Consider the following 64,993-nt stretch of genomic DNA (forward strand, 5'->3'; position numbering starts at 1 on the left):
ATGATAGAGATTTATTTAAAGCTACATATAGTGGCGGCAACAGGGCTGGTGCCTGCAAGAACAGAATTCCTGCCAGGCTGTGGCCTGAGCGACTAGGCCGCTGCCGGAGAAACAGAGTCACAACTGCTGGCTGAAATTACAGTAGATTAAGAGGCAGCCGCTGTGCCAAAGATAAAGCAGCACTACTCTATGCAGAACGCCCTTTCTAAAACAGCAATCCAGGCTTGCCGACCCCCAGACCCAAGTGTTTTAAAGGCTTCTCATGACCTCTGTGGGAGACCAAGTAATCAGAAAGAGAGGAGGACTTTTGAATAATCTCTCTCCCGTCTTTTCCCTACACTGCTTCATCACACAAAGATGGTGCCCTTCCTCAGTTTTACCTTTGTTCCTCTCCACGCTTGCCCCATAACTTGCCTAGTTCCTATGCATCCTTTGGGATGTGGCTCTATACTACATTCTCTGACCTCTTGATCTAGAGGTTTCCTCTACCCAGAGTTCTGGAGCTCTGTCCGAGTGTGCAACAGCTTAACTCCGGTTTCCAGAGCTCTCCCTATGGACAGCAGCTCTCTGAAAGCCAGGGCAGTGTCTGTTTTAACCTATTAGCTGTGAGCTGACCAGTCACGATGCCAGCTCTCTACCTCACAGCAGCTTACCTACGGGAACTATCAACTAACCCATCTGTCCACTGCAGTGGAGTTAATGTCACCATGCTAAGATAAGGAAGAACTACCCTTTCTCGCTCCTGTCCATTCTGTTCTCTGAGGAGGTCTTACTCTCTCCACTGTTTCTTATCCTTCCAGCTTTAGAATCTGAGAATTAAAAAAACAGCATGGTCTTCCTTTCTTCCTTCAGCAGAAGAATCCTGAGAAGAAACGACTCAGTTTGCCAGAAGCTATCCCAATACCAGAACAAAGGAGCAAGTGGATGGGCCAGCCTTGGGTTATCATGGCCAAAAGGATTGACTGGAGTACTACACAGCAGAAAAAAATAAAGGCATCTTGAATTTTGCAGGAAAATGGATGGAGCTAGAAAACATCATTTTGAGTGAAGTAACCCAGACACAGAAAGACAATTATCACATGTTCTTACTCATAAATGGTTTTTAAACATAAAGCAAAGAAAACTAGCCCACAAATCACAATCCCAGAGAACTTAGACAACATGAGGACTTTAAGAGAGACAAACATAGATCTAATCTACATGGGAAGTAGAAAAAGACAAGATCTCCTGAGTAAATTGGGAGCATGGGGACCTTGGGGGAGGGTTAAAGGGGTGGGGGGAGATAGGGAGGCGATCAGAGAAAAATGTAGAGCTCAATAAAATCAATTTTTTAAAAAAGGATTGACTGGAAAATCCCATTGGCCAGGTCTGAATCTATTGCCAGAATAAGGAAACTCCTTGTCACACTCACTGTGTATCTTATTGCCCAGCAAGAAAATGCTCTATGACTGTTGAGTAGACCTAGGCGCCCACCAGTGCCTGGTGCCTAAGCCTATTCTGTTTGCTAAGGAAAATTTAGCAAAATTAGTAAGATTTTTTTTTCAGGTGTGGTAGCACATGCCTGTAATATCATCTACTGGGAAAGCTGAGGCAGAAGGATTACAGGTTCAATGCCCGCTAAGCATACTTAGTGGGACCAGTTCAAAACAAAGTCGGTTTTAAAAGATGAAGAAAGGGGGAGGTGACTCAGTGGTTAAAGCGCTCGCCACAAAAGCAAGAGGACTGGAGTCTGGGTCTCCAGAACCTGGGTAAGTGTGAGGTGCACATGGCAGTCCATTGATGTCTGTAATTCCAGCCTAAGAAGGTGATGACGGCGATCCCTGGAGCAAGATGTTAGTGAGGGTAGCCATATCTACAAGCTCTGGGCTTGACTGAGAAGCCCTGCCTCAGAAGAGTAAGGTGGAAGAATGATTGAGAAAGATGACTCACGCCAAACTCATGCCTCAACATGAATGTGCATACCTGTGCATTCACAGCCCGTACACAGTGAAGAACATACATACACACACACACACTCAAGCACATGGAAAGAAGAAAGAGAACCAAAGGGGGGTGTGAGGATGTTAGTTCAGTAGTTAGCTTGTCTAGCACTCATGAGATTCTACTCTTTCCAGTAAATATCCTCCCCCCCCCACAGAATAGGAAAGGAGGAAAGGGGGTTGTTACAGTCAATTAGTCAAAATAAAAGATGATGGTATCAGATGTTTATCTAACCCTCGTGGCAAGACTCCAAGTACTTCTTGTGCACTAACCACTTCATCTTCAGAAGAACTTGGTGCCCTAGATTCTATTCGTGTTGTGGAAATTGGATTTGTATCCATGTTAGTGAATCTGGAGGGACCAGAAACAGATCTGCTTGAGGTTGTTGTGAAGGCAGGAGGAGCAAGTAGCTGTGACGCCAGAGGACTGATCTGTCCTTATCCAGCAGATACTACAAGGACTCACCTGTGTTTAGACTCCCCTGGAGAGATCCTAAGGGAACAATACATGCTAGGTCATGGGCATTTCATATCAGGCTCTCCTCATAGACACCAAGTCATTGTCACACAGAAAAAGCCTCCCTGAATTAAAGTGTTCTCTTATGTGTCTGTGTATACAAGTATATGCCCATCGATGCAGGTTTGGGTGATGTACATTAACATATATCTACTCATGTAAGGAGGCCAGAGGATAATGTTGGGTGACATTCCTTAGGTAACATCCCTTATTTATTTATTTTCCTTAAGGCAGGGTCTCTTGTTTAGCCTGGAATTTGTCAAGTAGGCTGGCTGGCTGGTCAGTGAGTCCTCCATGTTGCGAAGCAGATCTACAAACTGAGCTATTTTCCCAGCCCTGATGATGATATTTTTTTTTAAGTAAGGCACCTCAAACTATGTAGCTGAGAATGACCTTGAGTTCCTGATCCTCCTGTCTCTACCTCCCAAGTATTGGGGTTTCCCACACTCGCCTTCATGACCAACTAAGAACATTATCCTTATTTTATTATTTTGTTCCCCTCTCTTCCCTGTCTTGGCAAACACTTTGCTCTAGGATAAAGAAAACCACAAGGGAGGGTCCCTCAAAGCAAATTCCCCCTCCCCTCCTAACTAAGTCACAGAAGAAGTAAAGACTAGCAAACAGAAAAGCAAGGTTGTAGATAGCAAATGAGAGCAGACCAACTACCTTGGCTTCTCATTGTGGCCAACACCTACCCGTTGAACGATCTTTCCATTCAGTCATCCAACACAGATGTATTCAGCTTCAGCCCTGTGTGAGCACCAGCAACACAACTATGTATCGCCGGTTCCCACTCCCCGAAGCCTGTTCTGTCCCCTACTTCACGCTGTAGTTCTTCAGAGTAAGGGAGAGAGATATAAGATAGGGTGTCAGAAGGAGTACTCTGTTGGGTGACATAAAACTCCAGTGAACTTCCCTCTGAGCAGTCTGTCACCTCATATGACACAGGCTCCGGCTTGTCACCTTTATCCAGTTTATGTAGTACCCAGCGGGTCAGTGATAGATTTTAGCACAGAACAGAAAATAAACGAGTCAAAGGGCAACCAAAACCCTAATCCCAAGAAATCTTAATTCTGCAACATTTAGGGGAATCCCTGGTCATATTAAAGGAGTACAACTGCCTAGGCCTAGAACTGAATCTCCTGTGACTTATGGAGCCACCCCTTGAACTTACATCCCTGAGTGTTCACCCTGGTACTACAATTATTTTACTTTCTATTCATCTTGGAGTTGCCTTTTTCCAAGAAATTCTTAGGAAGAATGTTACTATAACATCTTCAGGGGTAAACTGAATGATCTGTGTAGCATGAATTCTAATTGGTATTAATAATAAAAACCCTGAGTCAGACATAGGGATAAATGCTGAAAGCAGAGAAGCAGAGCAGCCAGTCACTAGTTCTTATCTCTGAAGATTACCAAATCTTCAGACCAAAGGGACAATCCTGTCCCTAGGAATCCTCAGATTGAATGCAATGCCTCCTGTCTCCTACTACCTTATATTTCTCTCTCTGCCCAGCCATATCCCTTTTTGTCTCTACCACCCTAGTGCTGGGATTAAAGGCATATGACTCCCAAGTCCTGGGGTTAAAGGTGTGAGCCACCACTTCTTGGCTCTGTTTCTCTTTTAGACTGGATCAATCTTATTAGCCCAGGGTGGCCTTGAATTCACAGAGATTCATCTGCCTCTGTCTCCCAAGTACTGGGATTAAAGGTGTGCATTACTACTGTCTGGCCTCTATGGCTATCTAGTGGCTTAGCTCTGCACTCTGATCTTCAAGCAAGCTTTATTTGTTAGATCACAAACAAAATATCACCACAGATCTGTGTGCTACGTAAATACTTGGAGGAAGTGTTGGGTTTTTTTTCAAGCTATGAAGATGAAAAGGTGATATTGTCAGACCCAGGGCTGTGGCATAAGGGTGTGTCAAGCATTGAGACAAGAACAATTTGCTGCAAGAGTTCAGAATACGGCCTTGAAATAACCCAACTGACGTGAGCTACTGACCAACAACTGACTCTAGATAGAACTTTTAAGAACATTTTTCATTTGATGGCTTCTTAGCCTAACCTAACAACGAATTTCTTTCTTTTTTAAAAAGGTGTATTTATTTATTATGTATACAACATTCCTTCCATGTATGCCTACATACCAGAAGAGGACACCAGATCTCATTATAGATGGCTGTGAGCCACCATGTGGTTGCTGGGAATTGAACTCAGGACCTCTGGAAGACAAGTCAGTGCTCTTAACCTCCGAGCCATCTCTCCAGACCCACGAATTTCTTTACATTAAAGACAATTCTGATGTTTATCACCTTGACTCTTTGGGGAGAGCTTTACACTGGTGGTTTTAGTTTATGATTGTTATACATAGGAAATGGAAGTTTGGGAGGATTAAGCCATTCTTCCTGGGTCAGCACAATGGGGACCAGCTAGACGCCCTATTCTTGAATGATCACAGCTCTTCACTGCCACTCCAAAGTTCAAGTTTCAGTGACGTTTTAGGTCTCGGAACTATTTAAATGTAAATAGGAAAGAAACTGTGTTTTAACATTTGTAATGTTTGAAGCATGTCTTTCTGGATTCTAATGGCAATCTCAATTTAGGTTTTTGATATGTGGGTCTTGCCCAAAGTTATCTCCAGTAATCACGAGTGTTCTTAAGCTTTGATGCTAACAAGCATCCATCCACCAACCTGTCTGGTAGAAACAGACCGGAGGGTCATTTATCCGTGCTGTACATGTTTGGAGAGCAACCAATGTGTAGTGCCACCTCCAGTGACGACATTTTCAAGGCTGGTGTCCAGGAGCTGCCAGGCTAATGAGTGGAGGATGGGGCATCAGTGGGCACCAGCAGAGTCCAACAGACTTCAAGTCTTGGTTTGACCTCTGACCTGAAACAAATTGCATCACCTCCTTCTGTGTCGGTTGTCTGTTGTGTAAAGAGCCAACGGGATGTTGTGGCAGCTGGCTTTCCATAGTCAGGGGAAAGGAAAAAAAGAAATGCAAACATTTTGACGTGTATGTAAATCCCAAATAAGTGATTCTTTTTGTTCTCCCCAAAAGTAAAGCTATCAATACTTCCTGTAAACTCCTTTAAAAATCTTACCTCTTTTATGTTGTCCCTGTGCTGGTCTCTAACATGTCATGATTCTTCGGAGTCATTGTGAGTTTTGTTTTGTTTTCTGTGTATTTGTTTTCTGTTCATTTTATTTTCTGCTGTTGTTTTCGTTGTCATTGTTTTGTTTGACTGAGTCTTGCTATGTATCCAGGTTGGCCTGAAACTCACTTCAAAACTCAAGCTGGCCTTGAACTCAAGCATCTCCTCTCTCATGCTGGGCTCGCTCTACAGAGTCAGGGTGTGTCAATCTTCGGGCACATCAATATGGTCAGGAGCTAGCGGTGTATCTGAACTTCACTGTCTAGAGGTCTCACCAGCTTTCCATAATAACTACATGGTTTGCTGGATCACTGGTCATGTGACTGAGGGACTTCACGCACTAACCTTGTCTCTTTCCTGAAACTCAGTTGAAAGCTCTATCCCTGGTTAATCACATGGCTGTTCTTTCCAGTATAGCACCCTGGATTCTGAAGCTGTATGGCCCTGAAATGAGCCAGCTCCTCAGCTAACTCGGGTGTGGTTGAGGGGGCTCACAGTGACTAACACAGTCACTCCTGTGACTCAGAAATCCCAAGGAGGTAGCGGCTATCTCTTAGGAGCCAGAAGTAAAGACCAGACTTTTTAGTTCAAAACGATAAAGAGTCTGAGCTTCCTGTCTCACAAGAAAACTTGGAAGAACTTGGCAGCAACTCCTAGCACCTAACAATACTCACCTCAAACTGAGTGCCAGTCATTCTATGTGCTTCGTGCTTTTCATCTAATTTAATTTTAAAAAAATTGTTATTTTTGTTACTGCATACAAGGAAACTGAGATATGAGATTAAATACCTTAGATCAATCAGGATATTAAGAAACTTTGGTTTGGTTTGGTTTAGTTGTTGCTTTAATTTTGTTATTGTTTTGAGACAAGGTCTCATTATGCTGCCCTGGTGTTAGGAAAGATTTGAACTTGTCACTAGCCGGAATTCAGAGAAAATGCATTAAAACATTGCAATAGATTGCTTCCAATTAGAGGTTAAATTATAGTAAATTACCTGTTAATTAGACAGGACCTACTCCAGACGTGGTAGCGCACACCTTTAATCCCAGCACTCAGGAGGCAGAGGCAGGAAGATCTTTGTGAGCTCAAGGCCAGCCTGGTTCACAAAGTGAGTTTCAGGACAGCCAGGGAAATTAATTATATAGAGAAACCCTGTCTCAAACAAACAAGCAAACAACCAAAAACAAAACAAAACAACAACAAAAAAAAACAGGCCAGCCCCAAAGTTCCTATTAAAATGAGTAACTCCCCTTTCAAAATTTTATTTTATTTATTTATATATTATTGTGTACAAAGTCAATGTAAAGTATCAGAATTCTTCTACAATAACCCATAGTGATAAAAATAAGAGTGTGCTCCATAGCACTAAGTGTGTGATCTATAGCGTCAAGGGTGTGATCCATATCACCAAGAGTGTGCTCCATAGCACCAAGAGTGTGCTCCATAGCACCAAGAGTGTGCTCCATAGCACCAAGAGTGTGCTCCATAGCACCAAGAGTGTGCTCCATAGTGCCAAAGGTGTGACCCATAGTGCCAAGGGTGTGGAGTGCATCTATAAGCCCAGCGCTGGGGAGGTGGACACCAATAGATCTCTGGTACTCACTGGCCAGCTAAAGGGGGTCCAGGTTCAGCGAAAGACCTTGTATCAAACGATGAAGTGGAAAGTAACTGCAGAAGACACCTGACATTGACTGACCTCCTGCACACGTGCTCATGAGCTCAAGCACTCCACACAAAAGAGGGAGAAGGAAAAAAGGGTGTCGTTTCCTACAGAAATAAACTGCTTCCTTCAGATTAAACTTCCTCTGTAAGCCTGTGTGTACGTGTGTGTGTGTGTGTGTGTGTGTGTGTGTGTGTGTGTGTGCGCGCGCGCGCGCGCGCGCGCTTGCTACATGCTGCAACTTCACTATTAAAGCCCACTAGATTCCAACACTTACATCTTTTCTCTCTGTGGCTGCAACATGATTATTTTTAAATCTCTGCTGTGAAATCTAAATCTTCCATTTCCAACCTCAACAGCCCAGCTGGGGACGCTCCTGCCCCCACGCAGCTATTTGAAGTCATTGGCTAGCCTATTTAAATGGTCATTATTTCCTGGAGCCCAGTGGCCTTTTAGAAATGAAGCTGTTAGATGGTTATGGAGGAGCTATTAAAAATAATATCAGGAAGCCAAGGGACGTAAAACAAAGACATGAGTAATTGCTTTGGTTTGGGATCATTAAATATTTGGTATCCATAAAAGGCAAGCACTTAAGGAGAGGTAGGACGAGGGAATGCTACCCTATATTTTTCCAGAACATCCTTTAGCAGGTCAGTGTCTTTGATTAGCATCTGATCATTGGAATAGACGAGTGGTTCTCAAGAGTTACAGGAGTGTGAACTCACATTGCAATGCTACAGTATAATTCATATTAGTGAAAAGGGAAATGCGTATTTTTGCTGTAACATTTTTTAAAGTAATGCTCAACAAGACCTGTTAGGATGCAGAAAATACAGAGAAAGGCTGTCTCTGAAGGCCATAAGAAAGTAGGAGCAATGGGACCAGGCACAGTCTCTTAGGGCAGGACTTGAGAGTCCTATCATTATCTAGAAAGAATGAAGACTTCAAAGCTGAAAAATGGGAGCAAGGCTTGGCAGCACCTGTGTGTAACATCAGCGTTCACTAGGTAGAGGCAAGAGAATCTCAAAGTGAAGGTCAGCCTGGGTTAGACAATGAGTTCCAGCCTAGCTGAACTACACAGAGAGAACTTATCTAAAATGAACAAACAAGTGCCCAGGATGTGGCTAGTGGCAGAACACTTGCCTAGGAAACACAAGATCCTGGGCAACTGAAAAGAAGTGAAGCCTGTACCGGACAGTGCGTGACAGCTCATTCGTCTGTTCCCCTAGTGTTTACAATTCTAGTTATGTAAAATTCTAGGACAGCCAGACATAATGTCTCACACCTACAATCCCAGCACCTGGGAGGCTAAGTGAGAGGGATTGCCATGTATTTGAGGCCAGCCTGGGTTACATAGCAAGTACCAAGCCAACCTGGGGTACAGAGAGAAACCTATCTCAGGCAAACAAAAGCTTTAGGACATTTGTAGAATGAGTAAGGATATCAGTGGTTGCTGTGGCAAGAGGATTTAAACATGTAAATGAGCTACAAAAAGGCGCAAATCCTCAGTGTGATAAAATTGTGCTCAATTGTGAATTGTCATATATATATATATATACATATATATGTATATATAAATGCATACACATACCTAGAAATCTATGTATGTATTGGTACACATTATTTTGGTTCTGCTTCTTTGAAGAACTCTAACATAACCTTGCATTTGGCCCCTTCTTTGTCATTCAGGTCACAGCATAACCTTGCATTCTCATTATTGCCCTCCGAAGCCACTCAGTCTCTGTTGTGTTCCACACATCATGCAATCTTTCATTGCTATCTAAAATTGCCTTTCTCTGCTTCTGAACAATCACCTACTGTCTCTCTTGCTCCATCTGAGCTCCACAGGGACCTTTTCTTTTTTGTACCCCACAGTGTTTTGATTGGAATTGCAGGCCACCAAATAGCTGTTACACAAACAAAAGAAATGCACTTTTAAATGTAAAGATGTGGAGGAAATATATCGCAGAAGGTTTACAAGCATTTTAAGAATAAAACTAGTTGCCCAGTTTCTGTCAGCGATGAAGCATGTTGTGTTCCAATATTAGCCATTCTAAATTTAAGATATTAAGACTCCTTGACTTATTAATATTGTTCCTGAAAAATTGTGCAAAAACTTATCCACAGTAGTGCAAAAAGTCTTATGTAGGAATAATAGATAAAAGCTATTACATCATTTATAATATCAACAAAAACTTAAATACAACAAAAGTGTTCAATAGTTGATAAATAGATTAATTACAGATGCTTAATGATATAATGGTTGATTGCTGTTGTCTGAATGTTTGTGTTCTCCTAAATTCATATGTCAAAACCTAATCACCAACAGGTTAATTTGGAAGGTGGGAAGGGGCTGGGGAATGACTGCGCTGGTAAAGAGTTCACTGTGTGAGCATGAGGACCCTGCATCTGGATCACCAGCATCCATCAAGATGCCCAGTACCGCGGCGCACACCAGTAATTCTGTGCTGGGGAGTCAGAGACAAGAAGATCCCGAGGGCCTGCTGGCCAGTCAGTCTAACTGAATTAGCAAGCTCTCAATTCAGTGGGAGACCCTGTCTCAAGTCCTCCTGCCAAACTGGCAAACTTGCCTTCAAGCACTGGGACCCACATGTTGAAAGGAAAGAACCAACTCTTTTGTTTGTTTTTTGTCTTGCTTTCCAAGACAGGGTTACTCTGGGTAATCCTGTCTGTCCTGGAACCCATTCTGTAGATCAGGTTGGCCTTGAACTTAGAAATCTGTCTGCTTCTGTCTTTTGAGTGCTGGGATTAGAGGTGTGCTCCACCATCACCAGGCTAAGAAACAACTCTTGCAAGTTGTTCTTTGATCACCATATCCATGCCACTGCAGCAAACATGTATGTGTGTGTGTGTGTGTGTGTGTGTGTGTGTGTGTGCGTGTGCATATGTGCATTTATGCACACTCACACATTCACAAACAAAACAAATAATTGTAATTTGTATATGTAATTTCAAAACTTAAAAAATAAAGGCCAAGCCGGGCGGTGGTGGCACACGCCTTTAATCCCAGCACTGGGGAGGCAGAGGCAGGCGGATCTCTGAGTTCTAGGCCAGCCTGGTCTACAAGAACTAGTTCCAGGACAGGCTCTAGAAACTACAGGGAAACCCTGTCTCGAAAAACCAAAATAAATAAATAAATAAATAAAGGCCAGACATGGTGGTGTACACCTTTAATCCCAATGTCAGGAGGATCTCTGTGAATTCAAGGCCAGCCAGGTCTACATAGTGAATTCCAGTACAGCCAAGGATATGTAGAGAGAATCCGTCTCAAAAACAAAACAAAAATTAATAATAATAATAAATAAATAAAAATAAAGTTGACAGACATTAAGAAAGACAGTGGAGCCAGGTAGCGGTGGTTGCACACCTTTAATCCCAGCACTCGGGAGGCAGAGGCAGACAGATCTCTGTGAGTTCGATGCCAGCCTGGTCTACAAGAACTAGTTCCAGGAGAGGCTCTAAAGCTACAGAGAAACCCTGTCTCAAAAAAACCAAAGGAAAAAAAGAAAAGAAAAAGAGACAATGGACACCAAACTTCTGAACTCCACATGCACATACATGAACATGTACACACACACACACACACACACACACACAAAGGTGAGGGTCTTGATAAGTTACTACCTCATGAGGGTGGAGCCCTATGGACAGGATTAGTACCCTATTAAAGGGCCCCAAGGGAGCCAGATCTTCTACACCCCAGCCTCCAGAACTGTCAGAAGCACACTTCTGGTAAACCACTCACTTTATAATGCTTTTGTTACAGCAACCTGAATAGACCAAGTCACCAATTTTATGTGACTTCAAAAGAAAAGTATTTCTGATGTTTAATATAAAGGGCAAAGCCTAGGGATCTAGTTCAGTTGGTGGAATGCTTGCCCTGCATTCACAGGGGCTTGGGTTGGATTCTGTTTCCTGGCATGGTGGGGAGCACTTCAGAAGTACAAGGTCAGCCTTGGCTGTACAGCAAGTTCAAGGTCAGCCTGTTTTAGAAGAAGAAGAAGAAGAAGAAGAAGAAGAAGAAGAAGAAGAAGAAGAAGAAGAAGAAGAAGAAGAAGAAGAAGAAGAAAAAGAAGAAGAAAGCCAAGAAGAATCTGAATGTGCATTCTGTGTCATTATATGTACATATGAATAGAGGTATAAGGAATTACAGAAAAGTGAAATTGATATATTATGGTAGAAATATAAGGAGATTACATTTTAAATTTTCCTTTAATTTTGAGTTAATACGTTTTCATAAGAAAACAATGTGTTAACAAATAAAATGTATTCTCAGCTCCTGAGACCACTATTCAGCAATGTCTTCCTAAAGACAGAATTTTCCAAACCTGCTGAGGCCCAAGACTTTCTTCTAGTGCAATATACAGGTTCCCAGGATCCAGACCAGCCAGATCCACTAAACCTTAATCTCCAAGGGAGTTACCCAGGAAGCTTTGTCTTTAATAAGCACTGATGATTTGGTAACCACTAATTTAGGGCACCAGATGACGTCACCATGACTTGAAAGAGTCAATATAATCTTCAGTCCACCAATTGATTTTCCCCTTAAGTATACGCTTCTCATTCCACTCATCCCTCTGATTAAAGAACCACAGCCTGGCTCTTCTAGGTGCTCACAAGTAGCAATGTTCTTAAGTAATAGGAGGTAACAGAAGAGAAATCTGAGCCTGACTTGGGTTACTCGGTGAATTACAGGTGTAGAGTAGATCAAGATAGTATTTAAGGCATCTGAACGCAGAGGGGAAAAAAACAAACTTGTTTCCTTAAATGGCATTAAAATGATTGTATTGACAGATCAAGGAGAGGGCAGCAGTGGGAGGAGGTAAATAAGAATGCAGATCTGATCTTCTTGTGAAGAGGAACATCTCTCTGTCTCATTTCCTTTATATCTGCAACCCAAGGCCAGGTTGAGTGGCCAAGTCACCAAAGCTTGCCAAGCAATGCAACTCAAGTGCTGCTAGGCTAAATTCTGTGAAGCAGATCCAATGTATGGTCATATGGGGGGGGGGTGGGATTCAATAGTTTGTCTGTTGTGTTTCCTTAGTTGTTCTAGTACCAACAAAGTCTTGGGAGTCAGAAATTAAAGTGAAAACCTGGTAGATCAAAGAAATGGCAGAGGAGCATCTAACTGACCTTCTCTCCACACTTCTCAGATCAAAAATGGGAGAACCCTGTGAATCTCCAAGTCCCTCCCTAGTCCTTCCTGTGCTTTTCTTTCTGTATCCTGGGTCCTCTGTTGTCTCTAAGACTAATTCTTGTCAAGTATTTGATGTCTCCGTCTTCTGATCCAAGGTTAACTTTATTAACAAGTCTTGGGGTGTCATGGTATGATAATATCTCACAACATCTCCCCCCTTTTGTCTAAATAAAAAGGAAAGATTTTAACTCTAATGCAGTAAAACTATATACAATAAACACAATTATCAGTTAAAAATTACATTTGCTCCAGGCAGTGGTGACACACACATTAATCCCAGCACTTGAGAGGCAGGGGCAGATGGATCTCTGTGAGTTTGAGGCCAGCCTGGTCTACAGAGCAAGTTCTAAGGCTGGCTCCACAGCTACTAAGAAACCTTGTCTTGAAAAACCAAAACAAATTAAATCAAACAAACAAAAACAACAAAAAAATTACATTCAGATTTGGATAAAGTATTCTATTATCTATCCTATCTTGGTGAATCCAAAGTTTGTACCTAAATCACTTTCTAGCTTAACTTGTATTACCAAACTTAAAATATCTTTTTAGACCTTAATACATTTTCGTAGATAAACAACTTAAGCTTTTATGTTCCTCAACCTTATAAGTTTATAAGTTTCTTTTCTGAATTTGGTACCAAGGAAAAATGGTATACCTATATACTCTTCAACCCCTATCAGAGACCTGAGAAGGATAAAAAAAAAATCACCTGAGTAAACAGAAAATGCAGAGCAAACAAGTTACAAAACTATAGAAATGACAGAAACAGCTGGCTGTCTGGACAGTCATCCAAGTTTCCTCCGTAACACTGGTGCATCTGTCTTCACCTTACAGGTCTAGAATATCTAAGAGACTTTTCTGTGAAGCAGGAATTTTGAAGGGCTGTCCTACTTTGTCTTGGCAAAGCTCAGCAGTTGACTTCCTATGTGTCCTGCTTGTCCCATTTGGACAGCATACTGTCAGCAGTTAAGGCAAGGGCAGTGTCTTATCCAGTAGCTAGATTTACCACATTGAAAGTAAACTCCATGTGGAGATCCTTTGATTTCCATCATCCTGTTTTGAAATATATTGGTGCTGCCAGGAACAGATGTGTCTCACTGTTATGAAAAGCCTTATGTTATCAAAACATCTTAAATGTCATATTCTGTAGATCTCTGAAGTATTTGAAGATCACCTATTTACCTAAAATATATGAGGCTAAATAAAGCTTATTTCTATCTATATCTATACCCTTACTACAAGTTTGATTGTTAGCTTAATTATTCTAAACAGTTTGTTTTTGTTTTTTTTTTTTTGATTTTTCGAGACAGGGTTTCCCTGTAGTTTCTAGAGCCTGTCCTGGACCTAGCTCTTGTAGACCAGGCTGGTCTAAACAGTTTGTAATAGTAACTTTCAAAGACTAAAACTTTACATTACAATTTTAAATGAGTTGCATAGGTATAATACCTTACAGTATGTTGTAATAAAAAACCTTAAATTTGTATCAATATACTAAAAAACACACCAATGTAAAAATTTGAGACTAGTAGTTGCTTTTTTTTTGTCTAAAAGTAAATTCAATAATCTACCCTTTTATCCCCCCCCCCCTTTTCTCTTTTTTCAGAAAGAGATCCCTGAATCTAACCTCCTTTGTTTAATTTCTTCCCTGGCCATGATTAATAACAACTTGCAACCAACCCTCCAGTGATAAACATTCATAACCCACCACACCTCTTGGAAATATGTGCATCATGTTCTTAAACTTTCTTCCTGTTATCTGAGAGCAACAGCATTTTTAGGGGACCCTGAGAAAATTTGGATAATAGTCAAGTCCTGGGAGAGGTAGCTGTATCATTTGTTGCTCAGTCTCTGTGTGATGGGAAAGTACAAGGCTTATCTGACGTCCTGACTGGAGTAGTCTGTGAGACTGGGCCATCTCAGCTAACTGCTTTGAAGTTCTTCTATATGCAGATTTTTCAGGAAACTGCAACAGAGGCATTCTGAGAGACTGGATCACCTGGGCTACATGTCTTCAATCAGGATTTATTCTAGTCCTTTTGTTCTGAAAACACACAAACTTTTAAAGGTAGCATACATATCTGCACTAACACAAGTATGGAACGTACAATGTGTACGAATCACCTGAAGGTGTTTCTCTGTCCTACATTTTAATAGGTAAAGGGCATTTGTCAGCTTTCAAATCCATTTGAACTATATAATCAAACTGTGATATAAATCTCCATCCATGCCATATGAAAGGATGGCATGTAATATTAAGTCACGAGGACTCTGTAGCCAGCAATATTTATGTTTAACCCAGTCTCAGAGCAGCTCCATGTAGAGGAATCAGCATATAAGTCACCTGTCTTGGAGGTTTTCTTAGTTTTTTCTTTATGTCTGTAGCCAAGATTTTCAGGAGGTCTCCCCTGGTCAAATCTGGTCTTTATTAATCTGATACATAGCTTTTCATTTCCTGTAGAAACAAAGGTATAACCTCTCCTCCAAAACGGCACATTTCTTAACTTCCATTCTGAAGTTAAAACATTCTTTAAAAATATAGACTGGGGGCCGGGCGGCGGTGGCGCACGCCTTTAATCCCAGCACTCGGGAGGCAGAGGCAGGCGGATCTCTGTGAGTTCGAGACCAGCCTGGTCTACAAGAGCTAGTTCCAGGACAGGCTCCAAAGCTACAGAGAAACCCTGTCTCGAAAAACCAAAAAAAAAAAAAAATATATAGACTGGGGCCGGGCGGTGGTGGCGCACGCCTTTAATCCCAGCACTCGGGAGGCAGAGGCAGGCGGATCTCTGAGTTCGAGGCCAGCCTGGTCTACAAGAGCTAGCTCCAGGACAGGCTCTAGAAACTACAGGGCAACCCTGTCTCGAAAAACCAAAAAAAAAAATATATATATATATATAGACTGGGCTCTCTTTCCCATCTTCCTCTCAGAGAGGCAACTTCGCTTCTGCCTCTCTCCCCTTCTCCGCTTCTCCCATCTCACCTTTCTCTTCTCCTCCTTCTCTCTCTCTCTTTCTCTTCTCTAAGTAAAAAATGTCTACTTTAAAACATAAAAAAATAAAATAAAAATATAGACTGGTTTAGTTCAGCAGTTTCCATAACCCAATATCTCTTTGCAGCTGTTGTTTATTGCTTTAGCATTTAAAAATTTTAAATTAATAAAACACCATTACAGGATCTAGACAGCCTGTGTATTTCCCACTCTTATGTGGCTTATTCTTTTTATATTAATTTACTCATTCTTTAAAGATTTTATTTTATTATTTTAAACTATTTTTATATGACAGTTTATATCCATTTTCTTTTCTTTCTTTAGGATCTAAGCACATTTTCAAGCATTCTGTACCTGTTCAGAGGTTTTCTCAGTCTGGACCTGACTTGTTATGCTGTTCCCCAACTGTATGTGCTAAACCTTAAAGGGCCAGGCTACCTGTTCCAACCGACCCAAGGGGCAGTCCCAAGCAGCAAGCATAAACTACAGGGAATGCACACTTTGACTCTGAGAAAATGTTGCAAAGCCCTTCTGTGCACCTGCAGGCTTCTATGACTCTGCTTAGCACATGATGCTGACAAATGACTCCACCCTCCTTGGGTTTGTGAGAGCTGAGTCTTATGCCTGCAGGCATCAGCCAGTAGCCTCATTTACCTGAATCAAGGTTAACTTTATTAACACAGTCTTGGAGTGTCACAGTACAATCAAATATTCTGCAACTCCTATTAAATGAACTATGAGAGGTTGTGAATGCAGCTTAGTATGCATGAGGTTCTGAGTTCAATCTCAAGCATAGAAATGAAAGGACCTGTGTGGCATATAATAGGAGAGTCAAGAGAAGAAACAGAACACAAAACAGGCCAGGAGATTCAGTGCTTAAGACCTTGAAGAAAGCATTTCCCTCTTTGGGGGAATTGTTCAAAATGTTCCTGTTTCTTTTATCTTGTAGGTTCCACCAATAAAATTAGATCTCTTCCTGTTCTTGTTGCTGTAAGTCCACATTTAGAATCAGAGTCCAGCCTAGAACCTATGCCTTTCTCATCAGCCCATCACCTCTTGTTCTCTGCAGAGATTTATTATTATTAAATATAATGTCTTATTATATTATTTGAGAATTTTATAATTGCATAAAATGTATTACCATATTCACCCTTACTCCTCCCTCTAACTCCTTCCATATCTACTCCTAACACCCTCCTATTTCTGTATCCCTTATTTTTTTTATAACCCACGGAGTCAAATTTGTATTGCTCATATACCCAAGGGTTTAGGGCCATCAACTAGAGCATAATAATCTACTAGAGGCCACTCCCTAAAATAAAAATGACTCTTCCTCTTCCAAAAGCTATCAATTGTCAATAGCTCCTCAGACAGTCATGGAGCTCACTTCTTCTTTGATGATCTTTGCACAATCCCCCCACTTTTGTAGGAAGGGTGATATTGTCCCCTGAGCATTCTCGGTGGTGACTTCTGAAACTATCATTCTGACAATAGCTCTCTCAACCACTAGGCAAGATGTGCTGTGAAAAGAATAACATAGTTAAGATTGTGAAACCCCTCATGATACCCGATTGCTGGCTGTTCCATCCTAATGGGCAGTTTTTCCTCAAGGTTGTATCTAATACCCTATATCCCAGCATAAAAGATAACTGATACACTAGCACCAATTGACTGACACTCTGAATGTGTGCTACCTGTGTAGCAGACCCTGCCAACCAGATTAAGAAATATTTCAGGACCTGCAAAATGGCTCAGTGAGTAAAAGGTCTTGCCACCAATGCTGGCAACCTGGCTCAGAACATAGGGTCCACATGGTGGAAGTAAAGACCTGACTCTTGCAAGATGTCTCTGACTTCAGCATGTGTGCAGTGGTGTGTGCCTGCCTATGCAACACACACACACACACACACACACACACACACACACATGCACACACACTGAATAAAAGCGATTTAACTTTTACAAAAAGAAAATATTCCAGACACCTCTACCTCTTCTTTTTTCTCCTATAGCTGCTTTTATTTCTTGCCTCCAGCTCTGCACTCCGCCTTTATCAGCTCTTGGCTTTCTTGTCCTGGTAGATGGTAGACTCACTTAGCTTGATTTGCCCTTTCAACTGTTCTTATTGCACCTAGTTTTGATACTGAAGTCTAAAATAAGCCCCCAGCAGTAGTACAGGATAGACAGAAGACACTAACCTGGAATTGTTGCTGTAGGGATTACCTTCAATTTAACACTGTAGAATCAACCTAGTGGTTAAACCATCACTTATGGCTTAGCATCCCAAACAATGAAGTCACATTTAGAAAAAAAATGAGCAGTTAATGAAACATGTCATCTCTGAGACCATATATTTTGTCAAAGGTTCAGTAGACAGCATGTTTTAGTTAGTCTCAAGTCAGAAACATTTGTGATCCTGAAGTTGGGCTGGTTAGGACTTGGCTTGGAAAATCATGTCCTTCAGGTTGTCTATCCATCTCTTGTGGTCCTTACAGCTGACAGCGACTTTATCCTTGTTCAAGCCTTGAAAATGGTAGGCCATTGTCTTCCACTGTTAGACAGCAGGAATTCCATCTTTTTTCTAAATGACTCATGACCAAGTATTTCAACTACAAATTCATAGCTATTTAAAGGTGTGTGTATGGGTTGTGTGTGTAACTATGTGTGCATGTGTGTGAAAATGTGTGCATGTGTGTGTACATGTGTGTGAATGTGCGTGGTGTGACAGTGTGTGTGTGTGGGCATGTGTGTGCACATGTATGTGTGAATGTGTGTGTATGTGTTCATACTACAATGGGCAAGTGGGGATCAACTCTCCAGGGATTGGTTCTCTCCTCCCTTGTTTTGAGGCTGGGTCTCTCTTGTTTCTGACATTGTGTTGTATCTAGGAACTTCCAGTTGATTCTCCTTTCTCTACCTCTCTTTTTATGCTAGGAGCACTGGGATTACTGACACACAACACTGCATCTGACTTCTGTGTGTGTGTGTGTGTGTGTATGTGTGTGTGTGTGTGTGTGTGTGTGTGTGTGTGTGTGTTTCTGTCTCTCTGTCTCTGTCTCTCTTGGTTTTTGGAGACAGGATTTCTCTGTCTAACCTAGGCTGTCCTGAAACTTGCTCTATAGACCACACTGGCCTCAGACTCACAGAGATCCACCTGTCTCTTCCTCCCGAGTGCTGGGATTGAAGGCGTGTGCCACCACTGACCAGCTTTATTTTATTTTTATGTGCATTGCCATGGTGTTGGGTTCCCTAAAATGGAGTTACAGAAAGGTGTGAGCTGCTGCGTGAGTACTGGGAATTGGACCCAGGAAGAACGATCGGTGTTCTTTATTGCTGAGCCCTCTTTTTAGCCCCATCTGACTTTTCTTAACATGGATTCAGGGATCAAATTCAGGTCATCAGGATTGTACAGCAAGCACTTTTACCTACTGAACCATCTCCTGAGGCCCAACTTCATAGATATTTACAAGTTTCCACTATTCCAGCGCATCATGCCACATACTTGAGGCATTAAGAGACAAGTGAGAGAAGGTTGTAAGAATTACAAATCTATACAGGAGGACATTAAACATTTATTTAACAAAAGAGTCAGGTTTATTTCTTCCCTGGAGCTTTGTGAAAGCTAAGATGGGGGCCATTGCCTGAAAGCAAGAAGTGGCCAAAAAAAATATTTTTAATTAACTGCTCAGCAAATCTGAGCACTGAAGTCCTGTGAGCTTGGCTGGGCAATTATACAACCTAAAAACAGCAACTCTCACTGTTGGTGGGAGGCAAACACAAAAATAGAAGCTTGGACTCTGTAATATGCACATGAGACAGGTGTGGGCTCATGTACAGTGGAGACACCTGAGAAAACATGCTTTATATAGTTTCTGATTTGGTGGGTCTTGAGCAAGGCCCGGGAAACTTCATTGTAAACAAACACTTGAGGTGCTTTCGGTGGTAATTTCTGGCCATGGTTTTGAGCAACACTGATCCTTAACATGAGGACGCAGGGACTGGGTGTGTCTACATGGTGTGCGGTTAAATTGAGATACGGAGATTCAGATATCAACTTGTTCCTTCCCATCTTCCATTAAAATGCTCTTAGGACTAAGAACTCTCTCTATTCTTCATAATTTACTCTGTCTCATGTATGTGTCACCACAAGCCCAAATCAACGGAACCAACTAAGCATGTGCCAAAAGCTCTGAAATGGTGAGCCAAAATACACACTTCTTCTTTTATAAGATGATTGTTTCAGGCATTTTGTCATGGTGACAAAATGATAGCAGTGCATCCCTTGAGGCCAAAGTGTACACATAACCTGTGTGGCACTTTCTCTGTGACCATATCACCCCGTGTGGTGCTTTCTCTGTGACCGTATAACCCCGTGTGGCGCTTTCTCTGTGACCATATAACCCCGTGTGGCGCTTTCTCTGATCTTTCAGATCAGAAGTAGCCTCTTCTATTTGCACGCCCCTGTGTCTTGTGTTTGCACACCTTTCTGAAGGCAGGAAACACTGTTAGCTGAGTCGCTTTCTTTCTTTCTTTCTTTCTTTCTTTCTTTCTTTCTTTCTTTTTTTTTTTTTTTTTGGTTTTTCGAGACAGGGTTTCTCTGCAGCTTTAGAGCCTGTCCTGGAGCTAGCTCTTGTAGACCAGGCTGGTCTCGAACTCACAGAGATCCGCCTGCCTCCGCCTCCCAAGTGCGTGCGCCACCACCGCCCAGCCTGAGTCACTTTCTGAATACACAACTTCAGCAAGAGTTCTCTTAGAGAAATAAGGAGATGCCAGTCTAGCCAGCCAGATCAACAGGACCAATCTAGCTCCTCCCTGTGGAGCTGGTACTGCAGCCAGACTCCTCGCATACCCAGTGGCAAGAAACATTATTCTTAGCCTGGCGTCCTCTTAGTGTTTTACCCTCCCAGCAACATTTCCTGAACTGAACATGTAGTGGATTCTTTCTCTGGAGTCAAAACTTTAATTTTTAAAATGCATTTAATAGTTCAATTTTAAATATTGGCAAAAACAGGAACTGTCTCTTCTAGTCAAAAGATTCAGGGTGGGGTGTGTGTGCATTCATGTGCCTGCACAAATGTACATGTATGTGGTGGTCAGAGGTCAATGTTGGGTGTCTTTTTCAATAGATTTCCACCTTATTTTTTGAGGCAGTACCTCTTACTGAACCTGGAGCTAGACTGGCTAAGCCAGCAAGCCCAAGATTCTTCTTCTCTACCTCCCCACTGCCAGGATGCTGAAGGGCCTGGTTTATTACGTTGGCCCTGGGGACCTAAACTCAAGCTCTCAGGCTTGCTTGGCAAACCCAGTTTACCAACTGAGCTATCTCCTCTCTTCCAAAAGACTGATCTTTGAACATAAAGGTGAAGCTGGAGAGATGATGAGCTGCTTTTCTAGCAGACCCAGATTCAGTTCCTAGCATCCGCATGGCTACTCACAACCGTAACTCCAGTTCCAGGGGAATCTGACGCCCTCTTCTGGACTCTGTGGGTACTTAATGGGATGGTGCAAAGACATACGCAGGCAAAACACTCACACACATAAAATGAAAAATAAATCTTTTTTTTAAGTAGGTGATTGCAATTCACAAAAACACAAAGCCTCATTATTTAGGATAAGAGTTAAAACTTTATTCCTTCTTAATACATTAAAGATCTGCTACCATGTATCAGAAAAAAAGGTATGGTTATCTCTTTCTCTTTTACACATAAACCCAACATCATGCAATTGAACAAGTCAGATCTCCCCTTATCACCCCCCACCACACCCAGCCTCACCACCTCCCCCCACCACCACACCCAACCTTACCACTTCCCCCTTCAAACACCCTGATCCGAAAGACAGGAAGATGGGAATGGAGAGGATAGAATGACTTATGGTGTCCACGTTACTATAAATTGGTTTCAATGCTTTAAACCAGAAAACTACAAGACCTCATCTGTAGCTGTGCATGGTGGTGCAAGCTTGCATCCCAGCATATAGAAGGACTGCAGGCTTGAGGCTAGAGAATCCCTATCTCACAAAACACAGCAGAAATAAACTGATAAACAAATAAGGCTGGGGAGAACTTGCCTATCACAGACAAGATTCTGAACTCCATCCCCATCACCAAACTACGTGAATAAATAAATAAAGGCGCCGCACACTCGCTGTCTCCATTTACCCTTGCACCAGCTGTGTGAGGAAGCTATTGTTCTCTTTCACATTTTCACAGGTGTGACACTGGGAAACGTGGCTCTCGAGAAGTTTGTGCCCATCCCCTACTTGAATCCCCTGTCTTGTAAGTACCTTTGATAGCTGACTGAGCCAAAACTACATTTGGACTTCAGAACTTCTCCTACGAGTGCACATATTCATTTGGATTGGGAAGTATATCCAAAATAAAGATTGATTTTTAAAAAAAAAATTAAAACAAAACTACCATTTGCCTTGAAATTCTCTTTATGGAAAATTTGGTAGGAGCTATGGCTATAACTGGATGGCAGAGTACTTGGCTAGCACACACAGAGCTGTGAGTTCAATCCTGAGTGCCTCCAAAACAAATAATAACCCCAAACAAGCACGGGAAACATTAGGGTAGAAATCTAGTGCCTATAAAAGAGAGAGAGAAAAAAATGATCTGAGTGGCAAGAACTGATTAAAATTATGCCCAAACTCGTGTCCTGTTGCTCAGACCACAGACCTGGCTACTAACCAGTCATCCACATGCGCAGAGTTATGGGAATAGGATTGCTTTTTGTAGGCTCACTTCATACAAACAACTGGGTGTAATGAGTCGATTAACAAAATACATGAGCTAAATGAGAGAATGATGATTCACTCTTTATAAGATTTCCTGTGTGTTTCCTCTAAGTGAGAGTTCCCATAATGTACTTAAAGCATGACTCCACTTACAGAAATTCTGTCTCAACTCAACCCATCGAGAAAGCTTCCAACTCGAATTGAACTAGGTAGAAAATGATTTCAATTTAGAGTAAATTGCAACTGGTTCTCCAAAGAGGTAGCAACGCCCTAGGCACAAAAGTAAAATTGCAGTCTATTAGAGGAGAGAAAATTAACACATTATTAATATGCAAACATCTAGAAACAAATAGACATAAAATACCTATTGAATACTAACCATCGTTTCTATGATATGGGTCTGGTTTGAGTGTGTTCATCATGGCACATGCACTAGAACCTTGATCATCATGGATGAAACATTTAAGAAATGGAATCATGGGTGGCAGAGACATCACAAGTTCAAGTCCGTGTTCGTTACTCTGCTATCCCTGTGATAAAATACCATGATTATGGCAACATATATAAAAAAGAGTCCCCCGTGGTGGGGAGACATAACATCAAGCGGCAAGCATGGCAGTAGGAGCAAGCACAAACCAGAGAGGGAAGTGGAAGTTGGGTGAGAGACAATCAAAATCCAGCCCTAGTGACTGACAGCTTCCTTCACAAGGCCCCACCTCCCAAAGGATCCCCAAACAACACCACCAACTGGGAACTAAGTGTTCTTACATAGGCATACTCACATGTACATAAGTCCATAGGTACAGAAATTTAAAACAAGTCATTAAAGCATACAAGACAGTGTTTTGTTGTACATCCACTACCACTATTTAATTCCACTAAAGCATATTTTGGGTTTATTTCATGTGTATGTGTGTTTTGCTGTCTTGTGTCTCTCTGCACAGAGCTGCCAGGTGTGTGCCCCAGGTCTCTACAAGAACAACATGTGCTCTTAACCCCTGAGCCACGCCACCAGACCCCTAATCTCATTTTAAAATTATATTTATTTGTTTAGGCGTGTGTCTGTTCCATTCTTTCCCCCATGTGGGTCCTGGAGATCAGAGATGGTCCCATTTAGTAACAAGGGTCTTCATCCACTAAGTCATTTTCCTGGCTCCTAATTCCACTTTCTCATTACCCACAAAAAGAAACAATGTACCTGTTAACTGTCTGTCGTCTTCCACACTTCCCTTGTCCTCAGTTTTCAGCAAACACTAAGATCTTCTGTTTCAGTTGAGCAGGTGCAAGCCACCCATTGTAGATGCTGGGAACCAAACTCAGGTTCTCTAAAGAGAAGCAAGTGCTCCAACCTCTGGGACATCTCTCTGGTCCCTGATTCTATGGATGTGCCCATATGAGGCATCTCATCTAAAAGTAGTCATACAGTATGTGCCTCTGTTTTTATTTCACTAACGTGCTTTCAGGGCTTGTCTACTGTCTTGTAGTTTTTGCGTAACGGTGATTTATTCCTCTTTTATGCTGAAATTATTACAAAGACTCTTGGGAAATGCTGCTCTAAATGCAAATTTCCATCTAAACTTAGGAAGATAGCATGATTTTTCTCGTCCTTTGTTGAGTTGCTTTGAACTGAAAACTGGCCCAGTTTCTTTCAGTTTAGCAAGGCGCGCTCCGCTACCCTCAGGTAGTTTCCAATCAGATAAGGGACCATGACGACCACCTTTCTCGCGGTTTACAGAATCTTTGATCATTGCGAAGACCACCTTTCTTGAGGTGTACAGCATCTTCCTTTCCATGGGATGCCCAGCAAACGCTGGTCCCTTTCCTCCTGTCATCCCACAAGCTCCTCCCTCTCCTTCTGCCCACCCACCCCCGCCCCGAGGAGGCAGAAGGAGGAAGTGACGCACCGGAAGTGTCCTGGTCCCTTTACAGTGGAGGAAGGACTCAAACTCCCAAGATGGCGGCGGCGTCTGAGGAGCGGATGGCCGAGGAAGGAGGCGGTAGCCACGGCGACGGCGGCTCCTGTTCGGCCTCCGGCTCCGCTCAGCGACAGCCCCCGCCGACCCCGTCGCAGGCCCCGCAGCCGGGATCCCAGGCACCTGCGGCGCCCGCGCTGGCTCCGGACCACCTGCCTCAAAACAACACACTGGTGGCGCTGCCCATCGTAGCCATCGAGAACATACTCAGCTTTATGTCCTACGACGAAATTAGTCAGCTCCGCCTGGTGAGCCTCCCCGCCCCCCGCGGGACCCCCGCGACCCTCGGCCCGCGCGGGACCGGGAGCGCGCCCCTTCCTGCCGCCGGGCAGTGTTCCCGGTGCCGGCCGGCCGGCTGCTGCTGCTGCTGATGCACCGGCATCCTGAGTCCCGGGCGGGCGAGGCTCCGCGCCTTTGGGGGGTCTCCTCGCCCCCAGCCTGGGACGCGCCCGCCGGCGAGAAGTAACGGAGTTGAGGCTTGGTGCCCGCCGCCCGGCGGAACAGGGATCCCCTAGGGGGCTGGCACCCTGCCTTGACTTCCCTCCCCGTCCCCAGTGCCCGGCTTTTCGGGAGCACACTCCCCAAGTAGGCAGAGGATCCCAGCTAGGCTGGGCTTGTGTTGCAAGACTAGTGTATTGTTCCTCCAGCCGCCCAAGCTTCCTGGTTGAAAAGGATGCAGTAGGTTTGGTCTACCCCCCCCCCCGTCCCCCTCCCCGCGAACCCCCGTTGAGGTTCTAAAATTGCACCGTGTTTTCGTGGCTTTAACCCGAGCCTTAGCTGACCGCTAAGTAAAGCCCTGGGAGATGACCAGTTCGGCTCCCTGTCACTTCCTATCCAGCCATCGTGGGGCAACTTGCCCCTTGACAAGCTGTTACCCGCCTTCCCCAGGTCTTGCCATCATTTTTTAAACAAGTGCTTCAAGCCCACCCTCCCCGCCCACCCCCGCCGTCGGAGTGGTTTATTTATACCCTAAAAATAACACGTTCGATCAGAGATTTAAAAAGTAAGAAAAAAAAATGCCTTTGGAATTTTGCTACCTCGCAGAGGATTTGACCGAGGATTTGGTGAATTCCTTGGTTCCGGAAGGTCTCTCGCTTCCGTCCAGTGAATTTATCCTTTAAGTAGTCAGGAAATTGAAGGAGGTGGGCATTTTGAAGTGATTATGAGCTGGTTCTATGTAGTAACTAGATGTCTTCGGGATTGTTTATAAAAGGACAAAGACATCTTTCTGAATGTGCTGTGTGTAGCATTTTCTTAAATAATCTATATGCCATATTTTAGACCTGTACTTCAGCTCCAAATGGACAGTAATCGCATTTCGGAGGAAATCATCTTCAAACAGCCTGTAATCATTCGTTCAAACGGTGGGCAGGTTGTGTGTGTGTGTGTGTGTGTGTGTGTGTGTGTGTTTTCCCCTTGTCTATACAGCAGTTCAACCATGCCAGTCTCCAGAATGGGAAAATTTCTTCAGTTGGGAGTAGGTATTTCAGAATACAGTATCCTTGATTTTTCAAAACGTCATCCTAGAATTTCATGTGGAATTGTAAATATTACTTTATATTTTATAAAGTGGCATCTGATCACAATTTTTGCTTTATGTACATGGTGTTTGGGCATAGCATTTGACTGAACTGAGCCGGTCGGCCAGACCATGGCTTTGGGAATCTTGCGATGTCCGCAGTTGTTAAGTATCGAGAAAAACTAGGTTTTATTTCTGTGTTAGTCGTTTTCCTCAGTTTTTTCTTTCTTCTTTCATTCATCTGTGTGTGTTTGTTGTGTGTCTGACTGTTTTTTTCACTGTTCTGGAATTCCAACTTAGCCTTGCACCTGCCAGACGAGCGCCCTATCAGTCAGAACTCGTTTTTTTTATCTTAAGCTTCTTTTCCTGGCCTGCTATTACAGATTTATTATTTAAGACGTTTTCATCAGGAGTCCCTCTGCTGCTCTCGTTCCCACTTCCCAGCCGGTTTATACTTGCACATACAGTTTTGGAAACAAGGAAGTCTCCTTCCTTTCTTTACCTAATATTCCTGGGTTTTTCTGTGACCTTTGATGGATCTTTGGTTTTAGATTCATTGGTTTCAGAAAATATAATTCAATACAAAATACAAATATTCTTTCTTGTCACTAGGTGTCAGCATTAATTTAATTATGATCTTTTTGTGAAATTGATAGAAAAGAAACAGTGCCTGGTTAGGCTCTTTGTATATATTGTTTCAATTTAAATGGTTATTTTTACCTAAATTGTTTGCCAAAAAATCAAGAGACTTAAGTGTGTGTGTGTGCTAGCATCTGCTGTATACATTACTCAAGTTCCTTCTATTGTGTTTTCTGGAGTAAGAAGTAAGGCTGGCTAAGCTCAGAAAAAAAGGGGGTGATTTTTTTTTTTTTTTTTTTTTTTTGTTTTTTCGAGACAGGGTTTCTCTGTAGCTTTGGAGCCTGTCCTGGAACTAGCTCTTGTAGACCAGGCTGGTCTCGAACTCACAGAGATCCGCGGTATTAAGAACACAAATAGCTTCCACAAAGCAAAATTGTGATCCATGGGCATCTATGCACCATTGAGATAGACCTCGTCTTCTAGGACGTCAGTCTTCCCTATTCTAGCACCTAACTTAAAGGGCAGGCACATAATCCAAGTACTCAGTATTCTGTATTTTTTATAAAAGATCTCTGACCTGAAGTTGCTACAAGAATATATTTCAATTATTTTTCCAGGTTAGTTGGTGATAGTCTTTGCCTCCTGTAACCATAAATAATTGAAATTTGATTTTTCAGTCTTCTGGTTTCTAAGGGTCTGTCTGAGTGCCTTATTAAAATGGCTCTCTTTCTACCACTAAGTTTTGCTCCCCAAACATATGCAGCCTGAAAAATTCTGGTTCCACAGAAATAGTTTTAAATATTTAATTCCTATAATGTATTAAAATGTATTTGGCTGAATACAACTTCTCAAATGGCAAGGTATATACTTTGAATTGGTTGCTTTCCCAGGAAGACAGGCAAATTAGTGCTGATGCAGCTTTGGTGTGTTACCCAGACCCCTTAATCAGTGCTTGAGAGACTTTGAAACAAGTAGCCATGGGGAAGAATTGAGCTTCTACCCTGAAGGAACATATCCAAGTTAACTTTGAACATGTCCATGAGAAGATTTGCAAGATAGTAGAAACTGTCAGTGGTTTTCCATGTAATTCAAGCAGTGCTCTTAAGAGTAGAATGGAACTATTAGTATTTCAGAGCATAAATATGACTGCGTGTTAAAGAAATAAGAATTCTTATTGCCTGAAATTAGATATTTTCAGGCAGCAACCAAGTATATAAAGCCATGCTCTGCCCCCAAGAGACTTGTCTAGATCACCCTAGAGAGTAGACTCTGCTGTTTATAGTTCCTTTCATGGTTGGTTGGTTTGTTTTTAACATATTAGAAAAATTTAGTTATAGATTGGGTTGGTAGGAAGAAATATGAAGAACAATGCAGAGGCCTTTTTCTTTTGCTTTGAAATAGCAATTTTTCAATTGCTTTGCTTTGTTTCTCACTATATGCTAGAAGTTCTTGATCTTTTTGTCTTCAGTATAACTTTGTACTCTTTTTAAAAGGTTATTGATGATCCCAAGAGCTTTCCTTAGAAAATCCCATAAAACACAAGAATACAAAGCACACATCCATTAGCTGTCAGAGTAACCATGCATCACATTACTGTGTTGCTCTAGAAACCTCAGCTGGATACCTGGGAGCCAGTGAAAGAGTCTCCTTTTTTCCATTATGAGAATAGTTTACCCATGCAGACTCCTGAAAAGGCCTTGGAAACCCCTGGTCTCCCACAACCCTGTTTACAGAGCTCACGGTGTTGTGGGTTTTGTTTTCCTCCCAGCTCTCTGCAGCAGGTACCTAAGTACAGGTAAGGAATAATAATCTGTAAGGACTGTTCCTTCCTCTGCTCATTCTTCCTGACAACTCTCAAAGAGTTCAACCAACAATCCTGTCACAGTGTCATTATGGAGACATAATGGACATTCCCTTCCCAACACAGTTACGAAGCACCAGAGTAATAAAGGCAGAAAGCATAAATAACAGAGTGTTGAAGTTAAGCAGGAAAACTTCTTCAGGACCATGGTTTTCTCCAGGTAGTACAAGTAGGACATTACCTGCAAGTAAACCCTAGAAAGTACTGAAGAACCTTGGAGGGTTGGCTGAAAGGGGTTGGCATGAGCTTGAATCTGGGAGTATAAAGTTTTTAATATGCTGCTGGGTAGTTTCCACCTATACTTGAACTTTATTCCACAGAACAATGAAGTGTAAGAAACTATTTTTGATACTCTCCAGGGTCGACAGCCTTTGATGAGGGGAAATATCTAAGAACATTAGCAGAATAGGGACTTGACATGGACTCAGTTACAACTTTTGCTTAGCAGTAAGAAGAATGGGAATTCATATCCCTAAACCAGCTGGGCGGTGGTGGCGCACGCCTTTAATCCCAGAACTTGGGAGGTAGGGGCAGGCAGATCTCTGTGAGTTTGAGGCCAGCCTGGTCTACAAGAGCTAGTTTTAGGACAGGCTCCAAGTTACAGCAAAACCAAAAAAGAAAAACAAAACCAAACAGATCCCTAAACCCATGCCAGGTGGGATGACAGCCCACTTGTAATTCTAGCCTTTTTAGGGAGAGATCCCTGAAACAAACTGCCATGAGCCTCGCTGGTATTGGGCAGCCCTGGGTTAAGAGACTGTGCTTCCAAAGAATAAAGGAAGAGAGGTTGTGGAAGTTTACCAACACTAACCTTACTTCTCAGCATGCATGTGTGCCTACACAGGCGAACACACATGCATACAAGAAAAGAAGGGGAAACAGCTTCAATCATTTCATAGCAGAAGCCAGCCGTATTTGTATCCCAGAGGTCCATGGGTTAAAGCTTGGTCTCCAGCTTGGCACTGTCAGGAGCTGCCCAAGTTTTAAGTAGTACCTGCTAGAGTCTTGGATCACTGGAACTGTATTCTCAAAGTGGGTGTAGGAGTCTTCATGGAGGGGTGTCCATCTTCCAACTCTGTCAAGTCTTGTTTTCAACTCTGTCAAGTCTCTGATTTTACATAGGGTTGTTTGCGTAAGCAGGGTCTTTTAAAGTGGTTGTTGGCTGTCCTAATTTGGGTTCTTAGCTTGTGCACTGGGCCATCTCCCCAGCTCTCCAAGATTAATTTTTAAAATCGAAGGATTAAAGCAAACTTTTTTTTTGCTTTGGGTTTTTGTTGTTGTTTTGTTTTGTTTTTAAGTAGGGTCTCATGTAACTCAGGCTAACTTCAGACTTGCTATGTAACCAAGGGTAACCTTGAACCGTGGATCCTTTGAACCCTCCTACCTTCATGGAGCTTAAACTTACTTGGAAATCAGACTCTTGTAAAAGTAATTCTAATGTAGTGAGTACAGTCAGGATAGAAAGGAAGTAAGAATCACAGAAAGTTTTAGTGAGGTGCCATCAGCTCATACGAAGAAACCAGGAGCCTCTGTGCTCTGGTAGGCTTGAGATGATGGGTTTACTCAGTCTTAAGAACAAAATGCTAAAGGCAGGAGTTTGGAGGAAACTTGTATGACATGGTCTCTTTTGCTTCTAAAATCTTTGAATTGGATTTATGTGCACAGGCTATAATCATAACACAGTAGCTTGTTCAGTGGTGTAAGAATCCATATCATTCAGTCTATCGAGGTGGTGGTCAGCTTTCTGTCAGCACAAGAGGCCAGGAGGAAATTGGCTGGAGAGGAGATTGGTTTGTGTTGGGAGTCTTGGGGTTCTAGTCTTTACTGTGCAAACATACTGCACCCCTGGACCTAGTGTGGCGAAGTGTTTACTCTGGTAGGTGAGGAGGAAGAGGAGCTGAGTTTCCACAATCCCCCAACAGGACATAGCTCCTGTGAGCTAAAACCCACTAGCAGGCCATATGTCTTAACATTTTGGGCAACCTCTAACAGTGCCAAGCTGGAGACCAAGTCTTCACAAATGGACTTTGGGAGACATTCCAGATCCCAATGACAGCACACGGAGTACAGATACATCTGACTTCTTATATGACATGACTCTTCCTGTTTTGTGCACGTGTGTTCACCTGTATAGGTGCATGTACCCAGGGAGAAATAAGGTCAGTGTTGGTAATCCTCCTCATCCCTAGTCTCCCTTATCCACCGTGCCTCATTTGGGCCTTCCAGAGTCTGTGATGCAGTGTAAGGTTTCAGTGTGTTGAACAAAATAGTTGTGAAAACATTTCACTGTTGTGAATAAGCAGTAGGAAGTCATGTCGTTGTGGGATGAAGGGTTTTCTGTATAGCATACACTAACTACTGAGAAAGTGGTGCTTATTATTTGCCTGAACTAGATTAGATCTTTTTTTTTTTTTCAGGTTTTTATTCACCCCCAACATGAAAAATATTTTAGAAAACTTTAAGATTTTATTTGTGTGCGTGTGTGTGTGTGGATGTTGTCATGTACATGTCTGTGGGGTGGCATACATACACCACTGGACTCATATATGTGAGTGTGAGAGGTTGACAGGTCTGGGATAGCTCAGGGCGGCTTCACACTAGCAAACTCTGGCTCCTCCTGCCAGCACCGCCTAAGAGCTGCAGTTACAAGCACGCTCAAGGAAAACATGTTTTAAGATTTGTTTTGCTTTTATTTAGATGTGTGTGTTTGTGTCTGTGCCGGCCATGTATATGCAGTTGCTGTAGAGGCCGGAAGGTGTTGGATTCCTTGTAGCTAGAGTTATAGGCAACTGTGAGCCCCCTTATGTTATGCTGAGAACCAAACCGGTTCTAGAAGAACAGAAAGCACTTTTAACTGCTGAATCATCGTCTCTCTAGCCCCTCAAAAAAATTCTGAAAATAAATTAGCATAGTATAAACGATTAACGGTGCATAAAGTATCCTCATTTTAATCAGTGTTCACTTCCTTTACTGAGAACAGCCCCCATAACAGAGAAATCTGAAAGTCTTTCCTCTGACTTTACAGGAATCCTGGGAATAGACTCTTCCTAGGCTAATGTGAAAGGAATTTATGTTTTCTTTCAAGTGAATATCTAGGGGACAAACCACCCAAGATAAAATATTTCTTATAATTCTGCCTGCTGATGATTGAGAATTATGATGTACATGTGGTGTATATAATATACCATAGTGGTTAAGAGCACTGGCTGCTCCTCAAGAGAACCTAGGTTTGATTCCCAGCGCTCAAAGGCTGGCATCTCACAATTGTCCATGACCCAATTGCAAGAATCCGATTCCCTCTTCTGGCCTCCAAGGGCACATGATGCACAAGACCTGCGTGCAAGCAAATCACCCCAACATATAAATATACTGTGCACTAGCTCAAGTGCTGTGAGGCAGTCTGTGTAAGGTGAACATCACTTTTCAGGAGACATTAAAATATTGTTATGTAAGACTTGTGAAGCTGATTTTTCTTTGGTTGAGGGAAATGAAAATGAGTTCCCTGAAAAAGTAAATGGGAAAGAAAGCAGGCAGAATGGATGTCCTCATTCATTATTCATTTTATAAATGACTTTTCATCTGTCATTCATTTCAGGGACATTTGCCTTGGCTCCCTCTCTTGTCTGCTCATTGTCTTGCTCTAAGTGGGGGTGGAGCACTTTAGGTGCACAAACACAGGCAAAGATAGAGCTTGCCCTTTACTAACCCATTTGAAGAGCACAAATATAAAATGTACCTCTAAATAATTGCTTCATATAACCAGTGTCATCTATTTCCAGGGAGTTAGCACACCATCTTATATTCAGCTTTCTCAGTTTTCCTCAAAATGTCTTCCATAGCTTTCTTTGGGGAAGGAGTATCTTGGATCTGATAAAGAATTAAGCTCTAGTATATTCTACATTTTTGTTCTTTTCTGCTATTGATCTTTTGAAGCGTTCTGAGCATATAACTTGTAAAATCTGTTTAAGTCAGATGTCGTAGCATATAATTGTGATCACAGCACTTGAAAAGCTGAGACAGGAGAATTGCTCCAAGTTCAAATAGGCCTGGGCTATACTCAGAACCCTGCCCCATTTAGAACAAGTGAAAAGGGAAGTTCTACTCTATAGACTTCTATTGGTAGTTTGAAAACTCAGGCAGTGAATCTTTAATGGCAGCTTTTGAGTTATTTAGAGAAAAACATCAAGTGCTTCATTTTTTAAAAACTCTAGAGCACCAAAGAATATGTTATAAAAACTGAGCTGTATTACACAATTTTCTTGATTCCAGCTAGTGTTTCATAACTCAGTATTTATGAAATCAGAGTGTCTCTTCATTGACTGTATGTTATTGCAGTAATCTGTGAGTTACATAGAAAGTCTTTACAGTCTCTTAAACAAGATTGAAGACAGCTCAGTCATCAGAGGAGGACATGCTACAAATTAAAAGGCATGTTTTATAAGCTGCTCAGCCAAGTGTCCACCTTAGAATTAACTAAAACTTGATTTCAAACATATTAGAAGAAATTTGCAAATTTCACAAATTTATCATGTAGTTGCTTCACATTGTCAAGAAAGGCCATGGTGACAAGTCCAAGAAAATTCTAAAAAAAATTATGTGAAAGAAGGCTGGAGAGATGGCTCAGCCAGTACAAGCACTGACTGTTCTTCCTGAGGACCCAGGTTCAATTCCCAGAACCCACATGGCAGCTTACAATGTGTCTGTAACTCCAGGATCCAACACCCTCCCACAGGCATACATCCGGGCAAAACACCAACTTAAGAAAAAAAAATCTTTTCAAAAAAACAAAGAATTTATTGCCACTTATGTTAAAAAATGATTTTAAAAAAGGATAAACATGACATTTTAAATCCTGCTTAATTAATGAATTAGGGAAGCCTGCATCTGTTTCCTAATACTAACACTAAAACAGCATTGTCATTCCTGTACAATGGTGGGTTTCATTAGTTCCCTTTGTTTTGTTTTGTTTGTGTGGCAGCTCACAGCAACCTGTAACTCCAGTTCAGGGGCTCTTCTGACCTCTGTAGGTGTCATACCTACACATAGTGCACAGGCATAGATGCATACAAAACTATACATATAAAATAACTTGAAAAATGTTAACAGATACATCTGTTATGTATACTGATCTTTATAACTAGTATGTTTAAATTGACTATGACTTTTAAAAACAATGCGTGCCGCCAGAAGCTGTTTCCTACTTCATTCCCCCACCCCAGCCTTTATTCTTTTTAAGTTGATGCATACATGTTGTGCATATTTGGAAAACTATTAGTTAATTAGTTTGTTGAGACAGTCTTACTGTGCAGTCCAAGCTGGCCTGGACTTAGTATGTAGCCCAGGATAGCCATGAACTCTACTCTAGCTCTTCCTTCCAAGTGCTAAGATTACAGGCATGTACCACTGATGCTTGGAGCAGGTTTGTACACACATATCTGCTGTGTAATGTCCAAATTAGCATAAACATGGATCTCAAAGCTTTGGAGTTTCTTTTATAGTGGATTTAAAATCTTTGACATTTTATAAGTGCACTGTATACGATCGCTGTCTGTAGTTACCTTGCACTCAGGTAACTACGGCCTCTAAATGGAGCTTAGTGACTGTTGGTTAGCCTTTTCCCACGCCACTCAACCCTTCTCAGCCTCTCCTTTGTACCATTCTAACCTGTTTATGAACCCTGATGGTTTCTAACATAGGCATCATTTTTGTTTATTATGCTCTGGATTTTTAATTTGTGTCCTAAGTAAACTGCCAATTTGCTAGAATTTTCGTTGATATTAAGAATCAAAGAAACATTTTTTCCTTGAGCCTTGGAAAATTATTAACATACCCCTAAATTTAGAATTGCACTTTAGATGAGGCAGTTTAGGAATTGTTTCTGCTGTGCAGTGTGGTGCAAGTTCAGTGTGGTGTACTGCTGAACCCAGCATCTCTGCACTCTACCCCTGTGCTACCTCCTTACCCTGTGTGGTGATTTAGAGTTGCAAGGTAGCATACATTGGCAACAGTGGTCATTAAATTGCTTGCTATGGGAAAATTCAGTATAATCCAGTCTCCCTAAGATGACTGCCTCTTTCTGAATCCTAAACAAAAGATGAGTATGTCATTTCTTTGTGTCTGTGCCGTCAGTGTTTATTGAACGTTCATGAAAGAAGGACCAATAAAACTGCATGTGAGACGCTGTTGACTGATGCTTCGTGTGTTTTTGATGTTGGCTTCTGAGGTTGCTGTTCTAAATTGTCTTTGTGACGTGTTTTTTATTTTTTTGTTTTTGTTCTTTCTGTTAGCTTCCATTTATAGACATCAGTGGAGGCTTCATTTATAAGCACTATTTTTTATATTTTTCTTTTACCTCTGGGGTTCATCCATATTGATTCCAGCTGTCTCTGGTGAGTTTCCAGAAATCCATTTTTTTTACCCTAATATCACAATGTTTACAGAAATAACCAGCCAACTGTGTCAGATCTTTGAAAAGACTGGGTACCATCTTTTTCAAGATTTCTCATTATCTGATTGCCAAGCTCAAGACTTGGGAAATCTCTCACCCTCCCTCTACATCTGATCTGTTTTCAGGAGCGCTTACGTGGTGCTGTGCTCATTCCAGACTTTGTCCTTTCGCAGACATGATTGCCTGTAATGTGATTCTGCTTGAGAAGCCTAATTCAAATCTTTAGTCAGGTGTCTTTTCCCTTGGTTGACTTTGTGTGTACTTGGGTTCTCATTAGTAATCTTATCTACTCAGATTAGTAATGAATTCACATTATTGAATTTCTGCATGGTTAAAGAAAGACAATGAGACCCTTAGAATCAGCTAGATCCAGTGGAACAAAACTCAGAACAAGTAATTTCAACATTACCTTACAAATGTTACAGTAATAATCGATTGCCCTTATGAGTTTTGTAAATACGTGGTTGTTCAAAAAACTTATTTGATCTCAGAACTTAGAGTCTGCAGAGACAAGAAATATCCTCTTAACTTGACAGAAGAGGGGTTTAGTAGTATCTTGCCTTCTGCTGGCCCCAACTCTTACTCCAGCTGTACCACTTTTTTAAATATTTATTTATTTATTTATTATGTATACAATATTCAGTCTGTCTGTATGCCTGGAGGCCAGAAGAGGGCGCCAGACCTCATTACAGATGGTTGTGAGCCACCATGTGGTTGCCTGGGAATTGAACTCAGGACCTTTGGAAGAGCAGGCGATGCTCTTAACCGCTGAGCCATCTCTCCAGCCCCAACTGTACCACTTTGACTGCTCTATTTCACGTTTTCTCTTAACTTTCTGCTTTGGAAGATGAGAATTTAGCCTTCTCTGTTTCCATTTCACACATAAATATACTGCCTTTTTCTTCCTCACATTTTTCACAAAATAATTCAGTACTCATGTTTGTAGTGATATATTTATTCCATATTAGGTTACTGAATGTCTAAAGTATATTCTAGAGAGCCCACAGAGGTTTTCAAGATGGGCTCTTTAAGATTGCAGATAACTTATTCTTGTGGTTTGATTTTGTTTTTAATGTTTATGGGTATTTCGTCTGCATGTATACCTATGCACCATCTGTGTGCCTGGTGCTCAGGAAGGCCAGAAGAGAACATCAGATCCCCTGGAACCGAGTTACAGAGGGTTGTGAGCCACCATGCGAGTGCTGGAAGAGCAGCTAAGCCCTGCAGATACTTTTGTTAATGAGACACTATGTTTCTCACTCCTTATTTTAAAATAACCATAGCATTTTCTAGTATTTATGTGGCCTGTGAACTTGTTTATATATTAATAACAACTAAAACAATTACTTGTATGGTCTCATGAAGTTATTTTTTAGAATTATCTTTTATCAAAGAACTTTTAAAAAATGTAAAATAGTGCTTCTCACTAAATATGGTTTAAAAAGAAATTTTCATTTAAAACATGTTAAAGGCCAAGTGAGGGGTGGCACTTGCCTTTAATACCAGCACTTAAGAGGTAGGAAGATCTCTGTGAGTTTGAGTAATGAGTTCCAAGCCCACTGGAGCTACATAGACTAAAACACACTCTGTATACCTCTGTCTAAAATGTATGCACATAGTCATGCAGGGATGTTTAGAATCAGGTGTGATGCACATGCCTGTCATCCCAACACTTGAGAGGTTGAGGCAGGGAGATGAGGAGGTCAAGACCATCCTCTGATGCATAATAAGTTCAGGGACAGCCTGGTTATGTGCGACCTTGCCTGTCTTTCTCAATATGTGTATATGACATTAAACCCTCACTTTTAAATTTATTTACTGTAAAGTAGAAATGTTTATTTGCTTTATTCAAAATATTCTTTTGCATTCTCAAACTAAATCCCAATTACTCTTTCCCTTTGAATGAACAGATCCCTCAGTGGGTTTTAAAAGCAGTGATCTGGATTTTTTTGAGACAAGTTCTTGCTACATAGTCCTGGCTAACCTGGAACTCATTCTGTGTTTCTCAAACTTGAAATAACTCTTCTGCCTCTTGTTTCTTGAGTGCTGGTGTGTCACTACCCTCAGTTTATTTTTTACTTTATTGTACAGTTGAAAATAACTTTTCAGACTATATTCCCTTTTAAAGGGACCCTGCCCACCTCCCCCCCCCCTTCTCTCTCTTTCTCTCCCTCTCTTCTTCTGATGTTCCTGTCCCCAGGGGCCGGTCTCCCCCTCTTCCCTCTTTTATGTCCCCTTTCCTCTAATAAAAATCTTTTCATGTGAAGAAAAAAAAAAAAGAAAATAACTTTTCACTAATGTGTTCCATGTGGCACGCTGTGATTCAATATTAAAACATGAAAGTCTTCATGAAATTCAGCTCAGTGTACAGGAATTTTTGTCTTCCTGTGTTCCCAGGAGAAATAAACTCAGGCACTTCATCTTGACAAGTACATAGCAGGTATTTGTGCATAGATGCTGTGATGGAGCAGGGCAGATAGAAAACAGCATGACCCTGGTAGGTACTCGCTTCAGTGGCTGTGCTTTCCAGCATCTAGCCTGTACAGTGAGAAGTAACCTTTAGGTTGAAGATCAAACCATTATAAAATTTTCGGGGGGAGGGGAGACTAAAACCACTAAGTTTTATGTGCCGGATTTAAAATATTAAAAGATAAGAAAGATTCTAAGGTCTCTCAGAAATAAGGAAATTAAATCTATAGAAGAGGCTTCAGGTTCATTTTAAGGTGACCTAACAATTTTTTGCAACAGTTTAGAGTTTTCCAAAGGAATTGGCCTGTGTGATTTAATCTCACTGCTGTGATTGTCTCAGCTGTCTCTGAGCTACATACCGTCCACAGCCACGATCAGGTCTCAGACTCTCAGATAGCACACTGCTTGTGTAGTGACAGTCTCCGTTTCTTCAGCACCCAGAAGTGGTTGCCTTTGTGATGTACATTGAGATGCTTTGGAGAACATAACAGCATCTCATCTGAAAGCTTTGGACATCATGACCCAAATCACTAGAAGAAATAAAAATTCTCACTCTGCTTATATTTCTGAGATTAGACTAAAATTTGAATTTACACTTTCTTTGATAAAAGGGAGTGTTTGAAACTATTAAAAGCTTCCAGGTGTATCATTTTACTGATCTTCCATACTGCAGACAGGATATTCTTCACACCTAAGTAAGTGGTAGTTCTTTGCCCAAACATTAATTTCTTAGTGAGAGGCCATAATGATTCCATGGCACTGATGACAGTGGCAGTAAGTTGGGTTAGACAGCACTTTGGGGACTGTACCAGTACAGAGAACTTCCCACCTCAGTCATCCCATCCAAGTTCATATTAATGCTTTGGTTACTGGTTTTATCTTTTAAATTCTATCTCCCCTCTGCCTATAGGTTTGTAAAAGAATGGACTTGGTCTGTCAGAGAATGTTGAATCAGGGATTTCTGAAAGTGGAGAGGTACCACAATCTATGTCAGAAGCAAGTTAAAGCACAACTGCCAAGGTACGTTCTAGTTAGTGTCGGGGGGTACCACGGGTTTGCTCGGTAAGAAATAAATAATTGGGCCAGGCAGTGGTGGGGCATGCCTCTATCCCAGCACTTGTGAGGAGAGGCCAGTGGATCTCTGAGTTTGAGGCCAACCTGGTCTCCAGAGCAAGTTCCAGGATAGCAAGGGCTACCCAGAGAAACCCTGCCTCGAAAAAAACAAGGAAAAAGAAGAAGAGGGCTGGAGAGATAACTCACTTGTTCTTGCAGAGAACCAAAATAATGAAGAGTCACAGGCTGGGCAGTGGAAAGTGCTCTTACCCCAGTCCCTGAGAGTCCGAGGCAGGTAGACTTCTGTGAGTTTGAGGCCAGCCTGGTCTACACAGTGAGTTTCAAGACAACCAGGGCTCTGTAGGGAGACTTTGTCTCAAAACAACAAAGAAAAATTGAGTCAGGTGTGATGGTGCACATCTATAATCCTAGCACTTGGGCAGTGGAAGCAAGAGGATCAGGAATTCAAGGCCAGCTTTAGGTTCATTAGCAGACTTGAGGCTAGCCTGGTTTACATGGGTCTCAAAAACACAAAAGAAAAGAGATTAGGGGAAAGAAAAAATACATAAAGAAATAGAAGAGCATGTATGTTTGCGGCCTGGAAGGTTCTGTTTTTAACGTGACACTGTTTCTCAGGTCTGTCTATACATACGTACATACATACATGCATGCATGCATACATACATACATTATATATATACATACACACGTATTTTATACATGCACACACAGTCTTGACCAAGACTCAGCTCTATACATGCATATTTTTTAGAATTTGGACAGCTAATCTTAAAATTCTTATGGAAAATATAAGAGACCCAGATTAACTAACACAATTTTGAGTAACAGTGTTGGAAGGCTAATACCTCCTGATTTTTTTTTTTTTTTTTTTTTTTTTTTTTTTTTTTTTTGGTTTTTCGAGACAGGGTTTCTCTGCAGCTTTTTTAGAGCCTGTCGTGGAACTAGCTCTTGTAGACCAGGATGGCCTCGAACTCACAGAGATCCGCCTGACTCTGCCTCCCGAGTGCTGGGATTAAAGGCGTGCGCCACCACCGCCCGGCTACCTCCTGATTTTAAAACTTAGTACTAAGCTATAGTAATCAAAACAGTATGGTACAAGTATAATTATAGACACATAGATCAATGAAATAAAATAGAGAGTCTGGAAAATAACCCTTGTATACTTAAATTTGATTTTCAGTAAGGATGCCAAGAAAGTTCAGCTGGAGAAAGAATGATGTTTTTTAAAAATTGGATCAGGCGAGGTGATATGATACATGCTTTCAGTCTCAGCACTTGGGAGGCAGAGGCTGAAGGATCTTTGAGTTCAAGGCCAGCTTGGTCTACATAGGAAGCTCTGGGACAGCAGGACTACAAAGAGAGACCTGTCTCAATAATAATATAAATTGGGACCTAGGGGTCAGCAAGGTTACTCACAAGTAAGGGCACTGATGAGCTGGTTCTAGAACTCACACTGACTTCCACAGGTTGTTCTGCCACACACACACGTTTAAAAAATTGGGGCTAAAGCAAAAACTTGTGCGTATAAAGCTGGCCACTACCACAGTCTAGCAAAGGACTCTAGGTAACTGCACTTGCTCTTGAACCCCTAGAGCACATAATGTTAGAAGCAAGAGTGGCTTCACCAGCTAGATAGTATAGTACATGCCTCTAATTTCAGAACCCAAGAAACTGGGGCAGGAGAGTCACAAGCTGGAGGCCTGCCTTAGCTACAGAGCAAGTTTGAAGGCAGCTTGAGCTGTGTGACAAGACCTGTCTCAAGACAAGCTGAAGCCTAGAGAGACGGCTCAGCAGTTCAGAGCATTTGTTCAGGTTCAGTTCCCAGCACCCACATGACAGCTCACAACTTTCTGTAACTCCAGTTTCTGGTGATTCAACAACTTCTGACTTCTGTGGGTAACAAGCACCCACATGGTATACATAAATACATGCAGCCAAATATCCATACACATAAGATTAAATCCTTTTGTAAAAAACAAAATGAACCAAATTAAGTTAAACAGACACATTACAATAAAGTAGCTTGCCCCAAATGTGTGTTCAAGAGAAATTAAAATGTGTGTCCATACAAAAGCTTGAAGATTATAGCTCAGTGGAGCACTTGACTACCTTGTACAAGGTCCTGTCTTAGGGTTTCTATTGCTGTTGTCTTCTACTGAAGAGACACCATGACCACAGCAGTTCTTATAAAGGAAAACATTTCATTGGGGTGCTTACAGTTTCAGAAGTTCAATCCATTATCGTCATGCCAGGGCATGGTAGCATGCAGGCAGACATGGTGCTGGAGAAGTAGCTGAGAGTCCTACATCTTGCAGGCGACAGGAAGTAGTCTGCTCACTGGGAGTACCTTGAGTTCTGAGGAAACCTTAAAGCACACCTCCTAATAGCACCACTCCCTTTGGGGGTCGTTTTCTTTCAAACCACCATACATAGTTCCCAGCACAACAAAAATACATACTTGTACACAGATATCCTTAGGATCTTTATTTATAATCGAAATGTAGAAACAACCCAGATGTGTAAAAGAATGATACCTAAGTATAAAGGGGTGTTATTCAGCAATTAAAAGGTCAGTGTTAGAGCATCGGTGAACGGTGACTATAGAAATGGATGCACAAAGGGCTGCCCATCACAGTCCCGTTTATTCCAGAGTTCAGGGTAAGGAGATCATAAAAAGAGAAGGTAGATGAGATTGGCAGATGGCTGCAAGTTTTCTTTTTATGGTGATGATGTGCCAAATTTAGATAATGGTAATGGTGATGCCACTCTTAAATACACAGAATCTACTCTGATTAAACTACATATGAAATAGGTTGTGGCATTGGTACAGTGTGTGCCCAACTGCCTTCTAAATAAAGAAATACTGAATTTTATGTGTGAGTTACTTCTGAGTAAAACTGTTAGAAAAGATTGAAATAGAGAGAGGTTTTGGGATCAAGGTCAGGACCTCACAAGTACTGGGCAAGTGGTCTACCACTGTGCTACACTGCCAGCTGTGTATTTTTTTTAAGAAACAGTTATTTTGTTAGCAGTAGTTCTTGTTAAAGATATATGAGCATTACAGTTATGACCCAGTTACAAATGTCTAAATTAGCATGTTCGTCTGTTTGATTAAGATATTTTGTTTGGCCGGGCGGTGGTGGCGCACGCCTTTAATCCCAGCACTGGGGAGGCAGAGGCAGGCGGATCTCTGTGAGTTCGAGGCCAGCCTGGTCTACAAGAGCTAGGTCCAGGACAGGCTCTAAAAAAGCTGCAGAGAAACCCTGTCTCGAAAAACCAAAAAAAAAAAAAAAGATATTTTGTTTGGCTAACATTGTATTCTACACTACTGCTTTAATGGGTGCCATTGACTTATTGTTATTTCAGGAGAGAGTCAGAAAGGAGAAACCATTCCTTAGCTCGTCATGCAGATATCCTTGCTGCCGTGGAAACAAGGCTGTCACTGTTAAATATGACTTTCATGAAGTATGTGGACTCCAACCTCTGTTGCTTCATACCAGGAAAGGTAACCAGTGCCGCATACCCTTTGTGGTGTCAGAAATATTACTTCTCTGAATGAGTTTTTATTAGTGGCTATACTTAGCTTTTCTGTACAGTTATAAAATGTATCATTCGCGTGATGTTGACATTTAAAAGTCTAATTGTAAAATGCACACTGGAAATGAGAGGCTTGGCGGGGGTTCATAGTTAAGAAAACATTTTGACCTTTATGGTCAAAATACCAGAAATGCCACAATGAACAAAATACAGATTGTGCTACTTTCAAGATTGTTAGAGTTTGGGGAAAGGTAGGATGGAGGGTTTGCTGGGTTTGGTTTTGTCTGAGAAATGTTTGGTAATGATGAGCATATATTTAACCAGAGTAGTATTTGTTGTGTGGGAATATTCCAGGGTTAAGGAGTCCGTCCTCCTTACCACACTAAGTATGGGACTTGGACAGTTATTAAGTAAATTCCCTTCCCCAGCCGCACTGCATGAGCTAACACTTGTGGAAACATCCTACTTGTTGAATAAAGTGTCAATTCAAGTGAGATATAGAAGCATTGGAAATGGATTTAAAGATCATTTTGCTTCTTGATAGACCTTGGCAAAAGTGTCCTTTTAGTCGTAGGAACTTCTTAATACCTAATGAAATTATTTCCAGAAACAATTTATAGTGGCTATAGTGTATGTAGATACTATTTCCATTCTCAGTTTGCAGTAACATCTGGTTTAATGGCTTATACTTTGATTTCAAGTCTTCCTTGTTGTATCTTACTTCTCCATATGACCTACAAATGCTTTTATAAGATAATGTAAGAGCATGACTAACTAAAAACTGGGCTCAGGTTTTTTGATTTTTATTTATTTGTATTGTATGTGGATTGGTGTTTTCCTGCATATATGTCTGTGTGAGAGTGTCAGATCCCCTAGAGCTGGAGTTACAGGTAGTTGTGAGCTGCCATGTGGGTATTCAGAGTTGAACCTGGGACCTCTGGGAGAGCAGCTAGTGCTCTTAACCACTGAGTCAGCTCTCCAGCCTCGGGTTCAGATTTTTATACCAGATTTTTATCTATGTACAGCCCTTAACTCTTTGTGTGCTGCAGAAAAGTCCTTTGAGCCTGCATGACTTGCCCTCTCCAATAGACAATTTTCATTGTGCATCTCATTTTTAATGATAGGAGCAATAGAGACATAGCTTCCAGTTTCCTGCTGTCAGAGAAAGTACAGCCAGTTGTTCTAACAGAGAGGGGTTTGTGACTGGATTGAGGGCCTGCAGAAATGAGTGCTTTTTGTCTGACCTTTACAGACATTGTAGCCATTCTTGGTTTGGGTTCACAAGCCTGAAGCATAGATTTGTACTGCCTGAGTAACTAGTGAAGACCATTGAGTTCTATTCTTCCGGAACTGCTTGTTAGCTTTTCAGTTTAAATTCTAGTACCAAACCAATGGGCTACAGTGGCCCCACCTTCAGGTTTCTCAGCATTGCTAGGCAGCTCCTAGATCGGGCCTTCATTTGCCCACAGTAGAGCTCACCCGAGAGCTCATCTGGGAAGATGGAGTCCTCCTCTCCCTTTCTTGTCGTTACCACACTGGGCATTCATGAAGCGCGTGCTGGTTGTCAGAGGACCTTTCCTATGCGCTCCCTCACTTGTGCTCCTCACAGCCGTGTGTGGGAGGTGGGACAGACATTCCTGTCCTGTCTCATGGGCAAGAAAGCTGAGGCCCAGGGATTCTAGTTGCAGAGCTGACTCCAGCATGGTGTCACACCTACTGCATCCTTACAGCCGTCTTCACTGTGAATCCATTGCCACGGGTTTTTTTTTTTTTTTTTTTTTCTCCAGCAAAAGAGTACTTGACTGAAAACAACCAAAAATTATAATTTTTGTTTTTATTTAGATCAATGGTTTATCATACTTGGATTTTTGTTTGTTTCTTAAAATTACCTTCTTTAATAGCTTATGTTGTGGTGATATTTTGTTTGTAATCTAACAAATAAAGCTTGCCTGAAGATCAGCATGCAGAGCTAAGCCACTAGTCAGCCATAGAGTTCAGGCAGTGGTGGCACACACCTTTATTCCCAGCACTCAGGAGACAAAGGCAAACAGATCTCTGAGTTCAAGGCCACCCTGGGCTTCACGAGATTGATTCTGTCTAAAAGAGAAACAAGAGCTCACACAAAGGTGATTTCAGCTCTTGGGATCACATTCTTTAACCCTAGCACTAGGGAGGTGGAGACAGGATTGATATGGCTGGGTGGAGAGAGGAATGATAGGCAGGGGAGTGGATGAGTCTGAGGTTTCTGAAAGAGATTCAGTCAGGATTCCTAGAGACAGAATTGTCCCTTTGGTCTGAGCATTGGTAGAGACAGGAACTCTCTAAGTGTTGCTCTGCTTCTCCGATCCTTCAGCTTTCACCCCTGATAGCTAACTTGAGTTTTTATTAAGACCAATTAGAATTTGTGTTATGTTTTGCCTGAAACAACAGCATTATACTCAATAATTGTTATTTTTTAAAACTATGTTGCTGTGGGCTAGAAGCACAGCTCAGTAGTTAGGAGCAATGAATGCCCTTCCAGAGGTCCTGAGTTCAATTCCCAGCAACCACGTGGTGGCTCACAAACATCTATAGTGTGATCTGATGCCCTCTTCTGGCGTAAAGTCATACATGCAGATAGAGCACTCATACATTAAATAAATAGATAAATCTTTAAAAATATATATGTTGCTGTTACTTTATGTTTCTTAATTAAAATAGCTAACTTAAGCCAGGTGGTGGTAACATACACCTTTATCCCAGCACTCAGGAGGCAGAGGCAGGTGGACCTCTGAGCTAGTGGCCAGCCTAGTCTACCAAGCAATTTCCAGGACAGCCAAGGCTATACAGAGAAACCCTGAAACCCCGACCCAAGTGCCCACCCCCCAAAGCTAATTTAACAAGGATATTCCCCTAATGAGACCCCTTCCTCACCTCTTAACAGACTTAAGTGACACCTAAAAGGCAGGGCCACTCTAGACACATCAATAGCTAAGTTTCCTATTAGTTGTAAACTTGATTTAGTGTATGGTTTCTTGTCCCCAAGATTACATTCCTTTAGTTTATTATACTATATCCCTTTCACTGACATTGAGGTGTATAGTCAGTAATTTATTAAGTTGCTTAAGTAAGTGAGAAAAACAAAAGTGTGATTTAAATTAGGTTGCCAAACATCACAATATTGAGACTTTTCCTTCTAGAGGAAGGATCAGCATGTGTTTTTTCAGTGGAAACTAGAGAGTCATCATTTTGGCTCTGTTTTCTGGTTCCAGTTCTGAGTGACAACTGGAGAGCGTGGAGTAAAAAACAATATATGTTCACACACAGACCGACGGGGCTGTAGCTGGCCGCCCCCCACCGCTCTCACAGTGCACTCCTCTCTCAGCCTGGGTGAATGGTGGGCAGCTGGTCTTCTGACGATGCAGCAAGGAAGAGTGGTGTGGGTAGGCGCGGCTCCTAGCCATTATTTGGAGTCCTGATAACCGCTGTGTTCTGTTGAAACTCAGTGGCCCTCAGAGAGAGGGTTTTCACAGTATGAATGGTTGTACAGGGCCAGGAAACTGACCAAATGTCCAAACAGACCTAAAATGTACACACTGGGTGTAATTGGTTTCTTATTCATGTTCTAGGAAGGAAAATAGGGGCCCAATAGTATTGTCCAGATTCAGCAATTGTAGGTAATTTTCTCTTTAATATGTACTCTTTGTTGAACCATTTGAAAATATGTTAAAGATATTAGTAATCCTTGGTTCTTAGATATGTTCTATGTTTCCTAAGAACTAGGGCAGTCTTTCTTCCATAGCCACAATGCAGGTAGAATACCAGGAAATTAAGCATTAATAAAATACTTTTATTTATCCTTGACAGTTTATATTCAGATTTCATTATGTCACAGTAATACTTTCCTAGTGGTTTTCTCTCTTTCTCTCTCTCCCCCTCTTTCCCTCTCTCTCTCCCTCCCTCTCTCTCCCTATACCTCTCTCTCCCTCCCTCCCTTTCCTATAGAAGGAGCAGCGGGCTGCCTTCCCGCCCGGCTCCTGTATGGCTAGCTTAGCCCCAGAATAATTACATGGAAACTGTATTCATTTAAACACTGCCTGGCCCATTAGTTTTAGCCTCTTATTGGCTAATTCTCACATCTTGCTTAACTCATTTGTATTAATGTGTGTAGCACCACAAGGTGGTAGCTTACTGGGAAGATCCTAACCTGTGTCTGTCTCGGAGAGGAGAGTCATGGTGACTGCCTGAGGCGTCTGCCTCACTGCTTTCTTCTCAGCATCCTGTTTTGTTAAGTTGTGCCATGTAGAGGTAATACGGTATCGCCTGTTTCCTGCCCAGTCTAAATCTTAACTGTGCTGTTATTATGGTAATTACCATAATCCCCACCCACCCCCAGACCAGCATAGTTCGGCATGGCGGAGCCTCTCCGTTTGTGCCTCAGCTAACATGGCGGAGCTGCTTGTGCCTCTGAGCCATAGCATGTAATGACCCCCTTTTAGGCATACAGTGAGTCTAGTTGCCATCAAACAAATCATAGCACTTTACTCCAAATGCTCCATTTAAAGGCTCTGTCTCCCGGAGGAGCCAGACAGATCGTGGTGGCGGCACAGCCCAGAAACTGGTATTTTAAAACCGCCACTTTCTAGTAGACCTGATCCCGCGGCCTACCCAGGCAGGAAGAGCTGAGCCACAGGCATGGTCTCAGCTACTTTGTTCCCAACCCCTAGTGGGCCCAGAAATGTTCCATAGCCGGAGTTTGCACTGGGGGCAGGGCCTAGGAAGCCGCATTTTAAAATGGCTGGAGCAGCTCTTTTTCTGTCACTATTGTTGAATCAGGAAATCTCTCTACAGCACGCCCTAGTAAACAGCAAAAAGATGTGTTAAACTCTCTCTCCCTTTTTTTTTAAAAGCCCTCTCAGAAATTAAGTGGATTTAGTCCATCACGTTGGGCGCCAATCTGTAGATGGAACGGCAGAGGGCTGCTTCCCGCCATCTGGCTAGCTTTACCCAAAATAATTACATGGAAACTGTATTTATTTAAACACTGCCTGGCCCGTTAGTTTTAGCCTCTTACTGGTTAATTTTTACATCTTGATTAACCCATTTCTAATAATCTGTGTACCACCATAAAATGGTCGCTTACCGGGAAGATTCTAGCCACCTTCCGTCTTGGGAAGAAGCATGGCGACTGCCTGAGGCGTCTGCCTGACTCTGCTTTCTTTCTCCCACAATTCTGTTCTGTCTACTCCACCTACCTAATTTTCTGTCCTATTAAAGGGCCAAGGCAGTTTCTTTATTAACCAATAAAAGTAACACATAGATGACCCTCCTTCATCACTCTCCCTCCCTGCTTCCCTCCTTCTCTCCCTCCCTCCCTCCCTCCCTCCCTCCACCCTTTTCCCCCCTCTCTCCTTCTCTTCCTCTCTCCTTCCCTCCCTCCCTCCACCCTTTCCCCCTCTCTCTCCTTCTCTTCCTCTCTCCTTCCTTCCCTCCCTCTCTCCTTTGTTGTTTCTAAGGTCCTAGAACTTGCTATGTGCAACAAGTCAGCCTTGAAGCCTTGAACAGAGATCCGCCTGCCTCTGCCTCCTGAGCACTTGGATTAAAGATGTGCACAACCATACTCAAATAATTAATATTAAATAATTAAAATAATTGGGTATAATTTTTTCTTTCTTTTTCTTCCGCCCTCCCTCCCTCTCCCTCTCTCTCTTTCTTATTTCTTTTCTTCTTTCTTTCTTGTTTGTTTGTTTCTTTCTTTTTTTCTTCCTTTCTTGGGACAGGGTCTTACTCTGTAATCCTGGCTGGCCTTGTACTCACAAAGATGTGTTTGTCTCTGCCTCCAAAATGCTGGAACTAAAGATGTGGACCACCCCACCAGGCAGTCTTCAGTTTCTTGATTATCACAGGTCAGTTATGATGAGGGGTGACAATGCAGGTTTATCTAGTATCTGAAACACTGTGGTTTCTTTTTAATTAGATTTCTTACAAAATGCTCTGAAACATAAGATTACTTGGGATTATTTATTTTACTGTGACTAGTCCAAATTAAAGATGTAAGCCTTTAATTGAAGAAACGGTCTTTTAAAAAACAAAGGTGTATGTGGGGTAAGTGCCTGCAGAGACCGGAAATGGAATACAGGCAGCTGTACAGGTCCTCTACTTGGATAACTAGGAAGTTCGGGTTTGCTTCTTATGTGCTGTAGTCTTAAGTAGAAGCAAACAACAAAGACTCACTAGACGGAAAGGTAACAGTGAAACAGGATAAACAATTGAGGAACTCCTGTAAGGATTAAAAATAGAAACTATTGTTCTAAGTGAAATAAGAAAAGGGATTGAGACAAACACATGCCATACAAGAAATACTCAGAACCATTTTGATTACAGAAGGCATTTTTTAAAAATTAAGAAAGTGGGAAGGATGAGGTTGATGTAAAGAAATGACAGGCAGAACAGGATGGAGGCGGTGGACGGACTCCAGGGGAAGCTCACCAGTAGACTTGAAAAGAGAAACTCTTGCCCACAGAAGCCTGAAGTTGCGGATGACCGGTGTCATTACTTTACAGTTTGAACGTGTGCTCGTGCAGTGGAGTTTTGTGTCGAAATGTGATATGGTTCATGTGGGGACTATGCCAAACTTCTTAAATGCAGAAATATTCTTGAAGATGTAGTTTATTGCTTCAGGCCTACCTAGGGTTTGGTATGTGGTGTATTGCTGAAAGGCATACAGACAGCCATTAGATAGTCCTTGAGGTCCACCGTCTCTGCTCCCTTCCGGAAGAAGTATTTGTTTTGTTGTACTCTGTTTTTTGTTGCTTGTTGGTTTTGAGATAGGGTAGCCGGATTGACCTACAATTGTGTTCACTTGCTTCAGCCTGTGAGTGCCGGGGTCACAGGTGTGCCCCACCAGACTTAGCCAGTTAAGGAGAAATGAGCAGATGTGCACTGAGACGGTTTCTCTATGTAGCCCTAGCTGTCCTAGAACTCACTCTATAGACCAGGCTGACCTCAGCCTCACAGAGATCCACCTGACTCTGCCTCCTGCATGCTGGGATTAAGGCTTAGGCTAATGCTTAGCTAATGATTGTTTTTAAAAACATACCCTAGAGTAAACGCCTCGGATACAATATCACACATGTTAGTTAACTGCCATCTTGTCACCTATCCTTGTATGCCATCCATCTGCCTCAGCTGCATTCATTTTCCCTTGTTTTGTTGTACTCGTTCATTCATATATGCTTTTGAAATAGGATCTCACGAGGTAACCTAGGCTGGCCCTGAACTTGTGGTCTTCCTGCCTTAGCCTCCTGAGCACTGTGGTTGCAGGCTTGGCCACCACTCCTGACTGTTGTTTTTGTTCAACCTTCTGTCTTCTCTGCCTTCCCCTATTTGCTGAAAGTTTGCCTGTTGCTATTTCCATGCCCTCATGCGGCTGCCCCGTTCTCTGAGTGAGCCCGTGTCTCACTGTATCTGTGCAGGGAGTCACTGTGGTCTGTCTGATGGAGCGTGCCATTTCAGTTTACTCGATGCTGGATTTCCAGCATGGCAGTTGAACAAGTTATTGGAAAAAGTTAATTTTTTTTTTTTTTTGGTTGTTTGAGATGGGGTTTCTCTGTAGTTTTTGGTGCCTGTCCTGGAACTAGCTCTTGTAGACCAGGCTGGCCTTGAACTCACAGAGATCCGCCTGCCTCTGCCTCCCGAGTGCTGGGATTAAAGGCGTGCGCCACCACCGCCCGGCTAAAACGTTAATTTTCTTCTACATGAGTTCTGTATGGAATAGTAATGGCAGAAAAATATAGCACTAGCCATTGGTTCTTGGTTGTGTCTTTGACTCTCTCTCTCTGGACCCAGCCCCTCTGTGCTGTCTGTCTCTGTGGAATGTGCCCGCATCTGCAGTTTGCCTCCTGTCCTCCTGACCTTGACTCAGCTGCCTCGGACACGAATCACCTTATTGCCCATTGAGCTCAGCACAGTATATCTTACTCCCATTCAGTCTGCCTGACTCTGCCTCAGCTCATTCATTCTTAAGTCAGTCCTTGCCCACAGAACTGGCCACTACAAAGGACCATTCCTCCTAACAGTTTAATTTTGCCAATACTTACTGTACAAGTCATTCTAGACTGATCAGGGATCATCACCTTGAACTTGAATCAAGAAAACATAAAGGGCTAGGCTTTGTCCAGGTACTATTAGGCTAGATTCTGTTTCCTTTTAACTAGTAAACACTGTGTGTTTGTTCTGAGTCAGAAAGAGAAGGCAGATTACAGGACTGACCCAGAGCTGGAGTGAACGCAGCGAGAGGAGAATGGTATTCAAGGGGGTTTGAGACTCTGGTGGCATAATGGTCTGGCTTATAGCCCCGGTTCTTATGAGATACAGTCCATTGCAACAGACAATATTTGAGCTGTGGTCTTCAAAGATGTGAATCACTATTTTCAGGTCTGTATTGAAGCCACGTGTGTGTGAACAATGCCCTGGCAGGGAGTAAAGCTCAGAGCATGCTTGGCTAAGGATGTTCAGAAACTGTTCAAGTAGGAGAGGAGAGGGTTGGAAACCAGTGCAGTAAGCACTTGTTTCTTCTTCATTGATGCTATGCCTTCAGTTTTCCCGTTGCAATTAGAATAGAAAGGGACATATTGCTGCCCTTTGGTAATGATGAGAAAGTGTGGCCTGGTAACTTATTCCACGCTGTGCCAACTTTTAGAAAAACAAAGCTTTAAGGGGTAGAGCATATGGTAGCAGCGCACAAGAGAAAGAGGAGTCGGTCTGAGTTCTTGGGGCTTGGGGATAGAATCAGGTTTGAGTGTAGACTTGGAAGACCCTTCCCTGCCACTACTCCACGCAGAACTGTAATGCCTGCATTTAATCCTAATTTCTTTAGCAGTGCGTGTGGCTCTTGTTGTATGGTGTATACTCGTGTGTCTCCCTGGTTGCTCCGATTTCCCTTAGGGTGGGGTGTAGTCTGTTCTGATTCTGGCTTTAACACAGTGTCCTGATGCAGTAAGGATGCTTGCTAAGTCTAGGCGTAAAGTGCTGTAGTAAGTCCAGAGCCTGCACCGTGAATACGCATGCCGAGCTCTGAGTCTTCACAGCAACTGTCATCCCCCCTCTACTGTTCAGCTCATCTCTTTTTTACAACTTTATAAAGTGCTCACAAGATTCTTTCTTGTAGGTGATTGATGAGATTTATCGTGTACTGAGATACGTCAATTCTACCAGAGCCCCTCAGCGAGCCCATGAAGTGCTACAGGAGCTACGGGATATCTCCTCCATGGCCATGGAGTACTTTGATGAGAAGATTGTTCCAATTCTGAAGAGGAAATTACCAGGATCAGATGTGTCTGGAAGACTCATGGGCTCTCCTCCAGGTATCTTTTTGGTTTTTTGCTTTTGCAGACAGGGTCTCACTGTGTATCTGTACCCCAAGCTGGCAACCGACTCTGTATAGCCTATGTTGGCCTCTCAAGTGCTGGGAACTTGGCTGTACACCACAGCACAGCAGCTCCCCTTGACATGTGTCTCAGTTTTTTGTTTTGATTTGGGTTTGTTTTTTGTTTTTGTTTGTTTTGCTTAAATTGTACTCTCCAGATCCATTTCATGGCTAATTCTTTGCATGAGACCACAACTACTGACTTAAAATGAATTTTTATTATAATAAACCCAAAAACCTAAAGTAAGCTGAAGTGTTCCCAGTAGAAAACATGAAATATTAACCCTTCAGATGCTTTCTCCACAGTTCCCGGACCATCTGCAGCCCTGACAACAATGCAGCTCTTCTCCAAGCAGAACCCTTCGAGACAGGAGGTCACCAAGCTCCAGCAGCAGGTTAAAACCAATGGTGCTGGCGTGACTGTCCTCAGGCGTGACATTTCTGAGCTCCGCACCAAAGTGCAAGAACAGCAGAAACAGCTTCAAGACCAAGACCAGAAACTGCTAGAGCAGACCCAGATCATAGGTGAACAGAACGCACGGTTGGCGGAGCTGGAGCGGAAGCTTCGAGAGGTCATGGAAAGTGCAGTGGGAACATCCTCAGGTTCTGGGCAGGGGGAGGACTCTCCTCGGAAACGAAGGAAGGCGGCAGAAGCCATAGACTCTCTTAGGAAATCCAAACGACTTCGGAACAGGAAGTAAATTGGAATGTGGCTGTAGCTCTGAGAAAGATGTCTGTGGCCGGAAGTTTAAGCAGCTCTTCCTGTCAGGATACTGGAGCAACATGGTATCCCTTAGGCTTCCAGGCGATCAGAACACAACTTACACTTGGCTCTTGTGGTTGGCATCCCTTCTTGCGCTTCTCTGGTGGAGCTGATGCAGAGATCCTCTTACTTTGCAATAGATCTGTACTAACCAGACCCATGCTGTCATGTTTGGGCGCTAACGTTTTCCTGTGCGGATGATGTGTTAAGTTTGTCTGTTTCAGCATATATGCACATTACATATGGATTTTAACAAACCATTCTTGACAGACTCAAAGTTAAGTTTAATACATAAAATGTCCTATTCACTTGAAAGAAAAAAATCTACTTTTTAAATGGACACTATCTTGTTTTTTTTTTTTTTAAAAAAAAAAAAAAGGTTGACTTTTTGTTTGTTATAAGTGACCTTTGTCTGGAATGTCTGAGAAGTAGTTCATACTGTGCTGTTGCAGTGGTGGGTAAGGGAGGCCCGCAGAGTGTTGCTGTAGAAGGGCTCTACAGTACTGACTATATTTTTATAAGCTACTGGCAAGGGATGTTTCCAGTTACTCGATACATGCTTTCAGTTCTCCTTGGGGCCATGGCCTACATCTGCATGGATGCATGCATGCATTGCCCAGTCAGCTCTTGCACTGGTGTCCATCTTGACCTCTGCACCACTTGTAGAGCTGCGCCTTCACTTACTGTCTTCCTCTGCAGCAGCTTGCCTGGAGGAGGAGAATTGGCAGTCCATTTGTCCTCCGGTTTCGCAGGCACAAGAGACTGTAGAGTCCATTGATGTGTCTCTTCTCTGTAGGGTTCAGGTCACTGGCCAAGACAGAACCCCAAATCCAAGCCTCTTTCTGTAGACGTCAGACCTCTGGGAAGCAGTCATGAGGCTGACTCGTCACTGTGCTCCTGGGTCAACCATGACGAACAGGGACCCAACTGAAGGAAAGTTCCTTGAAAATGTGCCGTGAAATTAGTTTGATCATTTCATATCTAAGGGCTGAGCCAAGCGGAGCCTTTGAATACCACTCGAGCTCCCGCGATAACTCTGACAGAAACTTTAGATTTCTTTGCACTCTGTTTTGAGCTCGTAACTGGAAAAGTGTGTCTTGCACTGTCCAACCTTCTGAGTGGTCACCTTCACACTCTCCAAATTGTGTAAAGTGGTTCCTTTCCCCATTGTATATTTTTGAAACATCCAACAATCACTGTCCTATTTTATTTTAATGTACTAAATTATGTAGTTCTGTTCTTTTAACCGTCTGTTGCTTTGGGCTTCAGTTATTTATAGTAATTTAGCTGTGAGATAGTCAAAACCATCCCTTTCCAGGTGAAAGTTGACACCTGTGGAAAACTAAGGTTTGGTAATCCCACAGTGGGAGGGAAGCACGAGGGTGTCATCCGTCCAACACGATGTGTTGTGCATCCTTTAGGTTACTTTCGAGTGGCACTTCCTACCCATTCTTAGTATTGTCCCCTCATGATCCTGCCCTTGGGTTTTGTTCAAGTCTGGCTTTGAAGGTCCGTTTACGATGTAGTCTGTTTCAGTGAGAATCCGTAACATGGCATCCAAGTGTCTCATGGTTTGTTGGGAAGGTAATTTTAAAATAAACAGTTTCCTAAAAAGATTTGCCAGCCCAGGTCATCCATAACAGTCCTTGTCTAGAACTTGTTTTCTCAGCAGGTCTCACTTTTGGAATTCTAGGACGTAGCCATATCACCGTAGCCTTGGAGGAGGCCTATTGGGCACTCAGAGCTTGACTTTCTTAGTCTGCTGTTGTGGTAGAGGAAGACTTTGGTAAGCATCAAAGTACAGGTTTTCAGAGTATAATCTTATGCATCAAAGAAATAAGCCTCAAATTAGTTCTTCAATAACTATTAAAAGTTTCTTTCAAACTACATCTAACTAGCCTAAATGTAATCACCAGTCTTCCATTAGTTGATGTGAGTGCCTGGCTTTCACAGTGAGCATCCACAGTAAGAAGGGACAAGGACATGTCTACCGCACATGCCTGTGGTCTGCCCATCAGATTTGCACTTGCGTCATGAGCATCCATAACTATGAGAATAAAGTACTACAGCTCGCTTGTCTTGAGCTTTACTCGGAGTAGCTAGCACAGATCGGGCGGTTGTCTTCTCCACTTACAGTGCTTTGGGATAGCATAGTAGCATTTAGCGATTTCCAAATCACGCATTATTAATAGCTAAAACTGACTTGCCATGGGAAAACTTAGCCCGCCTCCTGAGGGAGACGTCTTGCATTTCCTGGCAGAAGCTTACATGCTGTGGGTAGTTGACAGCACATTTCAGAAAGTATCCCCACCGAGAAGTGGTTCCTCTGTGTGAATGGCTCATTCCCATGTATAAGTTCACCCATGGTGCACACTACACACAGGCATACAGACATGGCAAGGCATGGACGGGAGGTGAAGAGGGCTGGCCCCTGTCCCGCAGAGCCCTGCTCACCTCCCACAGTGACTGCTCAACTCATTCCAGCGTGGTTACAACGCTCTTCAGACTTCCCTTCTGATGTAGAGAGCCTGGCGGTAATGGGGGCAATTAACAGTAACCTTACTGTTGTAAAGACTATTGGGGTACCCCAGGTGGAAAGCCAATGATTTAGAATCAACTTTTTTTATTTTTTCTTTGTAAAACATGTTTTTGGAGTACTGAACTTCACAGGGCCTTGCCTTAATTTAGTAGTTTCAAGAGGTATGCGCTACTAGTCTATGTGTTGAAATGTTAAACTATTCTATGTAGCCCAAGAGTGGGTAAAACAGTTTAATGCCTAAATAAGTAAGCTAAAAGGTGTCACTTGCAGCTGGGGCTGGGATTTTAGAGACAGTGGACATACAAGAAATAGGCTATGCGCCGTGAACAGAAACGATGGCACCTGCACTGTTTTCTATGCCATTTCATAGCCTGCACTTTAACCTCCAAAGAAATGCTGTGTGCTGCCCGTTCCTAGTGGGAGAGCGCCTTCCTAAGACAGCACTAATCCTACCATTTCTCTGTGCCGAGTTAGTTTCCTTAGCTGCCTTCCTCATCTGAGTTCTCTGCTTCTTTAGCCATAATACTTTGTAGGAGCTGAGAACTCATGTCCCCTCAGTTTCCAGCCGTGTAACATTTTAATTTAATGTAAACCTCATCCTTGGCGGTCAGCCCAGTCCTAGATCCTCCTCTGGCGGTGACTACCTGGTTTTTTCTTAAACCGAACCCTCAGAAAGTAGACACTGAGATTTGCAAGCAGGAAGAAAAGACCTGAGAGGGAACACAGGAATTGACACAGCTGCTTGGAAGTGACTGAGTCTAACAGGAAATTTACTGTTCTATGCTTTGGCTTGAGATCTGCATGAGTTTCTTTAGGGCACAAGACGTTCAGTTAAAACTACTTAAACATAGAGCCTACTATCTGCAGGAAGTTATTTTCAACAAACGCTATAAACCCACAGTGACCCCTGCTGGTGGAGTGTGGCCGCCGGCTGCTCTCACTTTGAGTAAGCTAAATTTCACAGACGAGAAACTAAGGCAAGCTTGAGTGATGTTGGCTTTTCCCAATGTCCTAAGAACCCTAGTTAGATTTCTGAAGCTCAAGCACTAAATCCACCTTTTACCGCTGTGTCTGAAGATAGCCACACACGTTAGCATAGGAATCCAACCAGGCTATTATTGCCAAAGTCTAGTGGTTCATACTGCCAAAAGGTTTAACATGTTGAAGATTCCTTTATGTGGTACCGTATGTCTGTTTACTTATGCTCATGAGCAACAATAAACCACTAGTTTACCTTCTGGAATTTTCATTGTTGTGACCTAATCAATTATGGGAAGGTGAAAAAAAGCACCTCCCAGTCACACAGCAGGGCACAGAAATAAATGTGTTGTCACCAGGTCTACTTGTTTCTTTATTTCCCGGCCAGAGTTTGGAACAACCACAGGCAGACACCATCTCGGTAGCTACTGTCCTGAGCTATTGCCCTGTGTTTACACATCACTTGGAGCCACCATGCAACCTGCAAGCACCATGTCCACAGCAGTGAGACAAGGATGAGAATTCAATGGGGTTTATCACCTGCCTGAAGCTTTGCTCCCTACTGTGCCACACACCATTCTAAAAAGTGCAGGAGCTGTGAGATGCCATGCGGGTGGTCGTTCTAGATACCCTCTCAATCAAAGCAAGCCATGTGGGTGGTCGTTCTAGATACCCTCTCAAAGCAAGCCATGTGGGTGGTCGTTCTAGATACCCTCTCAATCAAAGCAAGCCATTCGGGTAGTCTTTCTAGATACCCTCTCAATCAAAGCAAGCCATGTGGGTGGTTGTTCTAGATACCCTCTCAATCAAAGCAAGCCATGTGGGTGGTTGTTCTAGATACCCTCTCAATCAAAGCAAGCCATGCGGGTGGTTGTTCTAGATACCCTCTCAATCAAAGCAAGTGGTGCAAAACCACTGGTGGTAGAATTAACAGGAAAGGCCAGGAGCTCTGGGGATAAAGGACAGTAGAACACTTGCCTGTTAGTATATATCTGCAAGGTGCTGGGTTGGATCCCCAGTGCTGGGAAAAGGACTAGGCTTGGAGGCATTGTAATGGAGTGGTCTGACAGTAGTTTCCCCAGGGTGTACAAGTAAAAGACTTGCTGACTTCCCAGTCCAAGGCCGCCAACAGCTCTATGGTCGTTGTGGTATATGTTGCTAGTCTGCTAGCAGGAACCATAAGTTCTTCAGCCCTGCCAGGGAGGAACAGCAGTACATTTTTCAAAATTCTTCCTGCTCCCAACACAAGAATTTTTGTTGAGCTGGACTCATACAGATCATTTTGGATTAGCATAAACTATACAGAGGTTTCATATTCATGTTTCCATACATACAGGACACACTGATGTATTCAGCCCTATGTTAATCTTACCCTCCTTGACCTTCACCACTTCCTTGCACTTAGCATCCCCCTTTTAATTCCCTTTTGTTTTCCTGGACTCCACACAGAAAGCATGGGTGTGAGGTTGGCCTATTTCACTTAACATGATCTCCAGCTCTGCAGACAACACAACTGCACCCTTTACTGTTTAGTAAAGGTCCTTGGTGCTTATGTACATTTTCTGTATTCATCCACTGATGGACACCAGGTTTGTTCCTTTCATTAGCTGTTTGTGGAAGTAAGATAAATGTGGGTGTCTCTGTAGTGGCCCGACTCAGGTATGTGCCTAAGAGTGGTATGGATAGATTGTATGGGGGTCCTATTTTCAGCTTTGCTTTTGTTTTTTTGTTAATTTGAGATTTATTTTTATTTCTGTGTGTGGGTATTTCTCCTGCTGTCTGTGCACCATGCAGTACTCATGGAGACCAGAAGAGGGCACCAGTTCCTCTGAAATGAGTTACAAAAGGGATCTCCATATGAGGGCTGAGAATCCAGAGCAGGTCTTCTAGAAACAGCGTTCAGTGCTCTTACACACTAAGCCATCTCTCTAGGCCATCCCCACTCCTCTCCACAGAAGCTTGACTAATTACATTGCCACCAACAGTGTGAAGAGTCCCTGTCCCCCCACATGCTTGCCAACATGTGTTATTTTCTCTTCTTGACGCCAATCTGATGAGTGAGATAGAATCTCAGTGTAGTTTTTGTTTATTTTGTTTATTTTGAGGGTCTAACTCTGTAGCCCATGTTACCTTGAAATGTACTAGGTAGTCCAGGTTAACCTTGGACTCACAGCAATCCTGAATTAGCTTTCTGGGATTATGGCATGAGTTTGAAACCAGCCTGGAATACACTGCAAGATCTTGACTTAAAATCCCAAAACAGGCAGGCGAAGAGCCCAGGCTTAGTGTTTAGAGTTTGGTTTCTGGTTTTCATCCCCAATACCAAAACAAATCCTGCGCTATGCCAGTCCCCCCAGGTTCATTTCTGAAGTCACTCCCGCAGGGTCCATCCTAGATGACCATCTCATTTCAAAGTGCATCATCTCAGAGCGAAATGAGAGGACAGTAAAGGACACAAAACCCAAGGGGTGGACGTCAGAGCTAAAAGCACAAATTATATTAGGAAGGAAACACAGATCAAGGATGAGCTTCAAGCCAGGCCTGTGACACAGGTCTGTGATCCCAGCACCTCAGGGGGCTGACGAAAAGAGGATCGATCATGTACTTTCCACCGAGCCGACACATAACGGGGGACATTGCGTGTGTGGAGGTTAGAAGACAAGTTTGCGGACTAGTTCTCTCTCTGCCTTTACTTGGATTCTGGGAAATGAACTCAGGTGTTTAACTTCATACAGCAAACACCTTTGCCCACTGAGCCATCTCGTTGGTCCCTCTTCTGTATTTTCAATTCCTTCTACACTTGTCAGGCTCGGATTTGTTGAGTCTGTGGAGTAGCAGCGTGAATAGGAAATAGGAACTATGAAAGCCAGGGCGCACCTCCTGTGTTGAGGGAACGAGGAACTAGGAAAGCCAGGGCGCACCTTCTGTGTTGAGGGAACGAGGAACTAGGAAAGCCAGGGCGCACCTTCTGTGTTGAGGGAACGAAACAACACTCCTCCTGCTCTGTCAGACTAAGAAAGGGCAAGCAGGGTTTGCTCTTCCTCCGCTGGGTTGGAGCAAGATCAGAAGCACTTGCTCTGTAAAGGGTTGAATTCTATGACCCTAAGTGCAGGGATCACATCTGGAAAAGGCAGTTTACCTAGCTTGTTCCAGGGGCAATGTCATGCCGTCACACAGTGATACAGGCCCATAACCGCTCCAGGAGCAGGGCAGGTTTCTGCTACTAGTCTCCAATGCTACATGGGTTTACTCTAGTCCCTGTCTAAGCTAAATGTATTTTGGTTGGGCGGTGGGTGGCATATGCCTTTAATCTCAGCACTCGGGAGGCAGAGGGTAGATGGGATCCCTGTGAGTTCTAGGCCAGCCTGGTCTACAAGGGCTAGTTCTAGGACAGCTGGGGCTGTTACACAGAGAAACCCTTTCTCAAAAAAACAACAACAAAAAATATCATTTAAAAATTTCTCCAGTAAGCCAGCACCCCGGGCACTGGCACCGACGCTTTGGGAATGTTCTGAGGCTCTCGCACAGCCCGACTTGCAGGTGTTGTTCAGGTGAGTTAACCTCCACTCCTCCTCCTGACTCACTACTGTTTGCTCTCTCTCCATGAGGAACAAGTTGATCAGGAAAGCTGCCCTACAGCAGCAGCTTTGAAGCATGGAAGACAGATATGCAGGCAATGGGAGGAGCTCCCATTCATACCAAGACCTGGAGACAGCTTAAAAGAGAAAAAGCCCTGTGGGTGAAGGTTCTGAGCTTCTGTGTTGCTCTTGGAGGGAACGGTAGTCAGTGACTTACCCACTGTGCTGACTGTCTTGTGTCAACTTGACATGAGCTAGCGTCATCAGAGAGGAGGAGCCTCAGGTGAGGAAATACCTCCAAGAAATCCAGCTGTACAGTGTTTTCTCAATTAGTGATCAATGGGGGAGGGTTCAGCCCTTGGTGGGTGGTGCCATCCCTGGGCTGTTGGTCCTGGCTTCTATAGAAAAACAAGCTGAGCAGGCCATGAGAAGCAAGTCAGTAAGCTGCACCCCTCCATGGCCTCGGCATTAGCTCCTGTCCTGACTTCCTTCAGTGATGAACTGTGATGTGGAGTGGAAGCCGATATAAGCCTTTCCTTCCCAACTTGCTTTTTGGTCACAGGGTTTCATCAGTAGCGATAAAAACCCTAACACAGGAACCTGAACCAGATGGACACAGGCATTCTGAATTGTTAAGCAAATTACTTGCCCCACTTTTGAGCCAGAGACAGGATAAGCCATCAACACAGATGACTGGCTCAGTAGGTTAATAAACTGGCTCGCCAACTTCACGTTTAAAAAAACATTCTAGCAAGCTGTGCTCATCAGAGAAAGTGGCAGTCCGTGTCAATTGATGCCAGGTAGCTTGCTGAGTTGTGGGGTTGCACAGGAGCCCCCGTAAGCCAGCCAGGGTCTCACACCGTAGCTCCTGAGGAGCAGCTCCAAACTCTAGATCTTCAGACCACATTCCGGATGGAAATCTACATTCCAGCAAGCTTCCTGGGTGAGCATTGGCTAAGAGCCACTAGCCAAGGAACACGTTCTTGGCTGGCTGAGTCAGGGTGGTTACTGCTATGGTGGAACACCGTGACAGAAGCAACTTGAGGAAGAAAGGGTCATTCCTTGGCTCATGTTCCCACAGCACTGTTTGTTCACTGAGGGAAGCCAGGACAGGAATTTCAAACAGGGCAGGAACCTGGCGGCAGGAGCTGATACACAAAGGCCATGGAAGGAGTGTTGCTTACCATGCTTCTTGTGGCTGACTCAGCCTGCTTTCGTATAGGACTCAGACCACCAGGGCCAGGGGAGGCCCCACCGCAATGGGGCTGGGCCCTCCACCATCAATCACTAATTAAGAAAATGCACTCCAGGCTTGCTGGCCTACAGCCTGATCTTACTGAGCACTTGAGGTTCCCTGCATTCCAGTGACTTAGCTTGTGCTGTGTTGACAGAAAACTAGCTGGCACAGTGACTCGGAAAAAGTTCCAAAGTCCTTGCTCGCTATCACCCCTATCACCGTAGGAACAAAAGGGTTGGGGAGGAGGAAGGGGAAAAGTAGGAAATCTGGTATCAGGGACTGGGGTTGTAGCTCAGTTGGCAGAATAAGTTGCCTGGATTGCCTGAGGCCCTGGGTTTGGTCCCTTGTATCCCTGTGGATGTGGTAGTACATGCCTGTAATATTCCTAGTCATCACCCAGCCACAATGGGGAGATTAAGGCCAGCCTGGGATGCTGTTAAAAACACAAAATTAAACATTGGCCAGGGACATTTACACAGAGCCATGAGCCAACCAACAAGAAAGCATTTCATCACCTTCAATGCCACAGAAAGAAATTTCTATTAAAATCTGTACTGTGAGGGAAGATGGATCAGAGGTAGAGGATGTGCTGCTCTTCCAGAGGACCCAGGATGGATTCCCAACTCACAACCACCCGACTTCGGTCTCAGGGGAGCCGATGCCTTCTTCTGGCCTCTGAGGGCACCAGTCAAACACATGGAGCACAGACGTACATACAGGCAAACCTCACACACATAACATAATAAAAATAAATAAATCGAAAAACAAATACTGAGAATAAAGAAACTGTAAAGATAAATCACATTGTCCATCAAGAGGGAATTGGTTAAATAAACTGTGGTAATAATCCTTGTAAAGACAATTAGGCAGCTATAAAATGAGAAAGTGTTTTATATACTGTGAAGAAAGTTTCTAGACAAAACTGTACCCTATGTGAACCTTCTATAAAGACTGATTAACAGGTTAAAATTCATGATTGTGAGGAGTATAATGTTGCAAGTCCTAATTACAACTAGAAGTTTAATTACAACTTATTTTAGGCTGTAATTAGACCCCATTTATTGCCTACCTCTGCCTATGATCTAACATTGACTAACATAGGTCGGGGGGTTAGGTAGAGTTTTTTGAGTATGTGTTGTGGTTGGGGGTGTGTGTGTGTGTTTTTTAATGTAGGACAGATTCCCAACCTCTGTCAACATAGAAGCTAAGATAGCTATCAAACAGGCAACTGAGGCCTCCAGCAAAGGGTCCCCAGTGGTTCGTCATCTGCCTACCCAATCTAACCCACCAACGTTATTGAAAGGCATCTTGATTGAGTGACGTTCTTCGTACGGTTTCAATAAAACTTCCCATAACTTGCCTCCACATTCACACTGATGCCCAGACCTACCTCAGCCTCAGGTTCCCTTGCCTTTCAGTATTTCCACATGAAGGGCAGGGAGACTTGTGTTTCTTGGAGTAAGACTCCTAATAGAACGACCAGAAGCACTTGGAGAAGGAAGGATTTATTGACTTTCAGGTTACACGCCATCATGGAAGGAAGCCAAGACAGTACTCAAGGCAAGAACCTGGAGGCAGGAACTGAAGCAGAGGCCATGGAGGAGCCCTGAACACAGCTGCTGGCTCGTTTCCCCTGACTTTCTCAGGTTGCTTTCTTATACGACCCAGGTCCAGCTGCAGGGGGCCTCCCACATCAGTCATTGTCTTAGAGTTTCTATTGCTATGATCAAAACGCCATGACCAAAGCAACTTGGGGAGGAAGGGGATTTGTTTCATCTTACAGCTTTGTAGTCTGTCAGCCATGGAAGTTACAGCAGGAACCTGTAGGCAAAAACTGATGCAGAGCCATGGAAAAATGCTGGTTACTGGCTTGCACAGCCTAGGGGATGGCACCGCTCACAGTGAGGTTGGGCCCTCCTGCGTCAATCATCAAAGAAAATACCCACATGTCAATCTGGTGAGTGCATTTCTCAGTTGAGGTTTCTCTCTTCAAAAATGACTCTATCCTATGTCAGTTGACAGTAAAATTAGCCACACAATCACTATTCAAGATAATGCCTCATAGGCTTGCCTACAGGCTAATTTGATGGAAACATTTTCTCAATCAAGGTCTCTGATGAAACAATTTGCCCTCCATTTTAAGCTTGAAAGCCATCTTACAGTAAGACAAACTAGGTTCATTCCTGTTTATGATTAAACCTCTGTTTCTCAAGGATTGGACAATGCCCCTCACTGTAACCTTAACTACAATGGTTCTGTACCACCTCTTTCAGAAGCAATAACCCATGCCTTTGTTCAAGAAGCATAAGAACCATCTTGCAACCCTACCTTGTTTCAAGAGGTTAGTTTGACTGCTTATGACTACCTTGTTATGACTACCTGTGGTTATGCCCACCTTACAACCATGTCTTTGTTTTACGAGGCCATTATGACCAACTTGTCATACTTATATTCTGTGCCTATAACCTCACCTATTTTTCCTAACAAATATCTCATTGGAAACCCCTCTACCCATGAGCTATAAAAACCTTAGATCTCCCTCCTGTCCAACACTGATCTCTCAAATCTTGTCTTAGGGGGAGGCAGCCCATGGACACAAATAAAAGGTTTCTTTAACTACTTGCTTTAAATAGTTTGGTCATGTTGATTTGGATCAGTGGTTATTTCTCCTTGAATCTTTGGATTAATAGTACCCTCTTCCCAGATGACTCAGGCTTGATTAAGACTAGCAAAAAAAAAAAAACAAACAAACAAACCAAAAAACAAAACAAACAAAAAAACACCTACCCAACTCCTCCTTCTGGTGAAATTTGGGGGATTCTAACATGGACACACCTTCTTGGTGAGAAATATTGTGGTAGTTTGAAAGAAAATGGCTCCCAAAGGGAGTGGCACTCTTAAGAAGTGTGGCCTTGTTGGAGTAGGTGTGGTCTTGCTGGAGGAAGTGCGTCACTGTGAGGGCCGTACTTTGAGGTCTCTTTTCTTAAGCTTCATTGTGATTGTCAGTTGACTTCCTGTTTCCTTCTGGTGATGATGTAGTCAGCACCATGTCTGCCTGCATGTTGCCATGCTCCCTGTCATAATGATAATGGACTGAACCTCTGAAAGCATTAGCCATCACCTCAATGAAGTGTCTTCTTAGTAAGAGTTGCTTTGGTCATGACATCTCTTCACAGCAAGAAAACCCTAAGACAAGTACTCTACAGTACCGGTCCACTGTAGCAGAATTTGTTTATTTTGCCACCAGCTGACAGACACCGACATGTCTCTCCCTTTGGCTATGTATGAATCTACTGGGAATCATAGACCTAATGGTTGCCTCGGATGGTTTCTCTGATCTCCCTTACATGTCATGGAACCAACCAAAGTGTGCTGTGGAAATAGTGCACGATTAGAAGCCATCCCTATCACAGTTAACAAGCTTCTGACTGCGACTACCCACCAGATCTACAGCTTCTTGGGCTTGTGTTCTCAACACCAATTTAGCTATGTGAGGTATTCCATTGCATCTGAAATTTGCATTTCTCAGATAGCTCCTAGCTAATTTTATTCAACTTGACACCAGCTACAGTTCTCGACTGAGAAAATGCCTCCATGAGATCTGGCTGTAGGGCATTTTCTTAATTGATGATTGATTGGTGGAGGACCTAGCCCATTGTGGGTGGTACCATCCCTGGGTGGGGCTGGACTCTTTAAGAAAGCTGGCCGAGCAGGCTGTAAGGAGCAAGCCAGTAGGCAGTACCCATGCATGGTCTCTGCATCGACTCCTGCCTCAGGTTCCTGCCCCGTTTGGGTTCTGGTCCTGACTTCCTTCAGGGATGAACAGCAATGTGGAAGTGTAAGCCAAATAAAATCTTTCCTCCCAAAGTTGCTTTAGGTCATGGTGTTTCATCACAGCAACAGAGGCCCTAACTAAAACAGCAAATGAACACAGGACAGCCTTCCACAGGTTGGTGAGGCACCTGCAGATCTTCCTTAGGGAACTATACACTTTTCAATTTAAGAAAATTACCCATTTTCCCATTTTAATTTGTTCATTTTTTGTTTGTTTGTGTTTTGTTTTTTGGGGTTTTTTGTTTTGTTTTTGAGAAAGGGTTTCCTTGTCTAGCCCTGACTGTCCTGGAAGTAGCTCTGTAGACCAGTCTGGCCTCAAATTAAAGGTGTGCAATACCACCACCCAGCCCAATTTTAATCAACTTTAAGACCACAGTTCAGTGTGGTGGCGCACACCTTTCATCCCTGTACTTGGGAGGCAGAGGCAGGCTGAGCTCTGTGAGTTCAAGAACAGTCTGGTCTACATAGTGAGTTCCAGCATGGCCAGAGCTACATAGAGAAATCCTGTCTCAAAACAAAACAAAACAAAAAAGTCTCTAGTTTGGTGCTACTAAGTGTATTCACAGCCTGTGCACCAACCATCGTGTTTATTTCTAGAAAGCTGCCATCTTCTTGACCAGAAACTCTGTACCTATTTTAAAAAGCAAACAACAACAAAGCCAAAAACGTAGTTCCGTATTAGTTCCTATCATTATCTCTTACTCCCTCTGTCTCCGAATGCAGCCAATTTTATACTTGGATCACTGCAGTTCATTTTTAACCTTGTTTTCTCCTTTAGGACAGACCAACAGAGAAGTTCTTTGACTTAAAATCATATAATAACTTTGAGGAAATAATTGCCTTTGTTTAAAGGGAAGTGAGGACTGTCACTCTCTCACGTGGAAGTGGCTCAGAGCCAGCACGGCGGCACATGCCTACAATCCCTGAACTTGGAAGGCTG

At 42.9% G+C, this 64,993-nt stretch overlaps 1 protein-coding gene across 1 annotated transcript; it reads left to right on the plus strand.

The window, feature by feature from the left end:
* Positions 1-24,198: 24,198 nt before the first annotated feature.
* On the plus strand, positions 24,199-52,246 carry Fbxo28 (F-box protein 28). The gene is made up of 5 exons (XM_038349503.2): positions 24,199-24,479; positions 38,018-38,127; positions 41,548-41,686; positions 50,867-51,062; positions 51,431-52,246. The coding sequence occupies exons 1-5, from the start codon at positions 24,213-24,215 to the stop codon at positions 51,823-51,825; spliced, it is 1,107 nt and encodes a 368-aa protein (XP_038205431.1). The 5' UTR covers positions 24,199-24,212; the 3' UTR covers positions 51,826-52,246.
* The last annotated feature ends 12,747 nt before the right edge of the window (positions 52,247-64,993 follow it).

Source organism: Arvicola amphibius, chromosome 12 (genome assembly GCF_903992535.2).
Source record: "Arvicola amphibius chromosome 12, mArvAmp1.2, whole genome shotgun sequence".
Lineage (NCBI taxonomy): Eukaryota > Metazoa > Chordata > Mammalia > Rodentia > Cricetidae > Arvicola > Arvicola amphibius.

What these genes read in the sequence shown, in the direction of transcription:
- Fbxo28 (XM_038349503.2), top strand. Translation starts at nt 24,213, where the DNA reads ATGGCGGCGGCGTCTGAGGAGCGGATGGCCGAGGAAGGAGGCGGTAGC. An exon ending in AAATTAGTCAGCTCCGCCTG is followed by an intron (nt 24,480 to 38,017) that starts GTGAGCCTCCCC and finishes CTCTGCCTATAG; the next exon opens with GTTTGTAAAAGAATGGACTT. An exon ending in GTTAAAGCACAACTGCCAAG is followed by an intron (nt 38,128 to 41,547) that starts GTACGTTCTAGT and finishes TTGTTATTTCAG; the next exon opens with GAGAGAGTCAGAAAGGAGAA.